General features: G+C 39.3%; 2 protein-coding genes across 4 annotated transcripts; both read right to left on the reverse strand.

Annotated features, from left to right (window-relative positions):
- Nucleotides 1–1,622: 1,622 nt before the first annotated feature.
- UPF3A (UPF3A regulator of nonsense mediated mRNA decay) lies at nucleotides 1,623–18,934 on the reverse strand. Of its 3 annotated transcripts, none has more exons than XM_074329573.2 (10): nucleotides 18,671–18,934; nucleotides 17,303–17,409; nucleotides 15,317–15,423; nucleotides 13,152–13,250; nucleotides 12,917–13,027; nucleotides 9,042–9,097; nucleotides 8,805–8,951; nucleotides 7,495–7,655; nucleotides 5,193–5,487; nucleotides 1,623–2,846 (listed from the first exon to the last, which is right to left on the reverse strand). In XM_074329573.2, exons 1-10 carry the CDS (start codon nucleotides 18,872–18,874, stop codon nucleotides 2,694–2,696), a joined length of 1,440 nt encoding a protein of 479 aa, XP_074185674.2. In that variant the 5' UTR covers nucleotides 18,875–18,934; the 3' UTR covers nucleotides 1,623–2,693. The 3 variants fall into 3 exon arrangements, with proteins under 3 accessions (XP_074185674.2, XP_074185673.2, XP_074185675.2); XM_074329572.2 differs by having other exon boundaries at nucleotides 8,793–8,951; nucleotides 18,671–18,933; XM_074329574.2 differs by lacking the exon at nucleotides 18,671–18,934 and adding an exon at nucleotides 17,687–17,749 and having other exon boundaries at nucleotides 8,793–8,951.
- Nucleotides 18,935–27,578: 8,644 nt separating this feature from the next.
- Nucleotides 27,579–58,305, reverse strand: CDC16 (cell division cycle 16). Its single transcript, XM_019742114.3, has 18 exons — nucleotides 58,102–58,305; nucleotides 55,786–55,840; nucleotides 55,586–55,683; nucleotides 54,610–54,648; nucleotides 54,137–54,277; nucleotides 52,197–52,356; nucleotides 51,110–51,201; nucleotides 50,483–50,616; nucleotides 49,583–49,662; nucleotides 48,457–48,506; nucleotides 47,453–47,526; nucleotides 45,706–45,831; nucleotides 44,507–44,659; nucleotides 43,033–43,096; nucleotides 34,312–34,373; nucleotides 33,112–33,247; nucleotides 31,238–31,328; nucleotides 27,579–28,063 (listed from the first exon to the last, which is right to left on the reverse strand). Exons 1-18 carry the CDS (start codon nucleotides 58,147–58,149, stop codon nucleotides 27,804–27,806), a joined length of 1,863 nt encoding a protein of 620 aa, XP_019597673.1. The 5' UTR covers nucleotides 58,150–58,305; the 3' UTR covers nucleotides 27,579–27,803.
- Between the last annotated feature and the right edge of the window lie 13,784 nt (nucleotides 58,306–72,089).

The following is a 72,089-nucleotide window of genomic DNA, read 5'->3' on the forward strand; positions in this document are numbered from 1 at the left end:
CAGTCAAATCCTTGCAGGAAGGAACTGAGAGATCAGTGTTTTTGCCTGCTCTGGTCTGCACTGAGCCCTGGAGGGATAGCCACAGAGAGCGCATTGGTGCACATCTGTAAAAAAACTGCTTCTTTGTTTGCTATTGTCCTGTGGGACTTGTGAATGCAAGCCCCCAGTTGTATATCACAGCTAGGTGTTCCAAGGGCTGTCCCTCAGGCAGCAGCTACAAAAGCTGATGCACCAGAAAAATGTACAAGCTTCATCCAGAGAGATGCTGGAGACTTGGTTTTATCATTGGAGCAAGCTGGAGGGAGGAGGGAGGGAGAGTGCCCACCAGCTGCGTCAGGCTCCAGGGAGGATTGCAGTTGGTACCTAGATGTGTGCCAATTAGAAGTGGCCCCCCTCCGGCAGCAGCTTGTATTGAGTCAAAGTTCTTCCAGGGAAATACTAGGAGATGGACATGTTTTTCTGCTCCCTCTGCATGGAGCCCTGGGGTGATAACAACAGCAAGTACTCACAGCACCCATTACTGCTTTCTGTGTTTGCAATAGCTCTGTCTGTGGGTCTCAATGATGCAAGCCCCACTGGCTTACACAGCTAGGTGTTTTGGGGGCTCATCCCTCAGGTGGGAGCCTTAACCGTTGGATGATAGGTGTGAGGATTCTAGGTTTCTCCTGAAGGACACCTGAGAACTGGGGTTCCCTTCTGATTGCATGGTGTGTTACCAGGATTGGGGTTTATGGCAAGAGTGTGTTAACCTACCTGTCACCCTCTTGGTCCCTCCCATGGCAAAACTACTTTTACATTAAGACTAAGACATTATTCACCTTTCGCTCTGGTCCTCTCGTGGGTGTATAGTTGAGTTTTCCAGAGGTTACCTGATGTTCAGTGATGTTATTACTCTGCCAGTAAATGGAACATGTGTTTATGTATTCTTGTGCTTTAAACATTTCTGAATACCGTAATATCAATAGATATAAGCTAGTTGATAAACAAAAGTTCCTTGGGGTTGCCAATAATTTTTAAGATTGTAAAGAGTTCCTAAGACCAAAATGTATAAGAATCATTGTTTTACACCACAAATTTTGAAAATGAGAACTAAGACCTGCAGGTCTTTGATCACCACCCCCCACCACCCAAAAAAAGTAAGCCAACAAACCAACAGAACGAAAATGGGGGCCTTAGAAATGAGATTTACTACTTCCCAGACTTTCAGGTCTGGAAATCTCAAGGCCAAAGCCAAAATAAGCAGCGAGGACCACAGCAGTTCACTATTCATGAGATCCAGTCTGATTCATACTCTAAGCAGGGGTCAGCAAATATGATCTACAGGTCAAATATGGCCTGCTCCTTGTTTTTATAAATAAAGTTTTATTGGAACCAGCCCTGCCCATTCATTTATATATTGTCTAAGGCTGCTTTCTCATAACAACAGCAATTTAGTGTAAATTGTGTAACAGAGACCACATGGCCTGCAAAGTGTAAAATACACACTATCCAGCCCTTTTCAGGCAGGGTTGGCGCCACTGGATCACAGGACCTTGCTGAGTCCACAGCAAGTCCTTCTCTCCCTTCCCCCGCCAAATTCTTGGAGCTCAGGAGTCAAGAGCAAGAACACAACAATGCCATAAAACTGTCCAACAATCACAGATGTTTTTAATGACAAGTGAGTAATTCTTAGTTTTTTTACAATCATTTCATATTTAATAAGGAACAGATGTAATCAACAAAATATTCAGATAATTAAAGCTATGTTTTAAAAAGCAAAATTTCATTGTGTAAAATTCTATGTAGGAAAAGTACCATAACTGGACTTCAAATCCACAACTACTAAAATTTTTATTTACTAAATGGTTCAAAGCATGGTGCCAAGAATAACATTTAAAAATTTGACTAAAAGGAAACAATACTGTAGAATGCAGTTGCAGAAAGCTCCATGTCACTTGAAAACTACCTCAGACTACAAAAAGGAAAACCCTAGATGCTGCACCTAAGTGATCCATGTCCCAAAGTCATGCTATTTATGTTTTCTCAGTAATCCTTAAGCCATCATCGAGCACACACATCAAAAGACTGTGAAACTATTTTCACCAAATCAGTAGCCAAGTTGTTAAAAGAGCAACAATTAAAGCTGTTGGGCTTTACATAGTGTTAAGTCTCCTATCAGAGGGAATACAACACAATAGACTTCCTGGAATCTTATGACAGAAGGCGCATAAGTGGCTGAATTACAAAGGTTATAATGGAATGAGAGCTGCTCACTTCCCAGAAACGATGGCTCACATAAAACCAACAAGAAGCACAATGATACAGATTCCCATAGAATGTGTAAAATGTAAAATGCAAGTTATTCCTACAACACGTTTAAAGTGCTTCAGAATTCATACTGACACAATACTCAAGTTCTTCCCTGGTTTGGTCACACTTTTCTACTTTCTGAAGGAGATCATTTTCTGTTTTGGCTAAATGATATACACTGGTTACACCACAAATGGTAAAATCTAAGAAAACTCTGCTCAAATTTTTAAAAGACTGTTTCTATGCCACCGTTGTATTTCTAGTTTCTAATGTCTTTGTAGGGAGTAAATTCACCTTGCCGGTTGTATTCCAAGCTAATTTATGTATTTCTGGAATGCTCTTTCTAATCCATGGAGTCTGGAATGGGAGCTCACCCCTGTCACAAGCACAGCATGCAAGCTGACTCACTCGGCCTCTTCATTCTTCTTGGCACCAGCCCCTGTTGCATCTTCTGCGGCAGCCCTCCTCCCATCATGGCCCTCCTCGGACGATCTTCCAGCACGTTCACGTGTTCTCATGCAAGCCCCTGGCTGGTACAGCTGCAAGGCCGGCCGGTCCTGCCATAACAGAAGGGTGGGTTACTCTTCCAACGCTGGCAATGAAGGAGCAACACTTCTATTTCTAGGGCCTGAGGATCCCAATTATCTAAAGACTATCAGTCTTGCAGCTAAAAATCAGCCTTTTTTTCACAGCACTATCTCAAAAACCAATCATTTTGAGGCCAAAAAAAAAAAAAAATCCATGAAAATAAAGACAGTTAATACGTTAATTGCTCAAACTTAGAACACTCTCTGGAAATAGTACAGTCATGGCACTCTCCTCCCAGTTTGAGAGACGACAAGTCAAACACATATCTCAATCCCTCAAACTTGCCAAGCAGCGAACCTGAGGTCTGAAACAAAATGAGGCATGGCGCCTGAGAGAGAGCTAGCTTTTAGAGTGCTAAACTAAACAGTTATTAACATTCACAAGAAGCAATTTCTGTGTGGATTATTTCTGAACTGTCTCCTGTATAGAAAATACTAACCCATCAACAAATAAACTCTTAGAGGTGGTGGGATAAAAAAAAAAAGACTAAAGTATATGAAATGCAATTAAATAGCTTCCGGGCATGAAGCCAGGGAAGGCCAGAATGATTCTGAAGGCTGGGACCTGTCGTCCCAATGGGAACCACTCCTCCTCTCAGGGAAACCAGTGCTCAAGGAGAGTGGGGGAGCAACGCCTCCCACCAGCTCAGTGGAGAGCAGTGTGCAGCCCAGGAAGGAAGCCCCGCCTCAGCCCCAGCACTCCTTCCTCCTGTGAGTGTGACAGCCGTGCAGCCTTAGCCTTTCCACACCACCTAGAGTGCAAGGACAGTGATGTTTCACCTTTACCCACTCCTGGGATGTGTGTGGAGGCCCCACCGTAACCACCTGTGCTTATCAGAATGTTCTTTTCCTTAATACAAGCCCAGTCAATGACAGGAGTGGGAAAGGGCTCAGCAGGCCCCATGGATCTGAACCCGTGTAGGCAGAGACGCAGGCTCCACAGGCCACCTTCTCCCAGCCAACAAGCGCGGCTCTGCTTCTCACCAGGGTAATAGTGTGTACAGACAGTGCTTGAAACTGACCCTAGAGCCAGGCCTGGTAAGAAAGGCGTTATCACTCACAAAGCCCATTATCATCTTTATAGCACTGCAGATTTAATTGACAGGAGTCACCATGAGCGCCCACATCTAAAGCCGTGCAAATACCCAAATTACTCACTCCTGCTAAATAAAAAGGCAGTTGAGAAACACGGATTCATAGGAACAACCGCCACCAATGAGACCCATGGTTGTCCTTGATGTACCTGAGGTTAAGGCAACTACAGAAACCGTTTGTGATACAGACATGACTAATCAAGGGTGAAGTTAGAAGGTTCTGGCTTTTCTGGAGCTCCCCCTCGCCTTTACTGGAAACATTTAGAAAATCTACATCACTGATACCGTAAGAAAGCGGATGGATCTGAAGGGAATCACGCCGAGTGAAAAAGCCAACCTCAAAAGGTTACCTACTCTTATTTCCACTTGTACAACATTCCTGAAATGACAAAGTCATTGTGACAGAGAACAGAGAGTGGCGGTCAGGGCCAGGGTGGGAGGTGGGCGTGACCTGCAACCCAGGCAGCTTCAGTCCCCTGGGCTCCCCTGGAGGTGAGGCTGTGGGGGTGGCACCACCATGGGGCCTGGCCCAGGAAGGGAGATGATCCCACTGATAGTGATTCTCTGTGACAAAGTGACCTGAATACACATTAACCCCCAACTTAGGAAAGAAAAGCTGTTTTGTTGGGCTAAGTGCACAAGCTCAGCCCTGTGTCGATTGTGCTGATCTAACTTATGGGTGTTTGTGAGCCATTTGACAGTCCATTAATAATCAGATGTTGTTCATAATGGAAAAGAAAGATCCATGAAATGTCATTAATATTTTCCTTACTGTCTTAGGGGTAAATCTGATAATATACCTTTATGTATTCTCAAGCAAATGATATGAATGTGCTAGTTTTATACTAAGTTAAAGCTTTTTTTTTTTTTTTTGCCTGGTGAAAACTACTTGATTCTCTGAGAAAAGATGATGGCTGGTTCTATCTTTGGATTTGACATTCAGCACTTGGTGCCCACTGAGTAGACAAGAAAAACCGCTCTAGCAAACGCAGACTCTTAGGGCAGCTGACTTCCTTAAGCCAAGGCAGGATCCAGTGAGGAGGGCAGGCTTCTCACTGTCAGAGCGTGAGATCCTGGACCTCAGACACGGGTGTAGATTTTCCTTTTTTGGTTAAATAAAAGAATTTCTGTTTGGAAAAGCAGTCATAAGCCTACAGAAGTACAGTTTTTACTTTTAGTACAGACGGATAAATGAGGGATTATCCTAAATGAATAAAAGAACCTTGTTTCCCACGCGCTCCTTTTTGGGTGCCAGGCCATCTTCACTCTTCTGCTCTCTCCCTGGTCTCTCTGCCGCTTCCACAGGGGTGCCACTGTCCTGGTTCCCGGTCTTCCCTCTGTCGGGGGTGAATCCTTTCCCCCATTTCGGCTCTTCGTTTCTTCTTGAAAGCTTGTCAGACTCATAGTGAGCTCTAAGCTTTCTGCTGTCATCCACGTGATATCTTTGTGTTTCAAGTTCTTTTTCTCGCAATTTTCTCTCCATATCCTTTTGCTCTTTATCACTGTCATTTTGTGACCTGTGATTTAATACAAATTATCAGTAACTTTATGTAAACCGCTTGTCAATTACCTGTCTTCCACTCCGGATTGTAAACTCCAGAAAAGGCAGAGAATATGTAAATCCACACCCATCACTTTATGCCAAGTTTGCACATGATGGGCACACCACAGGCATTCAATAAAAAAAGTTGAAAAGATGAATAAATAGTACTAACAATATGTATCATTATACTTGAATAACACATATGTATTCGGTGCTATGCTAAGGTACCCCATATACATATTTTTCTAATCCTCAGTAACCCTCCAAAGTAAATATAATCACCCCTTTTGACAGATAAAGTAGATCAGATGACAAGGGGACGACTGACTATCCCAGTTGCCCATATGCACATCCATCATGACACAGAGCTGATACTGACAGCTTAGTTTCTGCTCCAAGCATAGCTAAAATTAACTGAAATTTAATAATATTTACGCATATGTCAAACTATTAAGTGCATAGTAAATAAATAAATGAGAGGTAAGCTCATTTAGTTCTTAAAGTCTTTCCTTCCCCAAACCACAGGCAAAAGTCCTCACACACCATCTGTAGCTCCCCATACACAGAAGCAGCAGGACCGGTAGGGATAAAACATCTGTAAGCAAAGCATGAATTGGTGCCAGAAACATGATAAAGGCACTGCTGTATCGGCAGCAATAAAAATAATACCTGTAACATAAACCACAGTGCTAACAGATCACCGACTTGATAATCATGCATAATATTATAAACAAACCAATAAACCAGAACTGCCAAAAAGAGAAAAACAAAAAAATTTTAACATAACCGTGTGTGCAAGAAACGCAGTAAGAAGTCATTCAGATTCACGTGATCCTGGGCAAGCAGCAGCCTAATCCCATGAGCTTGCCATCTCCCCTCGAGTCGAGTCTTCCAAGCCATCCCTGTGAGCAGAGCAGCCTGGGCTCCAGGAAGCTCTGAGGGTGTCCAGATGCAGTGCATGGGCCCTGGGTCAGGGGGACAAGAAGCCTATCTGCATGTGGCCCCACTGACTATGGGAAGGTGACCAAACCATGTGGACATGGGCAGGGGCAGGAGGGGAGGTTGGGCCCCCTCCTGACAAGCGTCTGGCTAGTCTCTCTCAGGACCCTGCTGTTTCCGTCCCATTCCCAGAGAAGCCCTGCCTAAGCTCCTTCCATGAGCTCATGTCACGAACAGGCAAAGACCTGTGTGTCTAAGGACCCCCCAAAGAAAGAGAGGCAGGGCTAGTGGAACACCGGGATCCATAGCTGTGGGTCAAATTCCACAGTGGGGGGTGGCCAGTTAGCTCAGTTGGTTAGAGCGCGGTGCTCTTAACAAGGTTGCCTGTTCGATCCCCCCATGGGCCACTGTGAGCTGCACCTTCCACAACTAGATTGAAACAACTACTTGACTTGGAGTTGATGGGTCCTGGAGAAACACACTTAAATAAATAAAAAAGTTTTAAAGATTCCATGGTGGGACTACAGGGGTGACAACTCCAACAAAGGAATGACAGCACTTAGAATTCTGTACCTGTAGCATAAAAAACTTTCAGCATCTAAAAGACTGGGTTCTCAAATTGACAATTCTATAGACAAATTGAAGGAGGTCTGCAAGATCAAATGGGCAAGGTATCTCAAAACACAGAGCAAAATTATAAACCAATAAAAATCATGAAGGAAAAGAGACTGGGAAGAAGATCCTGAAAACCTCAAGTGTAATAACAGGAATCCAAAGGAAGAGGCAAGGAGAAGCCATAGTTAGAGAAATAAAAGAAGGATATATTTCCCCCTGGTTCGAACACAGACTTGAGGCTGCAGACTACATGGGTTTAACAAGTTCCCAGCATGACCACAGAGAGACAAAAGCAAGGACAAGCATTCAAGAATTCCAAGAATATTATGAAATACAAGCACTCGTGCTGACAAAGGACAGATGAGTATGACTTGATGACAATCCAGCGACGCTTAATGTGGTCAAAGGAACAAAAGCGTGGGCTCACTTTTCCCTGCGCTCCTCCAACCTGCTCTCCCAGGGCCTGGCCTTCACGACGGCACAGCCAGCACAGGCTTCCCGTTGCCCAGCTCCAGTGTCAATTTCCTCTCCTCGTTCTTTTGGCTTCTCAGTGGCTGCTTCCTCTCCTTTTTCTGGTTTCTTAAGAAGCTGAGAAATTACAATGTTAATAAAATATCACTTCAAGAGAATATCATAAAAGAGGGTGTTGAATAAATAATTAAAAATATATAACAATATTGAGCCCAAATGTTTGAACAGCAAAAAAATGTAAGATAAAGGTCCAATGAACAGGTTTTTGGTTAAATACCTAGGGCAACATTCAGTCAATTAAAGACTTTGTACTTAAGAAAAATGATTTAGAATAGTTAATGTGATGAATCGACGCTCGTATTAACGAATAAAGGAGTGTTACAAAAAGAATGCTCTGATTTCTATTTCTACGTTGATACACACACAGAGAAAAATGTCTGGAAGGTTTGCAACACTATGGTAATGATTATTTTTAGGTGGCAAAATTGAAATGATTTTCTTTCATATATAGGTTCTAGTGGTTTTTTTAGTGAACACATATTACTTTTGTAATAAGGAAAAAAGCCAATTTTTAAAAGGTTGCTTTATATTGATGAATTTTGGAACAGTTTTAGAGTTTTAAAAAGTCTTATTATTCTCTTTCTTGAAACAGACTTAGCAGGTTGCTATGACACATTTAATTTGGCCCTTCCTCCCAGTTCCCTATATCGCTTACTCTTTGAAATTTAAGTACCACAGGTAGACTCAGTTTGTAGAACATAAACGAAGCTCTACTTCTGAGAATTTTGTTCTCACAAAAGTAAACACATTTTAAATTGCAGTACAGCAAAATTATAAACAGACATATTTGGACTAAATGAGTTCATTTAAAAAACACATATAATGTAAGGCAAAAGACTAAAAGTTTCTTCTCATCAAAAGTATGTATTATATTACCAGTGTATATGTTCTTATTCTGCCTATGTGGGATGTGTGAATTTAAACATTTCATTTCAGATAACTATCGATCTTTTTTACAAAATTATAAAAGTAACATACGCTTATAATAAATGCAAACCATAGGGAAGTGCAATAGTACGTGTCTCCATCCATCCATCCAATAGATAATTCGTGCAACTATGAACTGTTCTTACTCATAATACTTCTGAAACCACGTGTATGGTGTCTCTTCCAACACTACTCCCCCAGCTCAATACAGGCTGGTGTCCTACAATTCAATTCAGTCCTGACACTGAAAGGTCTCCTATAAATTACCTTAATCCTTACTTCTTTCTCAGCAGTTTTCTTTTGTTTGTCTGCTTCTTTTCTCTTACATTTTTCTTCTTCTCTTCTCTTTCTTTTTTCGTCTTCCCGTAAACGTTTCTTTTCCAACTCCCTCCTCCTTCGCTCTTCTCGCTTCTCTTCTCGAATTCTCTAAATAGGTAGAAAAGTATGTGTATAAATTGTCTGCATGGATGTGGTGGAAACAGGAAGGATATTCATCAGGAAAAAGGCCAGACCTACCTGCTTTTCTAATTTTCTATTTTTAATGTATTCCAAAAGAGGTGTGGTTCTTCTAGCTAAAACACAAAAATTGTAAGGCAGTATTTAACTTGAAAATAAGATTTTTCCTTTATTTTAAATACTTGTTTTCAATGTAACCTTTAAAATGATTAGGGGAAGAATATTATCATTTTCACCTTTACATGAGCATACATTTTAGGTGTGTGGGTCTTCTTCTCACGACAAAGTCAAGTAATTTAGAGGTACTAACAGTTTTCCACACTGTAGGCATTTAATTTTTGCTTCTTAATGGAGTCTTACACATTACTCACAAAGATGGTATAAAAGTAAAAATGAGTACATTAAACTTCCCAAATGTTATGAATATTTTCATATTTTTGTAGATATTTTAAATCATTACATATTTTATATATTCACATTGATTCAACACATATTCTGTAATTTTTTCCTTTTCTGCTCTCCAGACAATGGCTTTAAGCAATGCAGAGTCCAGTAATTTCTTACAATATATACTCTATAAATCAGAATAACCAGGCATAAAAGTTTAAAAAATGACTCCATGTGGCATTGCTGATCTAAAAAGCACCAACTACCCAGGAATGAAGGTCCCCACAAGCTCTAACTGGATCCTCAAATTTCATGCCCCTGACCTGTCTGACCGGACCTGGATGTGCGGTGCCAAAGGTGAGGCAGGCCTCTAGGTGCTCCTGCCCGAGGGACACGCGCCGAGAGGCATGTGTTGCCCATGGCGCTGGTTGAGGACCTAGGTGGGAAGGTGAAATGTGGTTTGGGTCTATTCCACAGGTCAACGAGACCTCAGATTAAATGGAGGAAGGAAGAATCCCTGGGTGCACATGTGAAGACCCACATGTCACTTCTGGAATTCTGAGGATAAGGAATGAATCAGAAATTATAAGAGAGCCCCTGGCTCTCAAATTAGGGGTTTCTAACTTGGAACTGAGGACCCCTGAACACCCCAACATCATGTATCAAATGACATCCAGCAGGGGAGCTTTGCCCAAGGTTCCCGGCCACAGTGAAGAGCTGACACGGTGCAGATGCCCAGGTTTCGTCACAGGTACGGTGGCCAAGAAGGGCCCACTCCCTTCCTGGATACTCGTTAACCACCAACTCTGGCTTAGGATTAGCACAGATAATTCCCTTTGTAACAGGCAAGTCACAATTAGTGAGAAGTCTGCTTTGCACTGTGGAAGTTCTGCAAAGGAAAGGGCGAGACCTACCTTGGTGGGTGAAGCAGTTGACACCGAACCCCCAGCTGCCTTCCCTCCTCTCCCAAAAAACACCTGCCTTGTTACCCTCAAAATATCGATGTGAAGGAAAAATGAGACCCTGTATAAGAAAGAGCTTTACAAACCAGAAAAAGTGTGTATTTACTATATAGAGGATCCATGACCATATGACGTAATACTAACTTAAGCAACAGTGCAACTGTTACCACGAGCAGAGAGCCGTTGCTCACTAAGCACTGTCAAAACAATGCATGAGGAAACAGGGAAACTGAGACTCGGGATGAGGCCACATAGTTGGCAGGATTCAGAGCTGGGAGGTCTGTCTGCTCTAAAGAACCTGATATGCCACTGCACTAACCCGTAACTTCAGAGTGAATATTTCCATTTAACCCTGCTTGATTACCCTTAATCATAAGAATCCATTGAAAGCCAAAATCTAAGAAAAGAAAGAAGCAATTCACCATGAGTTGCCTGATTAAGCAAATCTAAATGAGCAGAAACAGGAATCACAGAAACAAAGCTCTGTAGCCTCGTCCTGGGCTAGTGGATAATAAGTCACATTTATTTCATTCAGTAAATAATTAAGATACATCTACTGTGCATCAGGAAGTGGGCCAGACTTGTCCCTCCTCTGCAGGAGGACGGCTGGAATCTGCTGGAAGGTGTGTGTCTGACCACTATGAGGATGTCTCAAAACTGCCCAAAGTGAAAGATCCTGCCACTCTCCTGCGCTATCGTCTATGAGGGCATTTAAAACAAAGTGGGAACCAAATGGGACCGGGGAGGAAGGCAAGTTCTGTATATAATTTGTAACTTGCTGCTTCTTTTACCTCTTCTTAAATTTAACATGTTTGACAGTGAAAACTCCATTTGCCTACAATACTGTTTCTCCCCATGTCAGTAACGATGCCATAACCCACCAATCTCAAGTCAAACTCCTGGAGGCCTTGATTCTTTCTGTGTCCTTACCTCCCACATCCAATCCGTCATTCAGTCCTATCAGTTCTCCCTCCAAAATATATGCTGATTCTGCGGCCTCATTCAAGCAGCTTCCCTGGACTATAGCCAGAGCCTCCTAACCTGAGTCCCAGGTTTTCCTCTCAGTATCCACAATCCATCATATATGGAGCAATCAGAGTGACGGGCAAAATAAATCAGGCCATGTCACTCCCTCAGTGGTTTCTTGGTGTCACACAAATAAAATCCAAACCTCTTATCCTCCAGCCCAATGTGATGTGCCCACCTGCCTGCATATTGTCCACCATGTGTTAACCATACAGGGGTGCATCCTGCTCCTACAGGCCCAAAGCGCCAGCTTCTAGCCCCTGCCTTTGGAAGTTCCCTCTACTTCCAACCTTAGCACAGCTGGTCTCAGCTCAAATACGGGCCTTACTCGCTATCCCATCATCCATTTCATGACCTTTGTGGCACTTACCACGTATGGAAATGTTCTGGCTTGAAGCTCGATGATTTCTGCATGTGTTTATCACAGGCAGCCCCACTAGAAAGGCAGGTACCTGAGGGCAGAGGCCTCGTGCATCCTATTTATGTTCTGTCCCCAGGCCCAGGATCAGAGTCGGTACCCAGTCAACACGCGATAAATAAAAATGATCAAATGCGTCCTAAGTGCATCTTAATAAGTATTTACTTTAGTGATTAAAAATCCTTTGAGCCACACGTTAAATCCACTATTATAAAAGAAAAACTTCATTATTAGACAAATAAAGAATATTTCAATAATATTGACCTTTCTTATTAATTTACTCAACAAACATTTACTACATACCTAAACTTGTCCAAGCAATGTACTGGGACTACAAAGACAAAAATACAGTTCTGATGGGGAGCGGGGAGACAAAATGAGAAGAGTTTATGTAGAGGGAGATGGACAAATAAGAAGATAAATTATGAACAGTGTAATGTCTAGTCTACAATTCTTCACGGGTGAGCACAGACGGGGCCTTGGGGGGAGGCCTGGCACTCAGTGGAGTCAGACAGGACAGGAAAGAAGACACTACAGGTATGTTTGGGAGCTACAATCAAAGTGTCTGATGACAGAAAAAGGTGTCTCATGTCTACTCTTGACTTTTGGGGGACTGCTCCTAGGAGATAACCATTTCTAAAATACACCACTTGCAGGTAAAGGCCTGTTTCAAACCGGGTTCTATGATCTGGCTGCGTTTATCTTGTTTGCTTGGCTTGCTTGGGAGGCTTATTTTTTTTTTTTTGAATAGCAGCAGCAAGATAACCTTCTACTTAATCAAGCATCTGATTTCTGTGACTGCTCTTTGCAAAGATGACGGACTTCAACTTTGAGACGTAATGCTCCTTCCCGATGCAGCCAGGCACAGAGCACTCAAATATCTTCTCTACTGTTCATTCACCATAGCTTTGAAACAAACGAATTCACTGATAACTCAGGTGCGCTCCATCGACAGACGCTCAGAATGTTTTCCCAAGCCTCCATCTTGCCATCCTTTTCTCAAAACTTAGAAATAGTCTACATTTCTACCAAGCCTGTCACAAGTGTCAATTTTTTATGATAATCGTGAAAAGAGGATATAAATACATACTCTATAAATCCGTGCCTTAATAAAGTAAAGAAAAGAAATGAGCAAAACACACCAATAAGTTCTCTTGTCTTTGCCTCTATGTCTCCCAGAAGAGTTTCGGGATTGGTACTAGTTTTCTCTTCCTCCACACAGTAAGTTTCTAAAAACTTCTTATATTCTAGATCTGTAAATATAAAAAGAAAAAAAGAAAAAACATACATTCTTCCGCATATATAGGCGAGAACTCACAATTGATCAGTATATTTAATTCAGTAGCTCCATAATCCAGCCTTTGAGAAAGGACTCACCATCTTCAATGCTTCCTGTTTTGGCATCTTTTTTCTTTAGCTTCCTTTTGGCTATCTTCTGGAACGGAGCCAACTCTACCACTGCAGGGTATTCTAGGCCTATCACAGGGAACAAATGCCACAAACCATTCTGAAATTCTACTATTTTCATTTTGGAAAACAAAATATGATCTAGCATACTTAAGGAGCGAGCATAACAATGATAATGTTACTGTTTAAACTATAATTTAATTACACTTTCAAGTTACTGCAACCTTAGCATGTCAAAGTCATGATTTAAACAGAGGAGGAGCAATTATTTATTAAATAAAACAATTCCTTCTGTTGTAGTGGTAACTATATGACAGAATATGTTCAAAATTCATGAAATTATATACCTTAGAATGGTAAGTTTTACCATATGTAACCTATACCTCAATAAACCTGATCTCCCCTCCAAAAAGTTTATCATAGAATACCTACAAAAAGGTTTTTTAGTGCCACAGAAAATGTTTAAATTTTAAAAGATTAATTCAATTATCGATCTGTTATATGAGTGCAAAGAAATTACTTTGCTTAGAAGAGACACTTGGCTAAAAGAGGGGCTTCAAAGGGTATACATAATATTCAGGTAAGATTTGCTTCAAATAAGAAAGTTTAGAATAAAAGTCACTAGAAATTCATTTTGTAGTCATGTGGGGGGAATATACACACAGTAATAGCCACCAAGACAGCTGCTATATGCTTACCAACAAATCAAACACTCTACTTCCGTACCAAACCCACTGAATAATCACTTTTAGTCTTATCAGGAATAACCAGGTGACTATGATATTGTAACTCTCATTTATCTGGAAAACACATGCTAGAATAATAATGATACACCTTGAGGACTTTATGCTAAATCAAATAAGCCAGTCACAAAAAGACACATATTGTATGATTACACTTTTATGAGGTCTACCTAGAGTAGTCAAATTCATAGAAACAGAAAGTAGAAAGATGGTTGCCAGGGGCTGGGGAGCCGGTGAAATGGGGAGTTGTTGTGTAATGAGTACAGAGTTTCAGTTTTACAAGAAGAAAAGAGTTCTGGAGATTGGTTGTATAACATGAATATACTTAAAAAAATTGAGTTGTACACTTAAAAATATAGATGGTGAATTTCTGTTACATGTATTATAACAATTTTTAAAAAGAAAGAAAAAAGGCACTTTAATGAATTACTGAAAGAGTATTCAACACAAATGTCATATAGTTCAAGCATTAAACTTGTTTTGACTCACAGGAAAAATCTCTTGGCCTCAGCCGAGTCACTCTTTTAACCACTTTTTTTAGTTTGTGACCCCTCAGTGGAGGGAAAGGAAACACATCAGTAGTGGGTGTGGGATAGAGTAGGACGAGTTTGGTTGGAGAGGGGTGTACAGAAAATAATGTGCTATTACAAGTGTACAGATTTTATAGCAGAGAACACAACAGTTGACAGCCTGACAAAAAAGGAGGAAAAAGAGGGCCGGCCTGGTGGCTCAGGTGGTTGGAGCGCCATGCTCCTAACGCCAAGGTCGCCGATTCGCAGGGAGCTGTGTCCTACACAACTAAACTGAGAAACAAGAGCTTGAACCGGAGTGGTGGGGGGACGCAGAAGGAAGGAGGGGAAGGAGGAAAAAGAAAAAATACGTATCAAAAGCAGAACCCAAAAATAAGAGAATTTGAAATATTTAGTGTAGAGGTAAATATCACTGTCTCAGCAGGAAATGCTGTTCAACAGGATCAAAAGCTGATGTTCTTTATTACAATCCCCTCCCCCATGAAACCAGACAGACATGGTACAATTATGAAGCTAACTCTGTTTAATATAAGTAAATAACACATTTTAGAAAATTTTTATCAAACATGGGTAAAATAATTTAGTGTGGGGTCATCAAAAAGTAAAGGTCACTTATCCAGAAAGCTCATTTATATGAAAAACTTGTGACAATAATACATAAATAGGCTGTCACTATTACACAATTGCTGAACTCTTTGGCTTATAGAATTTTAATTTTTAACATAAGCACACCATCACAATAACAATCTAAATTTACGCAATTATTTTAGATTGAGAACTTCATAATTGAAACTCACAAACATTCCAGCAAAACTTAATGTACTTAGAGATTACAACAGAGTTTTAAAAAAGCTGACCCAACCTTTATTGTCAATGAAGATATATCCATCAAAACGATCTCTAAAAAGGAGGATGTCATCAGGATTTCTAAAATTAATGTATGCTCTTGAGTAGAGATGAGGATAAAGACTGAAATAAGAAATAACAGTGAAAATGGTTAGTAAAAAATATGGCTTCTTTAATTTTGCCATGTTTTTCCTTGTCTAAATATAACAAAGTACTTCAGATAAAACCTTTATGCCAAAGGATCATCTCACCACAAATCACAACAATCTGGATATTCTTGAGCAAAAACAAACAAAACATTAACTGAGATCTCTTTAATGATTTAGGAGAGACACTTTAGGTCACTTTCTCTACTGCACAGAGCCAGAGCTAAAATACTAGTTAGTACTCAGGGGTTGAAAACCAAAAGCGAGGTTCTTCAACGGTCATGCCTAATCATTCATCATGGCTGCAAAACAACCTACTTATGATTCAAGCATAGAAGAAAATGTTATATTGTAAAATAGTCTTCACTGATTTAGCGAACAGTTTTAGTTTTATAGGATGATTTACTGTAGCACATATTACAGGGTTTACAGAAGAACTAAGCTTTTCTCTGGTATCTCTGACCTACCAATTTCCTTCACTGGCAGGAACTTTCAAACCCATTTCACAGATGAGAACACTGAGGTTCAGAGAAACTAGGTACTTGCAGGGAGTGCAGTTAGTTAAAAGGTGGGACTAGGATTCCAATCTGAGTCACTCTGTTAGTCCAGCATCTGTTCTCCTTTAATTGTACCAGTTTTCCTAAACTTTAGTCATTTGAAAATCATCTTTATGGTTTTTTTTTAACCATATCTATATTTACCTATTAGTGGTATTTTTTGTTGAATGGACTGACATTTTTTACTTAAATGTATTCAAAAGGAAAGTTTATTTGGCTACCATAAATGGGAACTCATGATATTGAAAATAAAAATAATAATGATAATAAAGAATGATACAAACATAGTGAAAATCACTAAATCACTGATGAACTGTCACCTGTTGAAGGTCTAACCTGAGGTTGGTGCTCCCTGTTAATGAAGAGAGATTTGGAAGTAAGAAGTTTTGTCAGAGTCATCTAACTACAAAGCTGTAAAAGGGAATTAAAAAAGATACAACTTGAGAGGGGCGGAGTGGGGTCTGGGTGTTAGTGATGATAGGCAGTACAAGGGGCTTCTAGGGTCTGGAATATTCTGTTTCTTTATCTGGTGTTAAGTTACATGGGCATGCTCATTTGTGAAAATTTATGAGTTATATATCCATTATATTCACTTTTTTATACCTCAATACAATTTACTTTAAAAAGCTTTATGAAATAAGGTTTATTGATGTGCAAAATACAATAAGGAAATAGTATGTTGTTAATGGTATGTGTTTCTTTTTAGACTATGGTGGTGCTAGTGGAGGCATATTTTAAATCTATTTTACAGGAATTTAATGATCTGCCTACTTAGAAATAACTTGCAGAAATAAAGGTCTGCACTAATTTCTGGGTACCTGTGGGGAAAAAAATGGAAGTGGAGATGGCTTCTATTATCTATAGTAATTTGCCAGCAAGTGACAATGTCTCTCAGCTTTATTACTGGGGAAGGGAAACAGGAGTTTATTGGGGAACAGTGTGTATCTCCAGGACTTTTCCAAGTCAAGTTGTTGTCCTTTCAATCTTAGTTGTGGAGGGCACAGCTCAGCTCCAGATCCAGTTGCCACTGTTAGTTGCAGGGGGCACAACCCACCATCCCTTGAGGTAGTCAAACCAGCAAGCTTGTGGTTTAGAGCCGGGGCTCCAACCAACTGAGCCATCTGGCCACCCAGGAGCTGACTGGCAGCTCATTGACTTCATTCTAGTTGAGGAGGGCACAGCTCGCTGGCTCATGTGGCAATTGAACCGGCAGCCCCATTTCCTGGAGCTCGCACTCTAACCAACTGAGCCACCCGTCCGACCCTGTCAGATTCTTAATGTTGGTAAACAGCTGCTCACCTGAGATCTGCAGTAAAGAACTCAAAGTAATCGTGTGCAGGCAGCGGGTGTAGCTGCTCTTCCAGCTGCTCTTTGGTGAGGCTGGGAGGAAGGCGCCGGATCACCACCTGGGGAAAGGAGGCTGGCTGGGTTTTGCTTCACTCTTACTGTACTAACCTTCAATTATTTCAATGCTTGGTGACCTATGTGTATGCTCAGAGGAAAATATAAACCTTCAAAAGCACACATTTTAGGAACACATATATGGACAACATGGCTGTCAAAAGGTTAATGGGAGTTGAATAATTGAAAAGGGATCAGTGAGGTCAGAAAAGGCTGAGCATAACAGTTCTTTTTCATGCAATCATGTCATTACTACCAGACAACTCTTCACATGACAGGTACTGTCTGTGCCCCCAGTGAAACATAACAGCTCCTGCATTCTCTCTGCATGATAACCCACAGTAGAAGATAAGATCCACGCAGGGAATGTATGTATGTTGGAATTTTTTGTTACCAACAGTAGCAAACCAACGGTGTATTTGCTGGTTCTGCCAAGAGGAACTCCGCCTGCACTGGACACCTTTCGCCTCCGGTCCACAGTGTCCACATCGCGGGTCCTCTCCCACCGCGCCACCTAGCTTTCCAGGCTCTCTTGGCTTCACTATACTGGAAAGGACCTTTGGCGAGCCGCCGCTCCCCTTTCGTGCCCCCTCAGGCCGCGGTCCAAAGCTCTGTGGACAGTACTGCCCCTCGCTGGTGAACCCAGTGTCTCAGCTCCACATGCGGAAAAGACTTTTCTTCCTTCCCAATCCATAAAGAACTAACGTTTCAGAGGGTGCTGAAAACTCTTGTCTCCGGCGGTAAGAGTTGCTCGCGGCAGCGCTGCCCGGCCGCTGTCCGCGGTGCTGATTCCCCCGCCAGCGGCCCCGCCCCGGCTCCGCCCACCTGCCCAGCTCTGGACACCACCCACCCACCCACGGAACGCACCACCCTGGGTCTCCCCCCCTCCACTGCCACTCCACCCCTTGGCCTCGCCCACTCTCTCTCTCTCCCGATCACCACCCCGCACTTCCACTCGCCCCGCCTCCACCTCTTGGTCTGAACCAATCTCTTCTCCAGACGTTTGCTCGTACCACCCCGTCCTCGTCCCGCCTCAGCTGGCGGAAATCCCTCCTTCTCTGGCGGGGTTTGCCTGCACCTCTCAGCCCACCCCGCTCCTGTCCTCGCACACCCCGGTCCTGCGTAGGAGTCAACTCCTCTCCTCCGGGGTTTCACGCACAACCTGTTCTCGCTCCGCTCTATCCTGCGAAGCACGTTCCTCCTTTCGCGAAGTTTGCTTGCATCGCCCCGTCCTCACCCCGCCCCCGCTCCTTGTCGCACACCTACCTTGCTCAGGACTGTCCTCTTCTCGCGAGGTTTGCCTGTGCTGCTCCCACAGCTGGAGGACAAAGCCAGCGGCGATGCTGGCTCTCGCCGCGGCGACTCTCGGCGGAACTGAACTTCCGCAGCCGACGGCTTCTCCCTCCAGCCCTGGCCCCGCGCAGCAACGGCCGCCCCGGGGCCGCCGGCACACTCCCTTTCCGAGCGCATTCCGCACCCGCCGCAGAGTCGCCGCCGCCTCCCGCCCAGGCCTAAACTTCGCGAGAACTGGAATGCCGCCGCCCCCACTGCCACCCCCACCCCCTGGTTCAGATGCCGCCCGCCCCTCTCTCTCTCCGCTAAGGTCCCTGTTACCCACGTCCGGTTCTGGCCCACGACCTCCGAGCCCGCCCCTCTCACGGGGTTGGAGACTCCCAGGAAGAAGGGGCTGTCGGACTGGGCCCGGATCCCAAGCCTGGAGTATGGTGTCCCGGTACACGGGGTGCCCCTGGACCCGCACCTCCGACCAGCGCTCTATTGTGTGTCGAGACTGCCCGCACTCTCCTGCAGCCCGGGCTCCTTCGTAGGGTCTTGGGTCGGACGAGGGTTCCAAGGCCTTGGAGGTCAGCGGGAAATTCAGCGCCAGAGGACGTTTGGCTCCAGCAGGAGCCTTTAATAAAACTCTGAAGGGCTGATCTGTTTCCCACGGAGGAGAGCCGGTCCTTTCGCTAAACATTCCTGAGAACTAATTACATTCACGGGCTTCATAAACTATTTACAGCTATTCTTTTGCAAAGAAATCTGAAAGTTTTAACATAGAATAGCAATTGTACTCAAGAAAAATTAACCGATTGACAAACAAATGGGTACATGGCTTTGCTATTCGGAATAGAATAAATGTACCAGAATTGAGAGCAGAAATTGGCCAGCATGGTAGGTTCACTTCAGCTGTCTTTAGGCGCTCAGGTGTCAACGCTGACTACCTTCTGGATGGCGTTACAGGCTGGGTTAGAGTAACGAATAGACCCACAGCACCCACAAAACAGGGCCTACAGAAGGTTTTCCAATACGACTTTTACTCAGCTTTTTGGGGCTCTCAATGAATGGGACAGCAACCAAGCCAGATTCACGTTTGTATACTTTTCTTTTACAAACATGCAGGCAGTGACACTTTTGGTTAGAATAACATATATGGAAGTTTTTCGTTTTTAAATGCTATATTTCATACTTTCTCACTTTTCTTTATGCATGTTGGCCATATTTTATTCACAGCACTTTTATCCCAAGAATTTCAAGTAGAAATCAAAAAAGAAACCAGAAAATGGAGTAAGTGAGGCATTAAGAGATGAAGGGAGGGGCTGGCCGGTGGCTCAGGCGGTTAGAGCTCCATGCTCCTAACTCCGAAGGCTGCGGTTCGATTCCCACATGGGCCAGTGGGCTCTCAACCACAAGGTTGCCAGTTCGATTTCTGGAGTCCCGCAAAGGATGGTGGGCTCCACACCCTGCAGCTAAGATTGAACACGGCACCTTGACCTGAGCTGCTGCTGAGCTCCCTGATGGCTCGGTTGGAGTGCATCCTCTCAACCACAAGGTTGCCGGTTCAACTCCCTGGTGGGCTGTGCCCGCTGCAACTAGAAACAGCAACTGGATCTGGAGCTGAGCTGCGCCCACCACAACTAAGACTGAAAGCACAACAACTTGAAGCTGAACCGCACCCTCCACAACTAAGATTGATAGGAGAACAACTTGACTTGGAAAAAAGGCCTGGAAGTACACACTGTTCCCCAATAAAAGTCCTGTTCCCCTTCCCCAATAAAATCTTTAAAACACAAACAAACAAACAAAAAAGAGATCAAGGGAGTCACTCCATCCAACAAGAATATACTTATCAAGAAAATAGGGCACTTTCTGGGCACTTTCTGCAGGATGGAGCACAAATTAGTCCACAAGATAAGTCTTAATACACTTAGAAAGATTGAAACCAAGTATCTTTTCCTACACAATGGAATGAAACTGGAAATTAATAATAGAAGGGAATCTGGAAAACTCACAAATATGTGGAAATTAAACTACACACTCAAACGGCCAATGGGTACAAAATCACGAGAAAAATTAGAAAAATATCTTAAGACAAATGAAAATGAAAACACAACATACCAAAACTTATAGGTTGAAGCAAAAACAGTGCACAGAAGGAAAAAATCTTAATTCAATAACCTAACTTCATACCTTACAGGAGCTAGAAAAATAACACCAAACTTAACCCAAAGGTAGCAGAAGGAAGGAAATAATAAAGATTAGAGTAGAAATGAAATAGAGACTAGAAAAACAACAGAGAAAGTCAACAAGATCAAAAGTTGGTTCTTTGAAAAGGTATACAAAATTGACAAACCTTTAGCCAGATTGACTAAGAAAAGTAAAAAAGAGACATGAGACTCAAATTACTAAAATCATAGAAGGGAAATTGTTACTGACTTTAGAGAAATAAAATGGATTATAACAGGATAATATGAACAACTATACACCAACAAATTGAATAACCTAAATAAAATGGACAAACTCCCAGATACATACAAATTACCAAAACTGACTCAAGAAGAAATAGCTATAACAAGTAAGGAGGTAGTATTAGTAATCAAAAACCTCCAAACATATAATAGGAAAGCCCAGGACAAGATGACCTCAGTGGTGAAGTTTACCAAACGTTTAAAGAATTACCACCAATTCTCAAACATTTCTAAACAATTGAAAAGGAGGAACACTTCCTAATTCATTCTATGAGGCCAGTATTACCCCAATACCAAAGCCAAAGATACTACAAGAAAACTACAGACCAATATCTCTAATGAATATAAACATCTCAACAAAATATTAGCAAATTGAATTCAGCATTATATTAAAAGGATCATACACCATGACCATGTAGGATTTATCCCAGAATTGTAAGGGTGGTTCAATACACAAAAATCAATGTAATATACAATATTAATAGAATGAAGGAAAAAACACCTGCAAGATGTTATATAAATGAACCAAAGATGGCTCTTGTATACTGCTCTCTATGCTGTTTACTTCTTCACAGCGGGCTGGAATGGTTAGCTCCAGTCCACTGGCACCAAATCAAATTTTTACACTCGCAATTATTTTAAATATAGCCCAAACAAGATATCTTTAGCCATTTAGAGCCTGCCTGTTCTGCATGCCTGGCAAAACTACACCCAGCATCCACTAGCATAAATAAGAAAAACCCCGGGCTACAGAAGACTCCAAGCTGCTGCTGCACTGAGGATTTCTCTAATGCAGGGACTCCCTGCCATGTTGCTACTACTACATCACCAAGACATGTGAACCCCCTCTGTAATTCCCCTCCCCCAGGAGTTCCCTTGCCGTGGTCCCCTTCTGGGTGGAGGTCCCACACTGCTGTCTTTGGAAGGGGCTACCCCCTCCTACAACTTGTCAAAGCACAGCTTAAAGAAAGCTACCCCAAACAAAATGTGCTACTGCCACCTCATGGTCATGTCTTTTCCTTGAACAGACCTGAAAATCTAGAACTCATTACATCTGACCATCTCAATTGATCAAAAACAAAGCATTTGATAAAATCTGCACCCTTTCCTGATTAAAAACAAACAAAAAAACCCACCACACACTCAATATATTAGGAAAAGAAGGGAACTTCTCTAACACCACAAAGGGTATCTGAAAAACTCACAGCTATCGTCATACTCAATGGTGAAAACTGAAAGCTTTCCCTACAAGATCAGGAATTAGACAAGGATGCCTACTTCTGCCACTTCTATTCAAAACAATAGTGGAATTCTAGCCAGAGCAGTTACACAAAGAAAAGAAATGAAAAGAATCCAAATTGGAAGGAAGAAATAAAACTATCTCTATTCGTAGATGACATGATCCTATTATTGAGAAAACTCTAAATAATACAATGTACACACACACACACACACACACACACACGCACAATGTTAAAGCTAATAGATACATTCAGGATACAAAGTCAATATACAAAAATCAGTTGTATTTCTATACACTAGGAATGAACAATCCAAAAAGGAAACTAAAAAAACAATTCTATTTACAATAACATCGAAAAGAATACTGAGGAATAAATTTAACCAAGGAGGTGAAAGACTTGTAAATGAAAACTGCAAAACCATGAAAGAAATTAAAGACATAAATAAATGGAAAGACATCCTGTTCATGGATTAGATGACATAATATTAAGACATAAAAATTCAGTAAAATCCCTATCAAAATCCCAATGGCTTCCCCCCCACCCCCAGAAATGGAAAAAACTACCCCAAAATTCATATGAAAATTCAAGTGACTCACAATATCCAAAACAATCTTGGAAAAGATCACGTTTGGAGGACTCACACTTCCCAATTTCAAAACTTTCTACAAAGTTACAGCAATCAAAACAGTGTGATACTAGCATAAAGGATATACATATGGACCAATGGAATAGAATTCAGAGCCCAGAAATAAACTCTCTTATTTTTTGACATGGGTGCCAAGACTATTCAACTGGGAAAGGACAGTCTCTTCAAGAAATGGTGCTGGGAAAACTGAATATCCACATGCAAAAGAATGAAGTTGGACCTTTAACTTACATTTACAAAAATTAACTCAAAATGGATCAAAGACCGACAACTAAGAGCTAAAACTATAAAAAAGAAATCTTATAAGAAAACATAAGTGAAAATCTGCATAACCTTGGCTTTAGCAATAGTTACATAAATATGACACCAAAAGCAGTCAACAAAAGAAAAACTAGATAAACTGGACTTCATTAAATTAAAACCTTTTGTGTATGAAAGAACACTATCAAGAGAGTGAATAGACAACCCAAAGAATGGGAGAAAATATGTGTAAAACATGTATCTGGTAAGGGTTTAACATCCAAAATCTGTAAAAGAACTCCTACAACTCAACAACAGAAAGATAAACAACTCAATTTCAAAATGGGCAAAAGACTTGAATAGACATTTGTCCAAAAAGATAAATAAATGATAATAAGCACATAATAAAATTAAAAAGAACAGGAAAAAGCTTTGGTAAGGGTGCAGAGAAATTGAAACCCTTGTGCTTGGCGGTGGGAAATGTAAAGTGGTACAGCCACATGAATAAAGTTGCCAGTTTCTCAAAGAGTTAAGCACAGAATTATCACGACAAAACAATTCCACTCCTAGGTATATACCCAAAGAATTCAAAACAGGGACACAGATATTTATACGCCCATGTTCCTAGCAGGATTATTCACAATAACCAAAAGGTGGAAACAACTCAAGTGTCCATCAACACATGAATATGTAATATACATATAATGCAATATTATTCAGCCATAAAAAGAGAACGAAGTTCTGATAAAAGCTATAACATGGATAAACCTTTAAAATATTGCACTAAGTAAAATAAAACCAGACACAAAATGACAAATATTATATGACTCCACTTATATGAAATTATCTAGAACGAGCAAATTCATAGACAGGAAATAGATTAGAGGTTACTGGCTGGGGGGAGGGATGAGTAGGGCTGCTTAATCAATACAAAGTTTCTGTTTGGGATGATGGAAAAAAATGGAAATAATGCCACTGAATCACACACTTCAAAATGATTAAAACGGCTATGTCCACACATACACACAATCATTTCTTAGAGCAATTCAGGTTTACAGCAAAATGGAACAGAAAGCAGAATTTCCATATACTCTCTGCCTCCCCCTTCCCCCATATTCCATCTTGAACTGGTATCGTACATTCGTTACCAAAAGTGATATATATTATATACATATAATATATATATCATGTGTGCACATGTGCACACATGACCATAATAAAGAAAAGACAAAACAATGAAAAACACAAATGGATGGGGCCTGTCACAGGGACACAGGAACCAACCTGAAAGCCATACAATAAACAAAATTATATATATATATATATATATATATATATATATATATATATATATATATATATATGTTGTTTCTTAATTTTTTATTAGTTTCAGGTATACAAAACAATGTAATAGACATTTATCATTTATATCCTCCACAAAGTGATAACCCCCTCCCTCAATCTACTATCCCTCTGACATCGCGTAGTCATTACATTTCCACTGTCTCTATTCCTAATGCTGTACTCCGCTTCTTGTAACCATATATATATATATATAAAATTGTATATATATATATATGTAACCATATATATATATATATAAAATTATAGTTGACATTCATTATTGTTCAGCTTCAGGTATACAGTGCAGTAATCAGGCATCTACATCTTCCCTGAGGTGGTCTCCCTAATAAGACAAGTGTCCATTGGATACCCTACAAAATCTTTACATTGATTACATTCCCCAAATTGACTTTCATATCCCTGTGGCGATCTTGTGGTTACCGATTGTGCTTTCTAATCCCCTCACCTTCCCCCTTATCCCCACCCCCCTCCCATCTAGCAATCCTCAATTTTTCCTCTATGTCTCTGAGACTGTTTCTGATTCGCTCATTCATTTATTCTTTTCTTTAGATTCCACATGTGACATCATATAGTATTTGTCTTTCTCTGTCTGACTTATTTCACTTAGCATAATGTTCTCTAGGTCCATCCATATTGTTGCAAATGGTAAGATTTCACTCTTCTTTATGGCTGCGTAATACTCCATTGTATTAATGTACCACTGTTTCTTAATCCAGTTGTCTACTGATATATCAGTAAAAATCTTACTCCAGGTAATGTCTGTAAATTTTTTCCCTATATTTTCTTCTAGGAGTTTGATGGTTTCAGATCCTACATTTAAGTCTTTAATCCATTGTGAATTTATTCTTGTATATGGTGTAAGGAAGCGGTCCGGCTTCATTTTTTTGCATGTGTCTGTCCAGGTTTCCCAGCACCATTTATTGAATAGACTGTCTTCACCCCACCGTAAATTCTTGCTTCCATTTTCATAGATTAAATGACCATATAGGCACGGATTTATTTCTGGGCTCTCTATTCTGTTCCATTGATCTATGTGTCTGTTCTTATGCCAGTACCATGCTGTTTTCATTACTGTAGCCCTGTAGTATAATTTGATGTCAGGTATCATTATACCTCCCACTTTGTTCTTATTTCTCAAGATTGCTGAGGCTATCTGGGGTCTTTTATATTTCAATACAAATTTTAGGATTATTTGTTCTATTTCTGTGAAAAAAGTCCTTGGTAGTTTGATATGAATTGCATTTAATCTGTATATTGCCTTAGGCAGTATGGACATTTTAATGATATTAATTCTTCCTATCCATGAGCATGGTGTGTTTCCATCTATTTGTATCTTCTTTCATTTCTTTCTTCAGTGTCTTATAATTTTCTGAGAACAGATCTTTCACTTCTTTGGTTAAATTTATTCCTAGGTTTTTTATAGTCTTTGAAGCAATTGTAAATGGGATTGCTTTCTTAATTTCTCCTTCTGATATTTTATTATTGGTATATACAAATGCAACTGATTTCTGAATAATTTTGAATCCTGCTACTTTACTAAATACATTTATCAGTTCCAATAGATTTTTGGTGGAGTCTTTAGGGTTCTCTCTATATATATCATGTCATCTGCATATAATGACACTGTTACTTCCTCCTTACCCATTTGGATTCCTTTTATTTCTTTTTATTGTCTGATTGCTGTGGCTAGAACTTCCAGAACTATGGTGAATAGAAGTGGAGAAAGTGGGCAACCTTGCCTTGCTCCTGATCTTAAGGGGAATGGTTTTAGCTTTTCCCCATTGAGTATGATGTTAGCTGTGGGTTTATCATATATGGCCTTTATGTTGAGATATGGTCCCTCTATTCCCACTTTCTTAAGAGTTTTTATCATAAATCGTTGCTGGATTTTGTCAAATGCTTTTTCTGCATCTATTTATATGATCATATGATTTTTATTTTTCATTTTGTTAATGTGGTGTATCACATTGATTGATTTGTGGTGGTTGAACCACCCTTGCATACCAGGAATGAATCCCACTTGATCATGGTGTATGATCTTTTTAATGTATTGCTGAATTCTGTTCGCTAATATTTTGTAGAGGATTTCTGCATCTATGTTCATTAGGGATATAGGCCTGTAGTTTTCTTTTATACATATTTTTTAACCTAAAATATAAAATCCATATACGTGAGTCCATACTGATGATTAAATAAATGGAAGAGACAACTTTTCATTAGGGAATAATTCCAAATAATATGTGCAGATATACTCCCTTCCAGAGGGTGGAGCTTAAACCCTGATTCCATCAAGGGTAGCCCGTACTTAGTGATTGCTTCTAAAGAATAAAGTATGGAAAGGGAAAAACAGTAACTTTATAGCGGAGAAAGTGAGCAGACACCATTGTAACCAAGTGATCAAGGTTAACACCATTTTTGATAACTCAAGTTAATATCATGTACCCCCGACATGTAATGAGAAAGATACTCATGTCTGTCGTATTTTTTCCCCTAAACCTACAACCCCAATCCAATCATGAGAAATACATCAGGCAAATTCAAATTGAAGCACATTCTACAAAATATCTGACCACTCCTCCTCAAAACCATCCAGGTCATGACAGATAAGAGAAGTCTGAGACACTGTCAGGCAAGAGGAGCTTAAGGAGACAACTAAGTGCAGTGTGACTCTAGATGGGATGCTGGGGCAGCAAGAGGACATTAGTAGAAAACTGGTGAAATCCAAATAATGTCTGGAGTTTGGTTACTAGTAACATACCAGTACAGGTTTCTTAGTTATAACAAAGGTTTCATGGTAATGTAAGATGTTAACAATGGGAAGAAACTGGGTGAGGGGCATATGGAAGCTCTCTGTACTATCTTTGCAGCTTTTCTGTGAATCTAAAATTAGTCAAAAATAAAAGTTTATTTAAAAAAAATAAAAAGACGTAACAGATAGTTTACCTTCTTTATTTCACTATGTATAATTATTTTGTAGGATCAGAAAACATCTGTTGCAAAGGTGTGTTATCCAGTCTTTTAAGGCAGGTCTCCATTCCTAAATGTAGAGATGTAGTCCAGATTCATTTTAAGAAATGGGAAATTCTTAAGACATGACAAGAATGTGAACACTGACCTACTCTACTCTAGGACAAAATGAAATCAGGACCGATTTGGACTCACGTACTGTGGTCTGACATAGATGTCTCTAACATCATGTCACTCTCATTCATTTCAATTTCAAAGGTTTCTTCCAAGGAAGGTCTAGAATCTGGAGTTTTCCTTGAGGTTTCCAGTGGTGCAAGCCCCGTTTCTTCTGTAGTCTGTTTTTCTACTTCAAATTCCCTGAAATCCCACGGAGGTGAAATAATGTTTTTTAGTGTCTTCATTGTATGCACATCAAAGTCATAACATTTTAATTTGTCTTTAATGTCTGCGCCTAAAAAAAAAACAAAACACCATAATAAGAAATTCCGTCACTTATCTGTTAAATCCATTGTTACATAACACTGTCTCTATCATTAAAGCAAATGGTACTTTTAAGAGCACAAGTATAGCTCAGAAAGAAAAAAATGTTCCAATCATTTTCCTTCTCTTCCGTTTTTATTACCAAGGGAGACTGCTGGGAAGACTTCTATCAGGTTGGTGCAAAAGTAATTGCGGTTTAACAGGTTAAAAATGCAAAAACTGCAATTACTTTTGCACCAACCTAATAGAAGCACATGCAGTTTCAGCTGCAGCATGGCTCAATAGCTACCCCATTTTCAAAGCCCCTTAAATACGGATAGGAACCTGTGGGTGACTTTTTCTCAGCTGTTACAAACAACAACTGCCTGTTGGCGTTGGTATAGTCACAGGTCTTATGCACATAAAAACCACAGTAAAGGGAAATACATTTTCCACATATCAAAATCTTAAGAATGGAAAAGACTTTCAACAGACATATAAGGTTCAATCATTTCTGATATAAACAAAATGACAATTTTACACAGTTCAAACTAACAGTTTTCAGTAATAGGTGTTCTGACAGATAATGACATACAAGCCTTCTAAAATGAAAACAGTACCGCATGGTGACTATAGTTAATAATACTGTATTGCATATCTGAAAGTTGCTCAGAGAGTAGATCTTAAAAATTCTCATCATCACAAGAAAAAAATTTTCTATGTATAGTGATGAACCTTAGCTAGGCTTACTGTGGTGTTCATTTTACAATATACCCAAATATCAAATCTTTCTGTATACACCTGAAACGAATACAATGTTATATGTCAATTATACCTCAGTAAAATAAAAAGTAGCACATAATGAACGATACACTTGGAAATCTTCTCTGTAAGACCATTACCTTTGTGAGGACAGGCAAAATGTCTGTCCTACTCAGTGTCCTGTCTCCAGACTTTACTTAGTTGTATAGGAAAATTCTGCATGTAATCCCCACAACTCTTCCTTGAACAAATGAGGGAACTCAGGCTCAGACTTGCCCCAAGTCACACAGCTACTGAGTGGCAAAGCTAAGATTTCAACCAAGGGTATTCAGGATGCCAGAACTCAAGCTTCTTTTTCTTTTCTTTTTTTAACTTTTAAAAGCTGAGTCACAACCTACAAATTGTAAAGTATACACACATGGATGAATTCTCACATATGCATATACCCACAAAATTAGCACCAGACCAAACTGGAACATTTCCAGCTCCTAAAAAAAAACCACTTCATGCCCCTTCTAGTGAATGCTTCTCTCTTCCAAGCCAGACGTAATCACTGCTTTGATTTTTCTATCACTACTTAGTTATGCTTTATACTAATCTTCATATAAATGGAACTAATCAGTATATATTCTTGGTCAAAAATTGTGAGACTTCACCTATGTCACAACATGACTCAGAAGTTAGTCCTTTTAATTGTGTAGTGTTCTACTGTATCAGTATGCCACAATTTATTTCTCCATTCTACTATTGGTGGGCATTCAGTTATTTCTAGTTAGATGCTATTATGATTAAAGCTGCTATGAACAATCTTGTGTGTGAACTTTGGCTTACGGAGGCTGAAACATGTTTCTGTTGGGCATAAACCTGGTAGTAGAACAGCTGCATCATAAGGTCAGTACAGTAGATCACTACCCTAATACCGCCCCCGCCAGAGAATTGCACCTCCCAGCACCTATGCCCTTGAATAACTTCTTCCCATGTTGACTGTACTTAATCACATTACTCATCTTGATGATTAGAATGTGATAGAAGTGATTTTGTGCAACGTCCAGCTTTCAAGAGGTCTTGAAGCTTTAGTTCTTGTCCTTTAGAACCCTGCAACCACCACGCTATTCCAAGCCTGGGATAAAAGACCCATGGAAAGGCCCAGCTGTGTCAGCTAAAGTCCCCACCTGTGTGTAACACCTTAGACCATAAGCCCCACCAACTGCTTGCCAACCACAGTAGCATAAGTGAATGAGACCAGCAAATGAGCCAATAACCCACAGAACTGGGAGAAATAACACATCTTTGTTGGTTGGAGTGGGTTGTTAGGCAGCAACAGATGACTGATATAATAGGCCTGTTTAACTTTAGTAAATACGTTCGTTGAACAATTTTCCAGAGAATTTTACCTGTTCATAACCCCACCAATAATCAGTAATATATGAGCGTTCCAGCAGCTCTGTATCATTGCCAACATGAGGCACTATCAGTATTTTTAAGTTTTAGCCATTCTGACAGGTGTGCAATGGTATCTCATTACGGTTTTAATTTCATTTCCCTAATAAGTAATGATATTAAGCACCTTAATTTGCTTTGTAACTATCTGGATATCCTTTTGTGAAGCTCCTGTTCCAGTATTTTGTCCATTTTTGACTGAACTTTTTCTTATTGATTTGTAGGATTTTTTTGTATTACAGACACAGGTTATTTGATGAGTCTGTGTTGTGAGGAACTTCTCCCAGTGTATGATACGCCTTTTCACTCTCTTAATATGCGTGTTTTTAATGAACAGTTCTTCTATTGAAGGCTAATATAACATTTTTTGCCTCTATGGTTTTACGTCCTGTTAAAGAACTCTTTGTCCGCCCCAAAGTCCAGGTCTCGCTGCACCTTCCTTACCTTACAATGTTCCTAACTAAATGAGTGTCCAAGTAAGCAATTCCACCCAAACTTGTCTTATGACATGCTTATCATTTAAAAAATTTGAAGAATTATAGAGCACTGTAATGGGAATGCAAGCCAACTTAATATTCCACTGAAATATAAAGATTAATATGCCATCCCTGTCTTATAAAATATTAAGGCCAGAGCCCTTTTCTTGTTTATTAGAAAAATGTCTCCAAGATTTTTCCATGATGCAATTAGATTGATTCTTGATATCACAGTGCTTAAACCATATTCTATAATAGTATTTTGCATATAGCAAGTACTCGAATTTAAAGTGAATGAATACTTAATGAGTCATTAATTCCCACAGCATTGTTCCAGCAGAATAAATGGAGTTTCTTATATTAATGTAATTAGAATGGTTAGAAAGATAAACTTAGAATCTTACATAAAAATTTAAGAAACCTTAACAGAGACATACAACAATCTGAAAAATGTAATGTAATGTCAATGAGAATAATTATAATCTTACCAATATAAGCTTCAGAATCACCAATGTACATTTCAATGCAATGACCAAGCATTGTAACAGAGAATGTATCATCGCGCCTAAGACCAAGGGCCTGCCAGAAAAGATTCAGCATGGTTATCATAAGAAAATGTATTTCCTTCTCTTTTGTTTAAAAATATTCCTGCAAAACTCAATTCAATATACTCCAGGGAATCCAGGTTGGGGCTAGAGGGAGGTGAATGGGGACACAGCTAAAACAAGAGTGGCCGTGAGTTAGTGATTGTTGAAGTTGGGTAATGGGTACATAAAGGGCCATTACACTATTCTATTTTTATGTTTAAAATCCTCCACCTCCAATAAGATTTTAAAAACTGTATCGCTACAGAGAGCCCTCTAAGCCTTGGTATTAAATCACAGAAAAGAAATAAATTATATAATATTCAAATATGCATACAGAGTGTGCCAAAAAAATGTATACACATTTTAAGAAAGGAAAAACTGTATTAAAATTATAATAATATATACTGATAACAAAAGATGAACACAAGTCACGTTTCACTTCTACAATTACAAAAAGTGCTCAAAGTGGTTACCATCAGCATAATTTAGTACAGCTTTTTCTTTTCTTAAAATGTGTATACATTTTTTTGGCACCCTCTGTATTTGAAAGAGGACACAAACCAGAAAAGTTGCTTAGCCTACGCCTCGACTAGCTCAGCATTCTAGTTATCAGTGGCACCTTGAAGACATCATCTTGCCTGAAAATTTCTAACCAACCCTTGAAAATCAGTTAGGAATCTATCACTTATGAATTTATCTTTGAAATACTGCATTTCCTCATTTTTCATCTTTCGCCAAACATCATTATCTCATTGATTCTAAGACCCACAATTTTTTCAAATTCTAACATTTCTGAACTTGGGATGTCCTACAACTGGTGGGTTCTTACTATTGCTGTCAGCTGGCACAGTCATGATAAGGGTGTCTGTGAAAGCAGCGCAGACTTAGTGGCCACATGGATGGCACAGACTAGACCACAAACCATGCGAGGAACACACAGAAGATACGTGACTTGTGGTTGTTGTCTAAAAACCTTCTGGCAGCATAAGATTTGCAGGGCCAATGTCTTTGGCTGGAAGGAACCTGATTCAAAAGCAGGGTGTGTATGCTGGCACCAGGACAATACTTTAGGAAAACAGGGATATTCACCACATGGTACAAAAGTGATTTAGAGGAACCAAACTCTGATTGTGAAGAACTGAATAACTTAACTATTTATTTCACTTATACTTTCTTTTTTATGTAGGTATTAGAGTGATCCCTGGTAAAATCTATACTGTAATATGTACAAAAGAGCATGTTTTCTAATTACAAAAAAACAAAGTGAAAGGAAACAATTATGTTAAAGTTTAAATGGCAGTGTATTTTTTTGTGCGTGGTCATCTTGCTTACTAATGATGTCTTTGATTTGATGAAATACAGTGTATGGATTAAGGAGAGACTCCTTCCTTGTAATGAACGCAGATTGTTTTGTTCATCTATTAAAGTGATCTAAGGGAATTAACATCATAAATAGACTAAAATTCTCGAAGGTCTCTCATTGTGCAACATGAATTTCTATACTCCCCGCCAAGATGTAACGCCCAGCTTGGACTGGGCTGACAAACATCACTGGATACTATTACGTCTCACTACACACACACACGAAAAGTCTCACATTTGTTTCTAATACACAACATGCACATGCTTTTCTCTGCAAAGAAGAATAAGACACAAGGTCCCCTAAAAAATTTTTAAATGGTAAAGTAACAAAACACTATCTAGAAAAGATCTTTTTTAAAAAAGAAGTGGTAAATGTCAACCAGATTTAAAGGTAGGTAAAACAAAACACGTACTGTGTGGAAATAGTCCACAGCATTTTCAAAGTTGCCCATCAGACTATGGATATACCCTATGGCAGAATAGGTGGATGCGTTTTGAGGAATTAACACCAATGCCTGACGGTGATAATCCAATGCCTCCGCATACTTTCTGTGAGAGATGAGAGGGAGTCGGGAGAGGAACAGAGAATGGGAAGAAAGAAAACAATTAGTGGGTACAGTAAAAGTACTAAATTCCTAAGCCCAAGATAACTATTCATCTATGTAAACACATAAGAAACACTTTCCTATATCAGAATAACAATTGAGACTGATAACGTGCCTTTACATCCACTTTTGTGTATCTCAGCACCTCCATGAAATGTATTTTCCTGCCTCGCTCACTCAGGTAGCTGAGGGTAGTCCTGCAGGGACGTTAGCTGCATCCTTTTGCCGTGCGTGGCACCTGATCGGAACCAGACTCTAACCTTGACTGTTGGGCCTGTGCCCTATCTCAGGGTAAGGCCTCTTTATGTGAAGTCAAACCTCCCACACCAGCAGTGGTTAAAGGCAACCAAAAAGTTCTGCTTTTAGGTTGAAAGGAGTTACTTGGAATAGCATTTCCAAAGTTCTCTGGAATACATTTCCTGTAAAATCTTTTGTGAATGTGAAAAAAAGGGTTTGTGCTTAATAAAGTTTGGGAAATGCTACAGCTCATAATGCATAATAAAGACTCCAAGAAATCCTGAAATAGAAAAACCTGTTAAATTTTGAGTAACCTAGAGTTTCCTAAAATTGCTTATTAATTTTAAACTTTGACTGCTTTTCTGTGGCTATTGACATTAATTAAAAACTTCTTATTTACCAAAAGAATCTATTTTTCAACTACCATCTGTTTATCATATCAGAAAACTGGTATCTAGAGGAAAGTAGTGAGTTAGAATATAGATATGATTTTAATTAAATCCTACTGTCCTAATTCTTCTAAATTAATTTTGAATGCTAAATTCTCTTCAATATAAGAAAAGAAGTTACTATAATTTTCAATATATTACTAAAATAAAATTACACCAACAGAGATAATAAAAACAATTACTTTGATGCTTGTTATACCTGAACAGCCAAGTACAAGAAAGATGGAGGATGTCATAAAATAAAAATACGGAAAAAGCTACACAAAATTAAGTAAACTTGTACTCACAAAGAATATTTCTGAAAATGCTCTACTTCACTTACTTAAGTTTTCTGCAGACATGCCCCAAGTTGTTCAACAAAGGTTCCCACTTGTCAACAGTTACCTGAAACACAGCAACATCAAACCCATGATTTACCTACGTCACTTTTTCTTCTTTTATTAGCTTCAAGAATACAAAACAATGTAATAGACATTTATCATGTATATCCCTCACAAAGTTATAACCACCCTCTCCCAATCTACTACCCCTCTGACATCGCATACAGCCGTCACATTTCCACTGCCTATATTCCTAATGCTGTACTCCACTTCTTGTAAATATATCTACATATATATATACACACACACACATACATATATATTTACAATAATGAATGTCAACTACAATTATATACATATAATAATTGTAGTTGACATTCATTATTGTTCAGCTTCAGCTTCAGGTGTACGGTGCAGTGATCAGGCATCTACATCATCCCTGAGGTGGTCTCCCTAATGAGACTGATTGTGCTTTCTAATCCCCTCACCTTCTCCCTTAACCCCTTTCCCACTCCCATCTAGCAACCCTCAATTTTTCCTCTGTGTCTCTGAGACTGTTTCTGATTCGTTCGTTCATTTATTCTTTTCTTTAGATTCCACATATAAGTGAGATCATATGGTTTTGTCTTTCTCTGTCTGACTTATTTCACTTAGCATAATGTTCTCTAGGTCCACCCATATTGTTGCAAATGGTAAGATTTCATTCTTCTTTATGGCTGCGTAATACTCCGTTGTATAAATGTACTACTGTTTCTTAATCCAGTAGTGTACTGATGGGCATTTCGGTTGTTTCCATGTCTTCGCTATTGTGTATAGGGCTGCAATAAACATAGGGGTGCATACATTTCTTCGAATTACAGTTTTGAATTTCTCCGGATAGATACCTAGGAGTGGAATTGCTAGGTCATAAGGTAGTTCCATTTTCAGTTTTTCAAGATACCTCCATACTGTTTTCCATAGTGGCTGCACCAATCTGCAATCCCACCAACAGTGCACAAGGGTTCCCTTTTCTCCACATCCTCACCAGCACTTGTGGTTTGATTTATTGATGACAGCCATTTTGACTGGGGTGAGGTGGTATCTCATTGAGGTTTTTATTTGCATTTCTCTAATGATTAGTGAGGTTGAGCATTTTTTCATATGTCTGTTTGCCATCTGTATGTCCTCTTTAGAAAAATGTCTCTTCCTGTCCTCTGCCCATTTTTTAATTGGGTTGTTTGTTTTTTCGGAGTTGAGTGAGTTTTTTATAAATTTGGGGTATTAATCCCTTATCCAATGATATCGGATATATCATTGGCAAATATCTTCTCCCATTCAGTAGGATCCCTTTTTGTTTGATGGTTTCCTTTTCTGAGAAAAAACTTTTCAGTTTGACGTAATCCCACATGTTCATTTTTCCTCTTACTTCCCTTGCCCGAGGGGATATATCAGTAAAAATCTTACTCCGGGTAATGTCTGTAAATTTTTTCCCTATATTTTCTTCTAGGAGTTTGATGGTTTCAGATCTTACATTTAAGTCTTTAATCCATTTTGAACTTATTCTTGTATATGGTGTGAGGAGGCGGTCCGGCTTCATTTTTTCGCATGTGTCTGTCCAGGTTTCCCAGCACCATTTATTGAGTAGACTGTCTTTACCCCACCGTAAACTCTTGCTTCCATTTTCATAGATTAAATGACCATATAGGCATGGATTTATTTCTGGGCTCTCTATTCTGTTCCATTCATCTATGTGTCTGTTCTTATGCCAGTACCATGCTGTTTTGATTACTGTAGCCTTGTAGTATAATTTGATGTCAGGTATCATTACACCTCCCACTTTGTTCTTATTTCTCAAGATTGCTGAGGCTATCCGGGGTCTTTAATGGTTCCACATAAATTTTAGGATTGTATATTCTATTTCTGTGAAAACTGTGCTTGGTAGTTTGATAGGAATTGCATTGAATCTGTATATTGCCCTAGGCAGTATGGACATTTTAATGATATTAATTCTTCCTATCCATGAGCAAGATATGCGGTTTCCATCTATTTGTATCTTCTTTAATGTCTCTCTTCAGTGTCTTATAATTTTCTGAGAACAGATCTTTTACTTCTTTGGTTAAATTTATTCCTAGGTATATTATAGTCTTTGAAGCAATTGTAAATGGGATTGTTTTCTTAATTTCTCCTGATGTTTTATTATTGGTATATACAAATGCAACTGATTTCTGAATATTAATTTTGTATCCTGCTACTCTACTAAATTCATTTATCAGTGCTAATAGTTTTTTGGAGGAGTCTTTAGGGTTCTCTTTATATAATATCATGTCATCTGCATATAATGACACTGTTACTTCCTCCTTACCCATTTGGATGCCTTTTGTTTCTTTTTATTATCTGATTGCTATGGCTAGAACTTCCAGAACTATGGTGAATAGAAGTGGAGAAAGTGGGCAACCTTGCCTCGTTCCTGATCTTAAGGGGAATGGTTTTAGCTTTTCCCCATTGAGTATGATGTTAGCTGTGGGTTTATCATATATGGCTGTTATTATGTTGAGATATGGTCCCTCTATTCCCACTTTCTTAAGAGTTTTTATCATAAATCGTTGCTGGATTTTGTCAAATGCCTTTTCTGCAACTATTGATATGATCATATGATTTTTATTTTTCATTTTGTTAATGTGGTGTATCACATTGATTGATTTGCGGATGTTGAACCACCCTTGCATACCAGGAATGAATTCCACTTGATCATGGTGTATGATCTTTTTAATGTATTGCTGAATTCTGTTCACTAATATTTTGTTGAGGATTTTTGCACCTATGTTCATAAAGGATATTGGCCTGTAGTTTTCTTTTTTGTAATGTCTTTGTCTGATTTTGGGATCAGGGTGATAGTGGCCTCATAAAAAGTTTTTAGGATCCTTCCCTGCTGGATTTTTTGGAATAATTTGAGAATAGGTGATAATACTTTTTTGATTGTTTTGTAAAATTTACCTGTAAAGCCATTTTGTCCAGGGCTTTTGTTTGTTGGGAGCTCGTTGATTACTGATTCAATTTTCCTGGTGATAATCAGTCTATTCAGGTTTTCCGTTTCTTCTTGAGTTAGCCTTGGAAGGTTGTATGCTTCTAGAAAATTGTCCATTTCTTCCAGATTGTCTAATTTGTTGGCATATAGTTGCTCATAGTAATTTCTTAATTTTTTTTGTATTTCTGTGGTGTCTGTTGTCACTTCTCTTTCATTTCTGATTTTATTAATTTGGGTCCTCTCTCTCTTTTTTTGATGAGTCTGGCTAAAAATTTGTCGATTATGTTTATCTTCTCTAAAAACCAGCTCTTGGATTCATCGATCTTTTCTATTGTTTATTTGGTCTCTATTTCATTTATTTCCACTCTGATCTTTATTATCTTCTTCCTTGTACTCCCTTTGGGCTTGTTTTGCTGTTCTTTTTCCAGATCCCTTAAGTGTAAAGATAAACTGTTGATCAGTGATTTTTCTTGTTTCTTTAGGTCGGCCTGCATTTCTGTGAATTTCCCTCTTAGGACTGCTTTCGCTGCATCCCATAGATTTTTGGGTTGTCGTGTTTTCATTTTCGTTTGTCTCAAGATATCTTTTGATTTCTTCCTTCATCTCATTGTTGACCCATTCATTATTTAGTAACATGTTATTCAGCCTCCATGTATTTATGTGTCTTCCAGTTTTTTCCCCATAGTTGATTTCTAATTTCATAGCACTGTGGTCAGAGAAGACAATTGGTATGATTTTGATTTTCTTAAATTTATCAAGACTTCTTTTGTGGCCTAACATGTGGCCTATCGTGTTCCACATGAGCTTGAGAAGAACGTGTATTCTGCAGCTTTGGGGTGAAATGCTCTGAAAATATCAATTAAATCCAACTGGTCCAATGTGTCATTTAAGGCCATTGTTTCCATACTGATTTTCTGTCTGGAAGACTTATCCCTTGTTGTCAGAGGTGTGTTGAAGTCCCCTACTATGACAGTGTTACCGTTGATCTCTGTCTTTATGTCAGTCAATATCTGTTTTATATATTTAGGTTCTCCTATGTTGGGCGCATAGATGTTTACTAGGGTTACGTCTTCTTGTCGGATCGATCCCTTTATTATTACGTAGTGCCCATCTTTGTCTTTAAATATATTCTTCATTTTAAAGTCTATTTTGTCAGATATAGGTATTGCAACTCCAGCTTTTTTCATTTCCATTTGCATGAAATATCTTACTCCAACCTTTCACTTTCAGCCTGTGTGTGTCTTTTGATCTGAGGTGAGTCTCTCATATACAGCATATGCAGAGTCTTGCTTTCTTATTCACTCAGCCACCCTATGTGTTTTGATTGGAGCATTTAATCCATTTACATTTAAAGTGATTATTGATAGGTACACAGTTATTTCCATTTTATTATTTATAGTTAGATTGTTTTCATCTTTCTTCTGCTTACAGAAGCCCTTTTAATATTTCCTGCAATGCTGGCTTGATGGTAATAAATTCCTTTAGCTTATTATTTTCTGGGAAGCTCTTTATCTCTCCTTCAATTTTAAATGATAGCTTTGCTGGATAAAGCAATCTAGTTTGGCCTTTGTTTTCAATCACTGTGAATATCTGTTGCCACTCCCTCCTGGCCTGCAAAGTTCCTGTAGAAAAGTCATTTGATAGTCTTATAGGAGTGCCCTTGTATGTAACCCGCTGTCTTTCTCTTGTTGCTTTTAGGATTCTCTCTTTGTCTTTATCATTTGCCATTTTAACTATAATGTGTCTTGGTGTGGAACTCGCTGCACTTCCTGGGCTTGTATGTCGGTTTCCTTCAACAGGTTAGGGAAGTTTTCGGTCATTATTACTTCAATTATGTTCTCGATCCCTTGTTCCCTCTCTTCACCTTCTGGTATTCCTATGATGCGCATGTTGTTGCGCTTGATGTTATCCCAGAGGTCTCTTAAACCATTTTCATTGTTTTTTATTCTTTTTTTCTTTTTGTTGTTCCGTTTGGGTGATCTCTGCTAACTTGTCTTCTAAGTTGCTGATTCGATCCTCTGCCTCATCTAACCTGCTGGTAATTTCGTTAAGTGTGTTCTTTATTTCACTTATTGTAATATTTAGTTCTAACTGGTTGTTCATTATGATTTCTCTATCCTTCTTTATGTCATCACTAAGCTCTTTAAACATTCTTATCATCAGTGTTCTGAACTCTCTCTCTGATTGGTTGGTTACCTCTCTATTTCATTTTGTTCCAATTCTGGAGGATTCTTCTGTTTTTTTATTTGGGACATGTTTCTTTGTTTCCCCATTCTGGCTGACTCTCTGTGTTTGCTTCAATGTATTAGGTAGATCCCCTAGGTTTCTTGGTTTTTGCTGGGTTATCTTATGTAGCAAGTGTCCTTTGTATTTGACTTGCATCACTTCCCTATTCTCCTGTGCGAGTGCTCCAAAAGTGACCCTTGTGTTGTGTATATTGTCCTGTTAAAGTTGAGCTTTAATTGCTTTTGGCTTATCAGTAGGTGGGATTGACTCCTAGGCTGACTAGTTGTGAGACTTGGCTCTGCCCACAATGGATGATCTGCTGTGTGAGGGTTGACCACTCAAATGAGGCTTGGCCCCTATGGGTTCTTGTGTGTCACTTGTAGGTCAAACCCAGTAATACTCTGGTTTGGTCTGGAGTTGGCCTCTGGGTGTGTTGATCTTGTGCCTCTTGGGCTGGGGCCTTCAAGTAATCCTCGTATGAGTCTCTTAGCTGTTGAGCAGAGAGTCCTTTGATGGGTTATAGATGTTCAATTTGTGGTAAGTTCCGGAGGAGAAGTCAAGAAGACCACCTCACTGTCGCCATTCCTATGACGTCTCCCTATGTCACTTTTTAACTTGACCTGTTTGCACTGCATTATTTCATGTATCTGTGAGAGTTGGGCTCTCTCCTGGTACTTGCTCAGCACCAACCAAGAGTGTGTGTCGGTTTTCCATTTCTCTTTCCTACTAGATGAGACTTCCTGAGGATGTTATCATTTTATAAGCACAATTTTGTCAAAGAACCCATCTAGTTGAAGAAGTTCAAATTTTGTATCTCCTTTCCAGAGCTTTCCACCTACCTACTTAATATTTCTACCTAGAAATCTCACAAGCACTTCAAATTCAATGTGCCACACATGAAACTCTTGTCTCTTCTCCTGCCATCTTAGCTCCCTAACCTCACTTCTTTCTGAGTATGCTGCCACTCAGTACATAGCACCCATGTACCCCTCCAGGAACTACCAGGGCTTATCAGCCTCCCTGGCATAACTCCAACACCTCATTAATACATCTTGGCTGGGCCCCAATCAGATAAGTCTAACCATGATGCCCTTCTTAATCCTTTTGTTGTCTCATCCCCTCAGGATAAGGTGTAAACTTTAACGTCATCTTTAAGGCCCTTAATGATCCACACTTAACCCTCCTGTCCATTTCTTGACATTCTCTCAAACATCCAAGCCATATGAATTAGCTCCAACTTTGCCCACACTGTTTTCTATAACTAAAATACCCTTTTCCTCACTTTTGCCTGGTTAACACTGATCATATTTTAGGACTGAGGAGTGTGATGTTGTACCCAGAAGGCTTTCTGGACCCATCCCCAAGTCTGCCCCTTTGTGTGGGCTCCTTTATTTCTTCAATCACAGCCCTTTCTGTGCACTGTATTATTACCACCAATTTACTGATCTGCATTCCCAACAGATCTGAGGGCAGGAAATACCAAACCAATTCCCTCTGGCCTCCCAATGCCTAGCTCAGAGCTTAGGACATCATTGACATGCATTAAATAAGTCTGAACTAAATGAACAAACAGACCTGAGCCTCACTCTCTAACTCTCCTGAGCCTGGCTCTCAGAGGCACAGCCCATGTGAATGAAAACAAATCCTTTATGATTCTTAGGCATGACTGCTGTCCTATTTTGCTGTGGCTATTTTGACATTTGCTGCAGTTGAAAACTAAAGTCAAACAATATTTTCCTCTCTTCATATAACTTTTAATGGGCATTTTGACAGTTAATAGCATTGTGCTTTTGAACTTAAAATCATTACTTTAAATTTCTGTAAGACTCCCAAAGTGCCTTCTGATTATCAAAAAATATAGTTTCAATTTTAAGTGTCATGTATGACAGTGCATCTCAAACTTTCCTGTGCACAAGAATCACCTGGGGATCTTGCTAAAACTGCAGATTTGACTCAGTAAGTCTAAGAGTCTGCACTTCTAACAAGCTCGCAGGTGATGCTGATGCGACTGGTCCACTTTGAGTAGCAAGGTCCTAAGGCATTCAATTCTTTGAAAATTGACAAGGTGATAAGTGGCAAGCCTGTATTAACGAAAACACATGCATTATCCAGACCATCCAAGACTGAGCTGTGGAAGAACCTGTTTATACACATACAGGTACAAACACATAGGAGTGTAGTGTTTTTAAGTTCATGTGACAAACAAGAAGAGACCAACATATACAAAGCCATGTCTATGAGGATAGGCGGACAGCCACCTAGCAGGGAGCCCAAGGGAGCTGTGTCTGTCTCAGTGTAGAGGAACTAACAGCCAAAGAAGATGTGGGCCGTGAGCAAATATGCCCAAACAGGAACAGAAGGAAACTGGGAAGTGACAATCAGAACAGAATAAAACAAAATACATATGAATAAAAAGAATCAGGACCACAAGAGGAGCAACATGCAAATCCCTTACCTATAGAACTATAGAAGTCTATTAATATCTAAAAGTGTTATTATTTTAAAATAATACCAATGTGCACGCATCCATGCTAGCTGGACAGTTAATTCATGAGCACAGTCATGGGGTACACCTTTGATACAACAGAACTTCGTTAAATATTTCAAATACTGAAAGGTATAAATATATACTACCGTGTTTCCCCAAAAGTAAGACCTAGCCGGACCATCAGCTCTAATGTCTTTTGGAGCAAAAATTAATATAAGACCCGGTATTATATTATATAAGACCCGGTCTTATTTTAATATAAGATATTATATTAATATGTAATATTATATTAAAATAAGACCGGGTCTTATATAAGACCAGGTATAATAATATAATATAATATAATATAATATAATATAATATAATATAATATAATATAATATAAATATAATACCGGGTCTTATATAATATAATACCAGGTCTTATATTATATAAATATAATAAATATATATTAATTTTTGCTCCAAAAGACGCATTAAAGCTGATGGTCTGGCTAGGTCTTATTTTCGGGGAAACACGGTAAGTACAAGGTAAGGAAGAACAATAATAGGTCTGAATTTGAATGACACCTAGCCCTATTTCTGCAAAAGTGTTATCTGCTACAATATTTACCCAGTGATCAAAGATGAGGTTCTTTTGGGTTCTACGAAAGAACATACTCTGTTAGATGCTACAGTGACCACCAGTTTCCACTAACCATCACATATTGACTGAATCAGATAATCATCAAATATATTGATTACTCCCACATATCAAAACGAGAGCAACACATATCAAAGCAAACAGCCAACACCTGCCCTCTCAATTAGAAAGAAACTCATTTTGTACCATGTAGTAAAACAGTTAATTGCCTGACAGTTCAAACATTAACAAATCATTTGTTATGATAAATATTAAGTTATTACAGTCTAGGCAAGACAGATATTTTTGTCTATCATTTTCCTCGTTCAATAATAAACACACTTAGGAGTATATGTGTATATTTACAGATATTACATAAAATACCTCATTTCCAATTGCTTTAATTTTTTCCAAAGCATCGAGAAACCATTTTTCTGCTGTTTTCCATCTAAAATAGAAGGAGAAAAGGTTGAACGTTATTCAAAGTTAGCAAGTATAAAGAAATCTGAATATGTCTTTCTAGTAATAGTAAAAAGAAATGAGGTAAACTTCTGTAAATAGTTTATTACAATTCAACTTTAAGTCAGATGCTAAATGATTCATTTTGTGGCATTAACATCAGAGTTCAAGATTGCAATTATTCTCATTCTCGGTAATTATGTTCTACAGTCACCGTAACCAAGGCTTCAGTGAATATTGAACCACTTCTCCCAGTGGAAATACAGGGTTAGGTTCCTACAAACCTCTGGTCACATTTTTTCACCAACTGTTCAACATATAACCTGTTTTATATGTGCTTCTGGTTAGTGATGCCTAACTTAGCGTATATTGTTTTTCCATTAACATTGAACTCACCCTAGAACTCATGCCTTATCTAACTAAAGTATTTTCTCCAAGGCACAACACAGCCTTCCCTTGCTTAGGAACAGTAGACAACATTTTAATACTACAGTTGGGGATCATTTTAAACAGTGAAATCACCAACTAAAAGCACAAAAGTGTGGCACAAACAGACTGTAAAAAAAACACGTGTTTACAATAGGAAAGTAGATGTAAGAAGCAGAACATCATTTGTTTGACCTTAACTGGGAATACGCATGTGTCTGCGTATGGGAAAGCACCTTGAACGACTCTGGGGTTAAAAATAAATTGACTGTATATTAAAATATTACTATACATTATTTTTAAAAAGCTCCAAACTTTCTTTTATAAATACTAGATAATCCAATTTTCAGAATACACATACACGCAACAAACCACTACAGTAGTATAATTTATTGTTTTTAAATTTATGTATAATTTAGTGTAAAGGACTACAGATATTTTTCTGTTTGAGCATGACACTGAATTCCTTATTCTATAAATATCCAAGGCTTTAGTAACACCTAAATTTACCAGGAAACTCAGATTGGGTCATTCTAATTAGTTTAATTTTCGAATTACCTGGTATCTAAACAGAAAACATTTTTGTTTCAAAATGTGGAAAATTTTTCTCAAATGAATCCAACTCCTCAGTGACAAGGAGATAGATGACTGAGGGTTCTGCGGTGCCTTCAGGCCACCCTGTGGGGTTCAGTGACTTTGGACCGATTGGCAACAACTGTCCAGTCCTGGAAAGTAAGAGTTTGTGAAAGCCTACATCAAAGAGGACCAAAACCCGGGGTTTAATATTTCAAAAGAAATCCAAGATAACACTTTCTATTTCCTTTTTTAACTGTCCACCTTCTTCTCTTAAGATAGAACACATTTAAAAATAAAAATCTACTGAATAGTCATTTTGATCGGTTAAACCCTAGCAATTGAGATATTATTCTAGTTACAAAAGGCAACAGAGGGCTTTGGGCCATTCAGTACTTACTCTCCATTTTGAAATGCAACCACACCAACCTCATGCATAACGAAAGGATCTTCCGGTGCAATGCTTAGAGCTTGGCCGAAGAATCTTTCAGCTAATTTTGAGTTATTGGTCAATCCATACTCTAATCCGATATAGAGCATTGGCAAATGACACCTAAAATATTGGAAAATTTCACATATTCAACACCAAAGACTTTATAACTTAGCAGAAATTAATCTAATGACTTCAAAGTCTGCCTGTAAAATAATTTAAACATAGCCAAAAACAGAGCATTTACTTTTGTTCTAACATTTCACTTACTAATATTTAATGAATGTCGAATGGGCTTTTAGACTAATCAACTGCCACTTTTAACACATATCAGCAGCCTATTCACCTTTATTTTTCATTACTCCACAGAAAAACCAAAATAAAAATCCTTTAAAGCACAAGGGCAGCTCGAGCTGCCTGTCTTCCTCCACTAGGCTAACTCATGCCCCTCGCCTAGACGGGCTTCACCTTCTCCTTTATGGATTCAGCACCATTTATCCTTCACGCTTGTGTTCAAGTTCCACTTCCCTTTATGAAGCTGCTTCTGACTTTCTAAGTTAACGGCTCTCCCTTGTGTGGATTCCCATCATATGAGTTATTATCAGCTCTACACCCGAGTTCTGAATCATGTCATGTATATTCCATTTTCATACCCTCTGAGACAGTTCTAAGCACAAAGTACTAATCCCTTTTTAAATTTTGATCTCCTCACATTGTCAAACCAGTGATTACATGAAAGCAAACACAGTTAAGATAGTCTTTCTTTGAAGATGGCTCTAAGGATGTCAATCAACACTGACTTGACTGGTTGGTACGTGCTTTGGTTCTAATCTAGAATCATGATTCTATCTTCTACAGAAGGGTCACAAAGAACCCTTTCAAAGTATTTACCTGGAGGAGGTACTTTCGAAATGGCAGAGTAAGGACCTCCAAAAATCCATTCCTCCATAAAAACAATAAGAACACTGCCAAAAATTGTCAAAATAAACGTTTTCAGAACTTTGGAAGTTGGCCAAATGCTTACAACAATCTGAGGAGTGTTTATTCTAGAAGAACAGCTGAGTCTCAGTAAGAACAGCAAACTTTATGATGTTTTAACTTGTCCTATTTCCTGCTTCCTTTCCCCAGCTCCACATTAGCCTAAAAACCAGAAAATTGCTCTGCCATACCCTTTCATCAGCTGTGCTGCTGTGAAGTAAGCAGCCATTGCTTGGTCATGTTCACTCTCAACTGCAAACGAATGCCCATATGCTATCCACGCGGGCCCGTAGGTCTTCTCAAGTGTTGTAGCTTTACTAAAACAAAGGATTTCATTCAATTAATATAATATTTATTCTTAAGTTAATTTTATGTAAGCTCATGGCTTCAAGTACATTCAAATTAAATAAATGAGCTGTTAACATATTAAACACTAATGTAACATTTCTGTAAATTTATTTGAGATAAAAGAATGTTTAAGAGTACATTCAAAATTTTAAGAACTATTAGAAGAGGTCCACAACTTTTTAGGTACTACAATTAAATCCAGTAGCAATCTGTGTAGAATTTACAAATATTACTTAATCCAGGAGCTTCATTTTACAACCTTGTAGATAAATGGTAATAACAGCAGTCATTTAATGAGGGCCGTTTTGTGTCAGGCTCCATGTTAGAAGCCTTATATGCATCGTCTAATCCTAATAACTTACAAGATAAATTATTATTTATATTTTAAACATAAGTACGTATACTGAGGCTGGAAATATTAAGTGACATCCTACAGAGGGTGACATCCTACACCCTGGTTCCACGAACTGGACTACATAGTCTATTTAAATAGTCATAAATAGTTTTCAACCAGTGTCCCACTGGTGACCCACAACAAGGAACAAAGAGAACATATCACAAAACATGGCAAATATAAAGGGTGAGTTTCACACTTCCTAGCATTTTATTTTCTAAATATTCTTTCATCCAAATGTTCCATTCCATGTGGAGTCCATCACTGATTAAGCACACTAAATCAAAGAAACACAGCTCAAAGAACTATTACAATACAAATCATCGTCCTACTGCAGGAAAAAGCACACGCGAGGTTTTCTAAACTGCTTAACACAACCAGCCAGTGAGCTCTCCCTATTTTCTTCCTAGTACAGGATCCTTTCGTATCAACTTATCAATTTTCCCAACAATCCTGGGATACAAGTGTTACATCACTCCATTTTTAGGGAAAATTAAATGGAGAAATTAACTTTCCCAAGGAATTATGGCTAGTAAGTGACAGAACTTGGATTAGAATTCAATTCAGTGTCCAAAGTTCACGTGCTTGCCCTCAGATCCATTTTGTGTGCATTCTATTTTGTGTGCATGGAGGAAATCACAAGTATTATTATATTTTAAATCTTTAGTAATTAATTCTTCACATACTAGATATTTTCCTGTACTTGAACTGAATTATAGGGGTGAAGTAGCTTGATTGGGCTGCATGTGCCTTAAACTAAACCACAGCAGGCTCATTAAGCCAAGAATTCTGTTTTATAGTCACATTAGTAACCCTAATTGCATGTAAAGTTTTATGTAATTTCACAACTATTAAAAAAGAAGTCCTAAAAGTAAAAAGTTAATACTGTCTCTGTTAATGAAAAACAGAACCTTTGAAACTACTTTATGTTATTCTCTACTGTTTCATTATTCTTTTATAAATAAAAATTTAAATATAAGCTCCTCAAGTTCTACACCCCTGATTAATCTTCTCTCCTCTCACGACATCTTATAAAGAGCAAGGTTCATAACTGATGCAACTGAACTGAATCTGCTGAAGAAAACATCAACGCTTTTACACCACTGTTAAAGTACTGTTTATTGCATTAAAGCACATGAGCAAGAAATCTCTTCCTACAGGTTCACCACAAAGGGAGTAAGATAATACATTCATACCTGAGATATCTTCTGGCATGTTCATTCTTATGACCAACCATGAGATAATAGCATCCCACTGCAAACCAAGATACCTACAAAGTTCAAAATTTACCATGACGAAAGATGCTGAACTTTGAATTGGAAATCTCTAATAAATTAAGCAAGAGGGTGGGCTAAGTGTTCCATCCCATATTCTAGTTCAAGTTAGAAACTTCTCTGAGACAGGCTGTCTATTGGGGTCCTAGATGAAAAAAGGACAGACTGTCCAAAACTCTTCCTCAAGATACCTTCAATCACATCCCTGCAACATTTGATACAAGACAAGGCTCCTAAACACTTCCTATTTCAAATCCAGCCTGAGTCCTGGCCTGCCACCTGCACTGTGTGTCTTCCCTGGCTTGACACTGGTTCTACCAGGTTCTATATCGTTAGCTGACTTCTCTTGCACTAGTTTTACCTCTTTGTAAATTATTTCACACTGGTCTAGGATACAGATTCTCAGTGGACACTGAGACCTTGTTTCCTGACTTTTGTCTTTACAGACTCAGTTCCTGATTCCATTTTCAATTTCTAGGTCTTAGTTCTGATCCATGGCAGTTTGGAAGACACAATGATTCAAACAGTGCACAATTTAATAAGTTACCTTATATATGTAATGTGAGGAAGCTACTAAGCAATAACTAACATTACTGAGGAGAACTGGGAGTATGAGTTTGACTTTCAATACTTTATTTTTCTGTATGCTAAGTGTTTTTAATAATAAGCATACCTAATTCCTATAATCAGAAAAATGGAGATTTTAAGTTATATTTCAGTAGACAAAAAAAATACCTTCGTGGATTGAGAAAGTTAATGCTGCTTCTAATTACCATAAGCACTAGGAAATTTTGCTCCAACACCTTAAGATAAAACATATTTGCTTAAACTTAAATATAAGGTACTGTCTAAATATTAGTAAAGCATTTTCTTTAAGTTCAAGTAAGAAAACACACTATAAGAAAAAAAGGTTTATATTTACTTACAGGATTACTAGGGTATAAATCCACCAATTTATGAGAAAGGTAGAAAAGTTCTACATTAGGGAAAAAATAAATAAATAAAATTATTCACATCCAATGAATTGTAAGATACGACTTTCCCCCAGGAGTTACAACTCTTCACAATCATATAGTTTGTTCTCACAGCAATAATTTAATACTTTTCTTACTTTCTGGATACAAAATTCATTTACCTAATGAAATACATAAACTCCAAGGAGCAGGTATTACAGTGTTTCATTCAAACCCTACCCCCACAACTCCTCACCCGGTGCCAGATCCGTAAGTGAGCCCTGAGTGCTTGCTGACTGACTGGAGAATTGGATGAATGGCACATGACAGAGCACTTCATGGTGCTTAAGAGATTATCTGAAAGCACCTTATCTATCTTAAAAACCCGTATATCTTACTCCATGAGCCTATCATGGACCATCTTAACCATCCACCACCAATTTGGCTGACTAAACTCTCAAGTTTATCGAATCAGCAAGATGATTTCCTCTTGAGTAATACGGGTGAGTCCTAGCATATCACAATGACGTTTCCAGATCTGAGTTCATTAGACCAGGGCAAGTAGAGAGTCTGTATCTCCAAGCTGCCAGGAGACATGATGCTGTTGGTGACAGACACACTTAGAGCAGCAGGTGTTTGGAGCTGGAGTGACTAGCTTTTTTGCCTTTGGACAGAGCTCATCATTCAGTTTAAAGATTTAAGGGTAAATACAGTCTAAACACAACTAAATGTTTCTAAAATGTTAAAATACAGAAAACATGAGCAAAAAAATCTGCTCACTTCCAACTTCTAATCAGTTTGCGTATGGAGCTTACAAAAAAAATAGAAAAAAGGCAAAACTGCCACCCAACACTTAAACCACAAATTACGTTTGAGAAAAGGAAGCAGGAAGCAGGGATAAAGAAACAGTGTTCTATTGTGATAATAGGATAGACCACCCGGTCACTTTGATAAGGAATTCTTCCCCCAGTTGTTACTTTTATTGTATAACTCCATTATGTTATTACCTGCAATCTCAATTATCCAGGATTTGTGAGATAAAATTTCAAGAGTTACCAAAAATTTTTTATCTTAAAAATTATATTACAAAAATCCTTACCATTTGCTTTATTCAGCTCCACAAGTGTCCCTATGTGTACAGGTAAACAATTTGCATGGAAAGGATCTTTTTCCATTACTCTGAAAGTTAAAGCAACACATTACTACCCCAGAAATAGTACATAACAGCACCCATTATAATTAGCTATGTTTGAGTAGTCATTACAGCATTATGTACAATATTGTGAGTTATACTATTTTTTTACTTTCTTAACTCCATTATCTTCATGTTGGTTCAGTGAAGGTAATGATTAGGTTATAAATGAAAGGGAAAATTCTGCTTTTTGGGGGCAAAGAATAAAAATAAACATCATGTACATTTACTTTAAATCAATAGAACTGTAACACATAAAATAAGTTGTCCAATTATTTACAAGGATCAAAGATAATATAAAATATAAAATAGATCACAATTATTTGTCAATTAAAATTTTTGTGAATTCAAGGATTTAGGCAACCTTAAAGATCCATTAAAGATAGCACATGTAATTTAGCTAAGTTTGAGCTACGTACACTGGAAAACTGGTATGCGGGGAGATGGCTTGGCCAGCTAGTAAGCCTGACGAAGCACCCAGCATCTATAGTGTTTTATTAGTCTGTACCTTGCCAAAGTAGGGATTTTATGAAACTATGTGCCAGAATCGTATTTTCAAACTTGCAAATTATCAAAAACTGGAATGAGGAACATACGCATATACACTCCCAAGTTAATGGAATAATCCTACAAATATGCATAAACCTGTGTCTGTAAATGCTCTTTGAAGACAGCTGCAAATTGGTAAAGGCCACTTAAATTATCATCAATTAGTTCCAGATTACTCAGAAAGCACATCCCATGCATTTCTTAAGTGAAATGGACTGAATTCTATGTTCCTACACAAAAATAAGCAGATATACTTACACAGATGTAAGCTTGTAGCACATTTTAAAATCACAGTTATAATAATGTCTTTCAGCTAAAGACACTACAACATCCAGATTCTCTTGCAAGCCATCGACAGACTCGGGGATGACAGTTTCACTAGGTTTATTATACTGAAACAGAGAAAGGTGAACATAAACTCAACGAGCAACACCAATCAAAAGGCAGGCTCAATTTGACCCAAATATTTCAAGGATTGACACAAGGACATATGTGAGCCTCTGGAAACTGTGAATTTCAAGACTCATGAGTACCCTTCTCAGTAAGTTTCTCTTCTCAATTTTATATCACAGAATTCCCTGGTTGGAAGTATTTCACAAAGTAGAAGTTCAGGAAACATAAGAAAAATCCTCATTTTCACGCAACATCATTCCATTTATCTGATAGTTCAATCTTTTAGTATAAGGAGTGCTTGGGAGGAAGAAGACAGATATTTTCAGAAGTTTTTTAGGGAATCATATATATTTTAAATAATCTAAATCTATTCTTGCAAATATGCTAAGTTAATAAAAAAAATTAATTTAACTAGTAAAAATACAGAGGCCAATCTGAGTGAAAGAAGTAAGATATTTACATAAAGCAAATACTAACTTTGTTTCTACTTACCTTTTTTAATTTATTCTCAAATAGAAAACGTAACAATTCTTGTTCTTCAGTACAGAGCTTGCTAAGAGGTAGTGATTCAAGAAGTTCTTTTTCTTAAAAACATTGAGAGAAAAAAAGAATGTTCTAACAATATTTATGGGGGGGAAAGTCAGCAATGAAAAATATTCTTCTATAGTTCCTAGTGCAAGTAAATCAAATTCAAAATGAAAATAACAAGATCAAAATGTACTAGAGAAAACTAGATGGTGCTTCCAGGTGATAAGAACCACTTGGAGGGCTGCCTTCCAGGTGAATCTGGTCATCACCAGACTAATAGAGCACCAGGCCAGTTTCCCAACCTCAGCTCTATTGACACTTCTTGTAGATAATTCTCTGCTGTGTTGGCTGTCCTATGCACCACACGGTGTTTAGCAGGATCTCTGGCCACTAGCAACCAGCAGCAATATCCCACCCTCCTTCGCCGTCCCCAAGTTGTAACAATCAAAAATGTCTCCACATATTGCCCAATGGGAGTCCCCTAGGGGGCAAAATCACCCTGTATGAGAACCACTGGGCTAAAATATGTTTGAATCCCATTAATGCAACATCTCCATTTTCTCTCTGTTTCTCTTGTTTCTCCACCTCACATCACTGTTGACGTACTAGGTCAATGGTTCTCAGCCCTTGCTGTACCTTAGAATCATTTGGGAGCTTTAAACTATCTGATGCCAGGGTCTCACCACCAGAGATTCTGATTCAGTTGGTCTGGAGATGGGACCTACACACTGATGTTTTTAAAGCTCCTCGGGGATTTAAAGTGCAGCCAGGTTGAGAATCACTGAATCAGAAATCTTGGTTTATACTATTGCAAATCACTTCTCAAAAATATAGCCTCATTCTATCACAATCCCTAAAGATTCTGATTGCAAGAGACACTGCACAATACTGTATTCTGAAATGCACTTCACATTTGAAGACATTAAGGAAGTTAATAGGCTGGTTTAAACCTGTACATGGCCTGCTTTTGATTCTACAGATTTCAGAGAAAAAAACCCCAATGCAGACAATATCAATGGTGCTAAACATAAAAACACCTGAGTTTCCAAACCTTCTTGGGCTGTCAACATGTGATGTGATGTCAAAAGATCAAATGCTTCAAAACAGTAGACATCGAGCTTCAAAGCTTCTTTATAGCTGTAGGTAGCTAGGGTTCGGTTATCTAGAGCATCATAAATTTTCCCTCGTAAAAGACAAATAGAACTCTTTATCTGTTAGGAAAATGAGTCACACACTAAGTCAATACTTTTAAACTTAATTTTTTATCAAAAATTATATATTACCTGAAAGCTGAGACTATTTTTTACATCTAAACGAACTGGTTCCATCCCAACTGTCAGACACAGTTATAAATTAATAGAAACATGAAAGCAAATAAAACTTCTCTAGTCTATCTTCCCTAGGCTCTCCTCACTTCAACAAATCTTTACAACTAGTGTACATGTCACTGCTACTTTGTTCATTAGTTCTGTCTCAAACAAGGTAATGATTTAGAGCCAGCGAATAGCATACATACATATATTAAATCAAACTTTGATACAGTTTGATAGCTAGATCTTAATGAAGCCATCTTAGTAAATATTAGAAAACTGGCAGCAATGTAGCACTATGGTTAGGAGCATGGCTTTCTGGAATTAGACAGACTTTACTTCAAATCCCAGCTCTGACACTTACTAGTGACCTTCGACAAGTGAAATAACCTCTCTTGGCTTCAGTTTCTTTTCCTCATCTAACTTACAGGACTCTGAGGAGTAGAGGTGATACTCTCCGTAGAGCTAGCACATGGTAAGCTGTTCACACAGTAGCCACCTCACTACAATCATTAACAAAAGGATAGGAAAATCAGATTGATGTTCCAGACTCTGAACCTCAAAAAACGTAACTGAGCCTAAAGATGATCTAGAGATGGGCAGCTTAAATTGGCAAAGGGCTGAAGAAGATTCATCATAAAATCAAAATTATAATATACTGGAGGACATTATGAGAATCTTGGACCTATGTAGTATCTGATAAATTGTAAAAAAAAAAAAGTGATTTCATAAAATAATACTAAATCACATACTTCTTAGCAGATAAGTTAATGGATAAAAGATCCAAAAGTAATAATGATAATACCAATATCCCTCAGAAATGCATTTCTTTGCAGAAAAATGAATGTGCGCTTCCTAGCACATAAATTAATAAACAAATGATCCAAAAAAATGGAAAAATAAAACATCTAAGAATGTATAGTATTCCTACCTTTTTGAGGTGAAAAATACAGTAACCAAGTTCCTTCATAAATATGTTATAAAGAATAACTGGGAAAATGGGGGAATTGATGGTGACAGCTAAAGGGTACACGGTTTCTTTCTGAAGTAACAACAATGTTCTGAAGTTGATTACGGTGAGGGTTGTACAGCTCAGTGAATATACTAAAAGCCAACCAACTGTATACTTTAAATAAATGAATTGCACGGCATATGAACGATAGCTAAAAAAAACTGTTAATGTCTGTGGATATCATTTATTATCATATAATCTCTGCCAGCAAGGAATTCGCAATTTCATTGATATGAAGTATACATACTGAAATGTACAATATATCATAAATAGTAACACCAAACCACTCCCTGGAAAAAAACAATCTAAGGTAATCAAGGTTTCTTGGTGGTAGGTATAAACAGTATTGAAACACAGTAAGACGCGTAAAGATGATTCAACCTACAGAGTAACTAGTTAGCTTAAGGCATCAAATATGAGAAGGAAGATCTGAGATTCAAGCATCTGGGGACATAATTACAGCTTCCAACCATGGCTCAGAAATGTCTTGAATCTTTTTGGTTTTGGTGGGCAAATTAAATAAGTTGGCAACCAAACTGTTTTAACATGGTTATCCTCAAGTTAAAAAAAAAAAAAAAAAAAGAAAGAAAAAAAAAAGATTTATGCTTGCCGTGTCGAGTGGGTAATTCTGAACTGTTACTGAAGCATGCTCCTTATAGTATTACTTACTGAGGACTGTGACATTTCCCAGTCATTGGAGGGGTCTTTCAAGCCACTTTCATCCTTCAAGTACTTCTCAAATAATCTTTTGTTGATTGGCTCCTCCATATCAAGAATATCGAGAGCCTGCTGATGTTCTTTCGCAGCATACTATGTAGGACACAGAAATACCATTCATCAGCCATGACCTCTAAAACTAGGTATACAAAGAAATACTGTAGATTTTTAAAGGGTAATGAATGTTATATGTACACATTACTTAAATTTAAAATGTCTAAAGTAGAATTTTCTTCATGAATGTCATCTTTTAGTAAATGGAGAATCAATATTTTATAGTCAATAATACTAGAACAGACCATTTCTTCACAAGATATTAATCTGCCGAGCTCCCTCATTAGAATTCTCACACATATGTGACAGATGCACGACATTCACATAATTAAAGTTTTATCAAATAAAAATGAAACTGAGTGCATACTTACATGGCATCTGGCTGCAAGGTAGCGACATGATTCATACAACTAGAAAATAAATTAATTCATTAAAAAAGTCAAGATGATATGCATCGTCACTCTAAAAGAAAACTATGAGGACAAAATAAAGAAAGCTATTTTCATAATTTCTCCTTTTACTCTTGCAGAGAAAAATATCCAGTCTTTTTAACCCACATTCACCATAACCTACTGTTTACTAGACACTGAGGATTCAAAAAGGCATAAGAACCTGCTCTCTAGAAGGTTATAGCAGGGGAGACATAGACATGGCACACAGTATCTTTCAGAAACTATGAAAGAAAGGCAGAAAAAGTACTAGCCACTTGAAGAAGAAAACAGCTGCAGGGGAGAGGGTGAGTGAGGCATGGGTCAGCATTCCAGGCACTGAGTCTGAAAAATCACCACATGTCTAAGGAAGTGAAAGTAGTCAGCATAACTGGAGTACATAATACATGTATTGGCAGTGGGGGGTTAGAAGCAGAATGGCAAGAAATCATAAAGGACTCTGGGTGTCTATTAAAGCATCTGATTTTATCTTGTAGGTAATGGGAAATCACTGATACTGTGAATGATATAATCAGATCTGTGTTTTAGGAAGACCACCCCTGAGATAGTTTGCAAGATGAACTGGGAAGGTGGGAAGTGGGAAAGATGTTACCAGAGAAAAGAGAAAGAAGAGAGGTGAAAACAACAAATTAACGGCCTGACATGTATGAGTGGTAATGAGATGGAAAGGAATATCCATAACTTCAGAGCTATTTAGAAAACAGAATTTTCAAAACTTAGTGACGGGAGGAGGGAAGGACAAGATGACTGAGCTTAGGAATAAAAATTTTCTCTTTACTTCCATAAGAAAATTGAATCCTTTTAAATAATTTTGACATAAAGAAAGCATACAGCTAATACTAATCTAATGACATTTTTTTAAGCTTTGAAAGACTTCAGAGTTCATATAATCACTTACTTTGTCCAGTTTTCGTGACCGAAGTGCATGGGCTGCTCTATGATACTGTGCTGTCAGGTAAAGACACTGAGCCAACCAATAAATGTCCTGGGGTTCCTCTGGAGGAAAAAAATCACACAAATGGTCAGAGATGCATGGTAAAATAGAAAGCTTTTTTTAAATAGAGGAATCAGAAAAAAAAATTAGAATTTGTCACTTACCATGAGAGAGTGAAGCTACTTTATCTGCCCAAAATAGAGCACTTTGATACTGTTGCTATATCAAAACAAAACAAAAAAGTGGTAATTTCCCTGTTATTTCAAGTTTTAAACATATCTAATATTATTAGAATGCTATATAATAAGTCAACGTCTCAGTACAATATATTTTATTTTTACATGTAGTAGGGGTCTATCAATCATATCTCTATCTTATATCTCAGCTAGAGTTTTAGTTCATTGGTACAATAAGAACACCATTATAAGATCTTTGATATATACCATTTAAGAAGGTAGCTATTATTTTAAACTATATATTGCAAAAGTGTATCAGCAGGTACTGGCATAAAAACAGATATATAGATCAATGAAATAGAATAGAAAGCCCAGAAATAAATCCTAGGTTAGATGGTCAATTAATCTATGACAAAGGAGGCTAGGATATACAATGGAGTGAAGACCACCTCTTCAAAAAATGGTGCTAGGAAAACTGGACAGATACATGTAAAATATGAAATGGGACCACTTTCTTACACCATGCACAAAAATAAAGTCAAAATGGATTAAAGACTTAAATGTAAGACCCGAAACCATAAAACTCCTGGAAGAAAACATAAGCAGTAAACTCTTGACATCACACTTACCAATCAATATCTTTTTTAATATGTCTCAGGCAAGGACAACAAAAGGAAAAATAAATGGGAGTAATCAAACTAAAAAGGGTTTGCATAGCGAAGGAAACCATCAGCAAAACAAAAAGATGACCTACTGAATGGGAGAAGATATTCACAAATGATACATCCAATAAGGAGTTAATATCCAAAATATAAAAGGAACTCATACAACTTAAAACCAAAAACACGAACAAGCCAATTAAAACACGGTCAGAGGACTTGAAAAGACATTTCCCAAAAGAGGACATAGAGATGATCAACAGACATATGGAAAGATGCTCAACATCACTAATCAGGGAAATGCAAATTAAAACAAGAATGAGATATCACCTTACACCTATCAGGATGTCTATCATGAAAAAATCAACAAACAACAAGTGCTGGTGAGGATGTGAAGGGAACCCTTGTGCACAATTAGGATCGTAAATTGATACAGCCACTATGGAAAACAGAATGGAGATTCCTCAAAAAATTAAAAACAGAACTGCCATTCAATTCAGCAATTCCACTTCTGGGTATTTAGCAGAAGAAAATAAAAACACTAATTCGAAAAGATATATGCACCCCTATGTTCACTGCAGCATTACTTACAATAACCAAGACATGGAAGCAATCTAGGTATCCATCGAGATATATCTACGAAATAGATAGCAGGTATCTAAAACAGTAGATAATTTAAGTGATTATTTTGCAATATGTTTAGCAATGGTTCTCATTTTTCTACAATCTTTGCCTCAGTCCTCCTGGATGCAAACCAGGAACTCCGCTGCCAGTCAATACAGGCAAAGAAATGCTTATGGGATGGTTACAAATCTGCTCAATGTAAGTGCCCCCAGGGTGGAAACCAGGCCTGTCTTATTCCTCACCGCATCTCCAAGTGCCAAAGAAAAAGTGCTCAGGAAACATTTGTTCAATTCAACTAATGGTAAACCAAAATACAGCCCTCCTATGCACTGCAAACATTTGGCAGCATCTTTTCACATCCAGTTCTGAACATTGACATGCTTTTGCTTTCCTTCCTTGGTTTCCAATTTATTGGGAGAGCCTGCATTTTACTAAAACTAAGCGACATCATAGATTAAACTGATCTCATTCTGGAGACATTTCTTTCCTTAAACATTGTTTGCTGTTCACTGAAGGGCAGTGCAGGGAACGCAGATGTAGTTAATACAAATTTTTTAAAGTACTGATTTGAGACAACAGGCTTGTTTGTATTTTTATTCACGTAAATTCGGCCAAATAAGAATTACAACTTCTCGAAAATTTTCTATTAGCTAGCTAAATTCAAAGGCCACCCTGCAATCTTCCTCCTAAAGTAATCCTTCCACTTCCACTTAGCACTGTGTCTGTACTGAGCACCTGCAATGTGCCCAGGAGTTAGGCCGGCTGCAGGGCGCGACCTTAATTTAAGCACATGTAAGTTTCACTCTACGTTTAGGTGGCTTTCAGTTTTAGTGTCCCTCGTCCTCCCGGCTGCAGAGAGGGCTGCTGGGCGCTGGATCCCGCCCTTCGAGAGCTTTACCCTAGAACGAAAGCCCAGGCTCGTCCGGGCCACCCACCACCAAGCCCCTGATGACAGTTACCCTCGCCGACAAAAGTGTAACTTACGAGTCCCGGGGCCAGGCTCACAGGTCGGGCCACCCACCTGATCAAGGTACTGCCGGACTCGCTTCCGCAGCCGCTCCAGGTTCATGGCCGCACGGGCGCCGGGTCCGGCCGAGCGTTCCCACTGCCGGCGGGGCGCACCTGGATCCCGACCCCGCGCTGCGGCGTCCCGCGTCCCGGCCCGGCCCAGACAGCGCTCGGCTGCAATCGCCCGGCTCTTCCGCTCCCGCCAGACCCCGCCCCGGAAGTCCTCCGCAAACGTGTCCCCTCCGGCGCCTGAAACGGGAGTCGTGCCCTTGGTTCTGAGGTGCTGTCTTGGCCCTCGGGTGTCAGGGCTTCTTGGGGGGCCCTAGAGGACTTTCCTCTCTGATTCGAGTTCCCTGGGACGCGCAGCCCACGTACGTGTCCCTGCGCCGTTCGCTCACTGACCCGTTCTTGGTGGGGCGTCGGCCACCAGGGCCTGGGCCTCCCTGGAGTTCAGCCCCACTTCCCTCGTGTGGGACCTTGGTTCCAAATGCGCCTCCTTTTTCTGATGTGTGAAAATGAGGATACTCACCTCAGAGGCGGTTGTGAGGGTTAAATGAGCACACACACCAAGTCCTGGGACATGATGATAAGTTGTATTATCACCACGCCCAAGTGTCCCTTTCAGATGGTCTTGGCAAAACCAAAAGGCTCCTTCCTCAACTTCAGGTAGAGGAAGCTGTGATCAAAAAGAGGTAAAAACTGAAAATCTGATGTAGTAAAACTTTGAATCTATACAATGGAATATTATTCAGCAATAAAAATGAATTAAGTGTTGACACATGCGGCAACACAGATGAACCTTATGTTTCCTGAAAGAAGCCAGGAACAAATGATCACATAATGTACGATATCATTGACCCAGATTCTCTCATGGACTAAATGCTACTCAGGCTCCCTTATCAAGAAACAAGCTGAACTCTTTTTCAACCAGTCCTGACTGTTGAACTTGCACGTTTCTTTATGCATTGTCCAATTTTAGCACGAATTCTGATAAGTCAGTTTAGCCAGAATCCTCCACCCTCAATATCTAATCACCCTCAAAATATGACCAAATTGCTTACTCCCCACTATCCCCCAGGTAATGTCTGATCACCCTGGCCAGCCTTCAGCAAAAAATCCTATTAGGTCAGTTTAGACAGAATCTGAGGGCAAATAATGGGGGAGAATGTGAGGAAAGGAAAGGAAATAGAATTTTCTCTATTAGTCAAACCACGCATGAGCATGTAAATATTTGGCAGAGTTCTAATTTTGTTTACTAATCTCCAATCACTACCTAAAATGGGTCTCACCAGGCTAATGTCAAGGTGTTGGCAGGGCTGTTTTCTTGCGAGAGGCTCTAGGGAAGAAGCCAATGCCTTGTCTTTTCCAGCTGCTAGAAGTCGCCTGCATTCCTTGGCTCATGGCTTCTTCCGCCATCTTCAAAGCCAGCAGAGTAGCATCTTCAGATCTCTCTCTGATACTGATCCTCTGCCTCTCCCTTTCACTTACAAGGATCTTTGTGATTACATTGCACCTACCCAAATAATCCAGGGTAATTTTGCCTTATTCAAAATCCTTAATCACTTCTGTGAATTCCTTTTTGCCATTTGAGTTAACATAGTCACAAGTTCAGGAATCAGGCATGGTCATCTTAGGGGCTGTTATTCTGCCCACCACATTGCCTAACCAAGCTAGCCACCCAAAGGCAAGCCTTTGTTACAACAAGGTAGGAAAATATAGATGGATCAGAGAAAATTCACCCTTCCTACTGGAAACCAACTCAGAGTACCTGGACCACCTTCCCCAGGACAATCTCTTCTTTCTGACACCATAGTCAAGTGATTTACCCACTGGAGGGTAGCCATGGGGTGGGGTGGGCAGACCTTCATATGGCAGGCAGAGGTAGAAGAGTAACAAAAGTGAAGGCCAAGGAAGGCCTCAGAACCATCCTGCAGAGCCACACCACAGAGGAGGAAATAAGTGTGCTGTTTGGTGAGAAAGGGGGTGCTGGAGTTAGACCACGTTGGTTCAGATTTTAGGCAAGTACTCCAATCTCTCTATGTTATTTTCCTCAGCTATAAAATGGGAATGATAATAGCTCATACTTCCTGGGATTAATGCATGTAAGGATTCAATGAGATAGTTCATGGAAAGTGCTTAGAATAATGCTAAACTTATTATTGTAATTATAATTAATATATCTGTATATATTGCATTGCATTATGTTACATTGTTAATGGCATTTATTAGTAGTGATAGCAGTTGTACAAGTCTTGCCAACAAATCTAAAAGACATAAACTAGCAGCATGGAAATCTGTCTTCGCCATTTCTCAGGGTCCATCTCGAAATTAGACAGTTTGTTCCAGTTCCATTATGAGGTCTCTACATCAAGGCAGTTCTTATTTACCTCTGGCCTGCTTGACTACATAGAATGCCTAAAAAGCACTGACCAGGCTGCTGAACAAAGTTTCTGGAACCTCGGATAGGTCTGGAGTTTCTCTATTGTGGTAAGATTGGCCGGGAGATTTGTCATATCTGAATTCATGTTTAGAATCTTGACTAAAAAATTTTATTAACCTATATGTACTAGTTAAAATCGTATATTTGAGACGAGTAAATAGTAAAATCACAAATATAGTCTAAAATTTTCCTTTCCGTCAAACTCCTTTTTAAAAAGACAAAATAAAATAATGAACTTAGTTTGGAATACAAGCCCTAAGTAACTGAATCATGTTGACATTTCCCAGATGTGTTTGAAGTGCACACATCTTTTATTTCATTCCATGCGACCAGGCTCTCCAAATGTCTTCATGTCTTAAAAGCTTTGTTGCAAAACGATTGAATAAAGTAAACACATACCCTTGAGAGCACAATTTATTACCTTTTTACTATTTGTTCTTTCCTGTTCTTAATGGCAGCTCCAGAATCTTCTCCACTACACTCAAATCAAGACAATTGCTGTGACAGTTGACTATCTGAAGAGCTAAACTTTGGAACATTTCATTTCAAAGTTCCAAGAATCTTTAAATAATAACCAATATCCATCCATATGTGTCTTCTCCCTTTTCAAAGTACCTTCCCGTGTAGCATGTCGCTCACCTCCCACCTTGCTGTGTTGTGGTGGTATCAGCCTCATTGTTAGGATGGGCTCTGAGTCTCGGGGATTTGCTGAGACTCAGCACCCGGGGGCTGGCTCATTCTGAATCTTTTGCTCTTTCAAGTCACCCCACTGAAGGGGCATGCAGTGTTCTTGGCTATAGTAAAATTTCAATGAATGAGTCTCAGAACTTTCTAGTTAATATCATTTCTTTTTTCAAATGTTGTTGCCGGAAATAGTTATAAGCCATATCAGTTTACTTTAATGAGTTAATAAGTGTGGTAGAATAAATATTAATATAATGATGGAAGGTTTAACCTAAGGAGCGTCATTCTAAGATCAATGTTGATAATGTGGCAATTGGTTATAGTAGATATGCAAGGAAAATAAGCACAAGAAAAAATTAGGTGGCTTCTATACACTGAATGTTTGTGTGCCCCCCGATTCATATGTAGAATCCTAACAAAGAATTGGGTATTACTAATGCCTGTTCCCAACCTGCCCTTGGGAGGGTGGCTTGTTATTTGCCCAGCAACTCCAGGCCATCCTCCGCCACACTGAGCAGCAAACTTGTCAGCTATCCAGAACCACCCCCCTTCTTCTCCTTCTGTGGCCACTGTGGCAGTGAGAGGTGGCATGGCCTCCCCTCACCTCGATGCTCCATTGCTTAGCAACCCGGCCTGCAGTCCTTGGCCCTCATGGGTCCTGCGTACCAAGGCCCAGACAGCTACTGCATGGCAGGGTGACTACATTGGATTCCCACCATGGAAGGAGTAGCACCTTTATCTTCCTAGAATAACAACTTAATCTGGATTTGCTGTCTCTGACTTCCATGTTTTGTCAGATCACCATCTGTGAAATTTGTAACTACTGCATTCGTCTTCTCTAACCAAGAATGTGAAATAAAAGAGTAGCCAATGCCCACAGGGTTCATTGGGGGCTCACCATGTGCAGGAATAGTCACGTTATTTTAGGTAGTGCAATTTAAGATGTACAACCAAGGTGCGTGTGTGTGTGTATTGGGCATGATATTCCCTCTACTTGCTCCCTCACACCTACACCCATGACCTGAATGCACCAGATATCACTGCTCAGGTGTCTAAAGGGATGGTAAAGGCCAAGGGACAGCGAGAGACCCCTTGCAAGTGCCTGCAGAATGACAAGGGGCAATGGGCATGGTAGTCTACCTTATGCTCCTCAAATTCCCTGTGTTTCTGCAGGAGAAATTTCCAATGCTTTCAAAATGAGACAATGAAGAATCATGTGTAGAAAGAGAAGAGGACAGTGATATCATCAGTCAAGTCACGTACTATGTTAGACAATAATAAATTTTCATCCAAGGGGTTCTAAATCCTTAACATTTTTTTTCAGTGTGTTAACTAGTCTGAAGTCAGCCAAATACTGGGGAACAGCTGCATATTTGTATTTTTATGCAATACTAAATTTTGTAAAATTGCATATGTATAAATCTCTGGTTTAGTGTTTATTTTTGTAATGATTCCTTCCTTAATCTTGTTCATGAAATACAGTCAGGAAAACAAAGCATAGGTTTTCAGTATGAACAGAAAATTAAGCATCTCAAGTAATTGCTCAACAATTTAAATTACTCTGAAATGAAGAGAGAACAATAATCTTGCTCTCTTGCTCATCGGATTGAGAAGTGATGTGACATTGTCACTACAGGAGAGTACTTTAAGAATTGATAGACTCCTGTTGGCTGCAATTGGAAAAATACTGAGGCTTTGAAAGGACATAAATAATTATTAGGAAGTCAATGATCTGTAAACATCTCTGTTGTCATTTTCCAATGACAATTCTACAAATTTGGAAATAACCTCTACCCGAACATCAAATCTTGATTTACTATACGTTTCTCTGTGTCCTGCTGTGCTTGCTGTAGTATGCTAAGGGTCTGCACCAAACACCTACTTAGAAATGGTCAGTTGAACCCATTTGGGCTCTGATGGGCTGTCCGTGTCTCCAGCAGAGGCAGGCAGTGGAAGCTCAGTTTACCAACCCTTCCACCTGCCCAGACACCAGCTCTGCAAGAAGGCTCTGTTTGGTAATGCAAGGAAGAGGGGCTCTTAAGGAGAAAACAAAATCTTCTTAACAACTGTCTGAATCAAACTCTAGCCAGATAAATAATATTTGATTAATAAATGTTTGTTCATTTAAATTGAGGCTTTTGGTTGGTTTATAAATATGTAGCTTGTGAGGCTTACTCATGTGAAAAATGAGACCCTGAAAGGATATGTTACCTGTGCAAGGTCATAGCGTCAATCAGTACCAAAGGCCACAGCTAAACATGGACGTTGAACTAACATGACTTGTATTGTCTAACTCAGTAACGATTCTAACTGTGGGGTTTTATGGCAAGTGCAAGTTCTGAGGGAAATATTTTGGGGCAAAAGATCATCTCAGAATCTTCAGAGTCTTGCCGATTGCTTGCTTCTGTGACCCTGTGTTCACTAGAGCCCTGGGAAATCGATTCCTTCTTGGTTTTGCTGGGCCTCTCACAGTTGAGTATGTGGTATATTATTTTGAGCATATTTGTATTATGGAATGCTATTGGTTTATTGATTGATTTACTCAGTTGGTCGAAGTCAGGGCATGTGATTGGGGGCATGTCACATTTCTGTGTCGGTGGGAGTCACAGCTAACTCATGAGCACAGGACTTTATAGGAACAACAGGAATTGCTGAGTCTATGGGTAGGGAGTCCCCCTGCCAGGGAATGGCTTTCGGGCTTGGGAAAATGAGCCCCTGATGTCTCCACAAGGTGTTTGCTCTGTGCAGGGGCAGATTCTCCAGGGAAAATGTTCTCAGGTTAGGGGTGATTGTATTCTGCCTGTGCAGGTGAAATTCTGCCAGGTGAAGGGACACATTGAGAGGATTTACAATGTCCCTTGTGTCTGTAACCATCACCATTATGTGACTGCAGCATGATGTGACCACAAAGCTGTCTGCAGCAAGCCACGCCACCGGGGCATAACATCTCCTTCCGGACGTCTTTTCTTCCTAGCAACCAGTACATCCTGCCACACCGTCTGCGGGACATAACGATGAGCCGTCATCGTTCAGGTGCTTCATTGCAGCTTTGCAAAGACAGCCAGTTGTGGACACGGCAGCTGATCATCCAGAGGTGACAGGCATGACTCGGCCTTTACATCAGGATGAACATCCAATTCACAAATGTCTTCTCTATCTGGTTACCTGATTATCTGTCTAAACCAGGGGTGTCCAAACTTTTTTCAACGTTTTTCACCAAGGGCCATATGCGGTAAAATACACAAACAGCCGGGCCACTCTCTCGAGGTGAAGTACGTGTTGCCTCACCTGGTTTGTTTAAGTAAAGTAAATATATTTTTGGAATTTGCTGCAGGCCTATTAAAAATGGATCGCGGGCTGCAGTTGGCCCACGGGCCGCAGTTTGGACACCCCTGGTCTAAACGTATCACATTCACTGAGTAAGTCTGCGATTTTATGTTAAGCAGGCATGGACCACATTATTAGCCAAGGAGTGGTCCTCAGTCTCAGTTTTGATCTCAAATTCAGGAAAGCACCTTTTAATATAATGTATTTTACTATTGATTCATTCACGTGTATGTTTTAGTCTCCTGTTCCCGTTGTTGTGCCAGGAGCTGGGATGACAAAGAGAGAATGGAGCTGCAAAATCTATAGCTCAGCAGGAGAGAGGCAGTAAAAGAAGGGCCTTACAGAGTGTTAGGCATCATAAAGGAATCAGCCAGTGGACCCTGGGAACAAGGCCTGGCATGTCTTGTTCATAGGGGGTTTGGGTAGGGGGGGTGGGTTCATAAATTCCCATGAGAAAGATGCCCTCCGTGCATCAAAAAGAGAATATTCTTATCACCAGCAACGGGAGTCAATGCAAGATGGATCTCTAACAACCCACTAAAATAACCCTTATCTTCCATTAATTTTCCTCATACGTTTTAGTCACTGTCCCACAATTTACTGCTCCTAGCTCCAAGCCCCTTTGTCCTAGCACGTCCCCACAATTTATCGTTCTTTTTTTAAAAGGTCTACAAGCTTTTGGATCTAATGGTTTCCTTAGATTTTCATTTTCCTTTTGAAGATTCTCATGCACACAGAAAAGCATGTTAAATACATCTGTATACTTTTCTCCTGGTTATCTATCTTATGTCAGTTCAATTCTTGGGCCAGCCACAGAGCCTAGAAGAATAAAAGGGAGTTTTTTCCTCCCCTGCAGCTCTTACCGCTACTGCTTCTTAAATACAATTCTGTTAAGATTCTTGCGGAAATCTAATATTTTCCCAAATTTAATTTTATCATGTATAGAATCACGTTATAAAACAACAGCCCATAAAACTGTACCCTGCTGAAGAATTGCTGATTTCAGTGGATGGAGCACTTGGTGACTGGATACATTCTTCTTACTCAGGTCACAGTATTCTAGTTCATGTCTCAACCAATATGTACTAGGAATACATATTCCTAGTACATATTGGTTGAGAACAATCAATTATTTTGCTACAATATTTGACGAAAATATTGGGGGGAAACGTTAGAAAAGAGTGATAATTAGGTGAGTTAGAGTTGTGGGCTTCTTAAAATTTCTCCTCAAATTCGTAGAAAGAGAGAAATCTTAACTTAGTGTCCTTGAGTAATTTGGAAGTGCTCTGTGGTTTGTCCCTCTGTCCCTCCTGGCATCTTTGTTCCTGGAGTTGTAGCTGCAGTTACAGAGAACACCACTAGTGGGCACCACTTCTCCATTCATCCATTGGCTTTTCTCTAAGGTTTGTGGAGGACTAGGTCTGGCCTGGGTTGATTGACTTTTGTGGAAGTCCTTGACCAGGTCATGTAAGGGACGTCAGAAAACTGTCATGAGGTCGAGGTCATAAACCTTGAGACCAGGGTGTCAGTTTAAGAATTGCTAGGGTTCTTTTGAATTTGAATTGACATTGTTAAAGATTTTGCTTACCTTGGAATTCATTCATTAATTCAAACAGAGACTGCAGCCAAGAAATCAAGAGAAGGCTGAGACTCAGAAGGGTAGCAATGGAAGAATTAGGAAAGATCACCAAGAGCAAAGGTGTGTCATTAGAGACCAAGGTTAAGATCATCTACACTCTTGTATTCACAATTACTGTGTACAGATGAGAAAGTTGGACAGTGAAGAAGGCCAATAGGAAAATAATTAATTCATATGAAATATGGCATTGGAGGAGAGTTCTACACATACCCTGGACCACTAGAAAGATGAACAAGGGGGTCCTAGAGCAAATTAAGCCTGAAAGATCCCTGGAGGCAAAAACGACAAAACTGAAGCTGTCCTACTTCATGCACATCACGAGAAGGAGGGGTTCTTCGGAAAAGACAATACTGTTGGGAAAAAGAGAAGAAAAGAGGAAAGCAAATATGAGATGGACTGACTCCATAAAAGAAGCCATTGGCATGAGTCTCCAGGAGCTGAGCTGGGCTGTGAGGACAGGACGTGGTGGACATCACACTTATTCATAAGGTCGCCCGGAGTCAGAGCTGACCCTACAGACACACAGGGTTTCCTGTTTTAGCTTCTGTTTTGAGGGTCTGTCCTATTTGTGGTGTTCCCTAATCTTTGGGTTACACAAAAATTAATGTGGTCCCTGAAGAAGTATTATTATGTGTCTACAATGTTTTAGGACATTATAGTAAATGGTGAGGGGAGAAGACAATTAAATAGCTACACAACAACAATCTTTGTTGATAAATACTGTAAGCTATAGCAGTTTCATGAACAAAACAAGGCCTCATTGAGTGGCTCAACCTCAACATGACACAGGACAGGCTCATCTACAGACCTGCAAATGCTGCCGTTTGCTTTTTAAAAGTTATCTTCAAAATCAGCTGTTCTTGTTTCCTGGTTAAAGTCCATGTCACAGTTTCCAGTTTTAATTCGGTTTCAACGTACACCATTGGTGTTCTACACAACCCAGTTTGTGGAACTTGAGTTTAGCTCACAGGAGTTTGCTTTCTCTGCTAATCTCCAGGCCAGATGACCATTCTGTGAAATAAGAAGTTATAGACTTTCAGCACTGAAAGGGCCTGGATACTTCATCCAGCTGCCCACATCTGCATTTCTGAAATATTCCCTCACATTCAGGACTCTATCTACTTGGCCTACATGTATTCCAAGGCCAAAAGAGAGGGGACTGCCCTTTATAGTGACCTCCTTCTTTTTCATTTGAGATACAGGAACCCCAAAGGCAGCCTTATATGGTCCTTTCAGGCAACTTTGGCTGGTTTAGCAGCAAGTAAGAGGGTGAGTAATGTAAAACTTGACAAAATTGGCCCCAAATAGACTTTGGAGTTTCTGGCAGGCCCGTATCTCACTGTCCTTGAGAAAAGGAAGCGTGGCCACTGCATTGTGGAGCTCTCACTGGGGGCTGGGTAATACAGAGGGGCCCAGGGGCCATGAAGGAAGGAGGCATTCACTCTTAGGTCCCCAAGTGCAGTCAGGCCCTCCATACCCTGAGGGGAGCACCTTGTCCGTTCTGCACAAGGCCTCTCCTTGCCTCACCCAGTGCCAGCCTGGGCCACAGCACCCAGCACAGGCTGGCCCAGCATGGCTCCCCCTTCTCGTCTTCCATCTCCCGCTCTCCCGTCTTCTCCCCTTCCCCTCCTCCTGTCTCCTCCTCCTCCTCTCCTCCCCCCACACTGTTCTCATTCATTATATGCCTGTGGATTTAAAAGTATTTCAAAACTTGACACATTTAAGCTAATTTGATGCACAGTGTAATACGGGACAAACCTATCTCTTTACCTGAAAACATATTCAGTATGTACTTTGCTTTCTCAAGTTATCTTAAAAAAAAATCAGAGCTCCTGAATGGCCAGTTTTCACTCTAAGGGGTATGTCTGGAATAAGACCCTTTTGCTGACTACATACTCTCTGAGCAAAGTTCAGCGAGGAAAGAGCTGAAATCACCCTGTAACGGGAAGACTTGTAAAAATGTCTGTTATCCAACAGAGAGAGCTACTTCTTGACCACCTGGAATAATTCAGCAGTCTTTACAAAGTGGTTCTCTGGGAAGTGGCAGGTGGAAAAAGAGAATAATGTTCTCATGACCAAATAGCAACATTTCCATATCTGTGATAGATTGTTTAAATTTCATTGCATTGGGGGTTTTCAGGACAAGACCAGTCTAAAACACAACTCTGGGAGTCATGTGGTCATTGGGGTGAGGATCAAGGCACAAAAAGCACGGACAATACAGTCAGAAAGTGCTGCTGCTGTGAACCCCAGATCGCCACGGTTAATAAGGAGGCACAAATATGAGGGCTTTCAACCAAGTTTACAATTGCTACTGAGAGGCCGTTTTTCTAACCAGTTTCGCCCTGATGTGGACTCTTAATACAGTAGTGTGCCTGTTTTGAGGCTTCACAATGGGAACCTGGAGAAGTCCTGAAGATCAGCCCACAGTGCACCGAAGGCCGAGCGCCCTGGTGCCAGCCAGGTTCTAGCAGTACCTTGCTCTAGGGATGAGGGTTTCAGAGAGGGTGGGTCATCTGCTCAAAGATACTTGATGATTCACCTGAAGAGTCAAAATTCACATCCATGTCTGTCTGACTCCAGGTCCATGATTTTAAACACCATTGAGTAAAAGGCCTGCCTGCAAGGAGCAGTAACAGACCTGGGATGATTCTGTTTAGATACAGAAACCTGAAACAAGACTCATTTTTCATCTTTCAGTATGTTTTGAAGGCTTTGTGCATAAAGGAATGAAAGTAGTTTCTTTTTCTTCTCCTTTATTTTATTTTTAAAAAGGTTTTGGTTAAAATATAGCTAACATACAACATTATATTAGTTTCAAGTGTACACCACAGTTATTCAACATTTATACACTTAAAGAAGTGATCATCATGATAAGCCCAACAACCATCAGACATCTTATCACCCTGTAACAGTATTACTGACTATGTTTCTTAGGCTGCACATCACATCCCCATGACTTACTTGTTTTATACCTGGAGATTTGATCCTCTTATTCCCCTTCACCTTGCTCTCCCCTTTTTTAATTTTTCAATTACAGTTGACATTCAATATTATGTTAATTAATTTCAGGTGTACAGCATAGTGGTTAGACATTTATATAATTTAAGAAGTGATCCTTCATTAGTCTAGTACCCACCTAACACTACACATAGTTATTACCATATCATTGACTATATTCCCTGTGCTTTACTTTACATCCCCATGACTTTTTTTGTAACTATCAGTTTGTACTTCTTAATCCCTTCACTTTTTACACCGTGCCCCCCAACCCCTTCCCATCTATCACCCCAACAAATCTAGTACCCATCTGACACCATACATAGTTATTACAATCTTATTGACTATATTCCTTATGCTATACCCTGCATCCCCTTGGTTACTCTGTAACAACCAATTTGTACTTCTTAATCCCTTTCTCTTTTTCACTTATCCCCAACACTCCTCCCATCTGGTAACCATCAAAATGTTCTTTATATCTATGAGTTTGTTTCTGTTTTGTTTATTTTGCTTCCACATATAAGCGAAATCTCACTGCGTCTATCTTTCTCTGTCTGACATACTCCACTCAGCACAATTCCCTCCAGGTCCATCCATGCCGCTGAAGATACCAAGAACCCTTCCCTTCCCTGGCCAAGCAATATTCCGTTGTATATATGTACTATCTCCTCTGTATCTATTCATTCATTGATAGACAACCAGGCTGCCTCCACATCTTGGCCATTGGAAACAATGCTGCAATGAACATATGGTTGCACACATCCCCTCTAGGTAGCATTTGGATTTCTTCAGATAAATACCCTGAAGTGGGATTACTGGGTCCTTCTTTGTCTCTTCTTACAGCCTTTGTTTTAAAGTCTATTTTGTCTGGTATAATTAGTGCTACCCCAGCTTTTTTGTTATTTCAATTTTCATGAAATATCTTTTTCCATCCCTTTACTTTCCATCTGTGTGTGTCTTTCTATCTGAAGTGAGTCTCTTGTAGGCAGCATATGTAAGGGTTTTGTTTTCTTATCCATTCAGCCCTCCTATGTCTTTTGATTAGAGCATTTAATCCATTTACACTGAAAGTAATTGTTGATAGATATGTAGCTGTTACCATTTTATTACTCATAATTTTGATCTTTATTTTTTTTCATCTTAAAGAAATCCCTTTAACATTCCTTGTAATACTGGTTTGGTGATGATGAACTCCTTTAGCTTTTTCTTGTCTGGGAAGCTCTTTATCTATCTTTTGATTCTAAATGAAAGCTTTGCTAGGTAGAGTAATCTTGGTTGTAGGTCCTTACTTTTTCATCATATTGAACATTTTGTGTCAATCCCTTCTGGCCTGCAAAGTTTCTGTTGAGAAATCGGCTGACAATCTTATGGGAGCTCCCTTACAAGTTACTAGTTGCCCTTCTCTTGCTGCTTTTAGGAGTCTCTCTTTGTCTTTAACCTTTGCCATTCTAATTATAATGTGTCTTTGTGTGGGCCTGTTTGGGTTCATCTTGTTTGGGACTCTCTGTGCATTCTGGACCTGTATGTCTGCTTCCTTTGCCAGGTTAGGAAAGTTTTTAATCATTATTTATTCAAACAGGTTCTCAATCCCTTGCTTTCTCTCTTCTCCTCTGGTACCCTTATGATGTGAATATTGTTACACTTGATGTTCCCAGAGGTCTCTTAAAGTATCCTCATTTTTTTGGATTCTTTTTTATTTTTGCTGCTCTGATTTGTTGTTTTGTGCTGTCTTGTCTTTCAAATCACTGATTTGATCCTCTGTTTCATCTAGTCTGCTGGTGGTGATTCCTTCTAGTGCATTCTTCATCTCAGTTATTGTATTCTTCACTTCACTTCTGAGTGGTTCTTTTTTTATGGTTTCTATGTCCTGTTTTATTATTGCTATCTGTTTGTTGAAGTTCTCAGTAAGTTCTTTGAGCATCCTTATAATCATTGCTTTGAACTGTGTATCTGATAGTTTACTTGTCTCCATTTTGTTTAGTTCTTTTTTTTTTTTTTTTTAGTTTTCTCCTGTTCTTTCATTTAGGATGTTTCTTTGTTTCCTCATTTTGGCTGCCTCTCTGTTTCTATGTATTAGGTAGATCTGCTACGTCCCCCAGTCTTGGCCAGGTGGCATTATGTAGTAGGTGCCCTATGGAGCACAGTCTTCCTTGTCACCTGCACCGGGTGCTCTAAGAGTGTCCCTTGTGTGGGTTCTGTGGGCCCTCCTGTTGTAGTTGAGCCTTGGTTACTGTTTGCATGTCAACAGGAGGGATTGACCCTCAGTCTGATTGACTGTGGGGTTTGGCTACATCCACAGCTTACAGGCAGCTGTACAGGGGCTTACCCCCACTGAGTGGGATTTGCCCCAGAGGGCCCCGGTTCCTGTTGAGACCACCCTTTGTGTGTGCCACTTGTGGGGCTAATTGGGAAGTGCTCTGCTATGGTCTGAAGCCAACTTCTAAGTATGTTGGTTCTGGGGCCTCTTGGGAGGGGCTTCAGTGCAGGCCCAGGTCACCCACTGCCTGTGACCAGCCAGGGACTACCTGGTAAAATCTACAAAGTGATCTGTGATTGTTCACTGCCTGTGTTAACCCTGGAGGTGTGTGGGAGAGGCCATGCTTTGAACTGAAGATGTCTGCCACCAGTACTGGGTCAGGGTAGCTCTACAAAAATGCCAAAACACCCCAACGCCTGTTGCCACCTTAAGGTTCAGCCACTGATAAAGCCTTATGTAGTATACGAGTTAAGTGAGGCAGAGCCTCGGGGAGTCACTAGACTGGGAAGAGTTGTGGTCACCAGGTTAATGTAAATTCTGGTTTGGTGCCAGTACTGAGCCTGAAGCTACTCAGCAAAAGTCTCAAAACACACTGAGGCCAGTCGCTACCTGCTTGGGCTCTGTCAGACTCTGAGAGTTTTCCTGGAAAGAGTG

Source organism: Rhinolophus sinicus, chromosome 16, assembly GCF_057876585.1.
Source record: "Rhinolophus sinicus isolate RSI-liver-muscle chromosome 16, RSI-T2T, whole genome shotgun sequence".
Classification (NCBI taxonomy): Eukaryota; Metazoa; Chordata; class Mammalia; order Chiroptera; family Rhinolophidae; genus Rhinolophus; species Rhinolophus sinicus.

What these genes read in the sequence shown, in the direction of transcription:
- UPF3A (XM_074329572.2), bottom strand. Translation starts at nt 18,874, where the DNA reads ATGCGCTCGGAAAGGGAGTGTGCCGGCGGCCCCGGGGCGGCCGTTGCT. An exon ending in AAAGACAAGAGAACTTATTG is followed by an intron (nt 9,098 to 12,916) that starts GTGTGTTTTGCT and finishes TTTGTGTTTTAG; the next exon opens with CTAGAAGAACCACACCTCTT. An exon ending in AGGAGCGCGTGGGAAACAAG is followed by an intron (nt 2,847 to 5,192) that starts GTTCTTTTATTC and finishes CTGTTATGGCAG; the next exon opens with GACCGGCCGGCCTTGCAGCT.
- CDC16 (XM_019742114.3), bottom strand. Translation starts at nt 58,149, where the DNA reads ATGAACCTGGAGCGGCTGCGGAAGCGAGTCCGGCAGTACCTTGATCAG. An exon ending in ACCTTGCAGCCAGATGCCAT is followed by an intron (nt 54,278 to 54,609) that starts GTAAGTATGCAC and finishes TGTCCTACATAG; the next exon opens with TATGCTGCGAAAGAACATCA. An exon ending in TTGAGAATAAATTAAAAAAG is followed by an intron (nt 50,617 to 51,109) that starts GTAAGTAGAAAC and finishes TCTCTGTTTCAG; the next exon opens with TATAATAAACCTAGTGAAAC.